Raw genomic sequence first — 55,066 nt, forward strand, 5'->3', positions numbered from 1 at the left:
AAAGTACAAAAATTAATTAGAAAAAAAAAACTTTCCAAAAAATAAGTTTTTCAAAGAAAAGTAAAGGCCATTTTAAACTTAAGCTCAGCAGATAAAAATACCTGTTAAAATAAAAACTCAAAACGACCAGAAATTACTATTAAAGAATAAATGAAACCCAAAACGAACAGAAATTAAATAAACAATCATAGCAAAAAACATTCAACAAGTAATAATATAAGTGAATAAATAGGTCTGAAAGCAAGTAATGCTTAGATTGAATATGAAAATCAAGCTTAAACCAAAAAAAAATATTTTGCTATTAAAGTATAAATTAAACTTAAAACGAACAGAAGTTAAATGAACAAGCAAAGCGAAAAAACATACAATTAATGTAAATGAATAAATAAATCTTAAAACGAGTTAAACTTAAATTGAATATGCAAATCAAGTTTGAATCAAATAAAAATAACTACAAACAAGAGTTTGGGTTTCGCCTCACTGTAGAAGCCTAAAACCTACTGCGTCATTGGCGCCTTACTGAAAACTATATGAGTCTTGAACATTCTTGGAAAGTATAAACAAAATCAAATTAAATATTAGATATATAATGATATTAATTGTTAAAAGATCCATCAGTTCAAGATTTTTTTTTAATTGTAATTTTTATTTTCATTTTCAATGCTGTAAGAATTGGAAAAGAATAAATTTGTAATATACGAGTAATTCGCTTTTAGCGAAGTGCCAATGGCGCAAAAGGCTTTAGGTTTTCATAGTTAAAGAAGGGGGCAGTATCCAAATTCTGTTTGTAGTGAAACTATATTTGTCTCGACCAATCTTGGAAAGAACTAATAAATTGAACTGAATATTTGATGTATAATGATATTAATTGCTGAAAGCTCTTCAGTTCAAAATTTAACTCTAATGTTAATATTTATTTTGAATATTAAGTACAAAGGAAAACATTTGTAATATAATTCGTTTTCAGTAAAGCGCCAATGACGCAGTAGGTTTTAGGCTTCTACAGTGAGGCCATACCCAAAACTTTTTAGTGCCCTTTTTAATAGTCGAAAGTGATTTGAGGGTAACTAACCCCCCTCTCTCGCCCACCTTTTCCCCAAACACACTCCACTAAACATTTTTAGATAGCCATTTTGTTCAGCGTTGTTTATTTCCATATAGAAATTATGTTTTTGAGGAGGACACTCCCCCACAGCCCTCAGAGTAAGGGTTGTAAGTTATGCCCTGGGGGATATAATGTTTTTATAGAAAGCTTTGTCATAGAAACTTCAAAAAAGGCTCATTCGATTGGAAATTCAAAGGGCTAGTGCCCTTTTCAAAAGCGATTGAAGGGGAACTAACCCCCTCTCACGCCCACCATTTCCCCAAACACATCCAATCAAAATTTTTAGATATTCATTTTGTTCAACGTAGTTGAAAGTTCTGGAAATTAGGTCTTTGAGGATGATAACCCCATCAGACCCCTCAGTTCAAGGGTTGTAAGTTGTGCCCTGGGGGCATATAAAGTATGTATAGAAAGTTGTTGCAGAAATTTCAAAAAGGGCTCATTTGATTGGAAATTGAAACTGCCCTTTTTAATAGTCGAAACTGAGTGGTGAGTAATTAACCCCCCTCTCACGCCCATCATTTCCCCAAACACATTCAATGACAATTTAGAGATAGCCATTTTGTTCAACATAGTTGAAAGCTCTGGAAATTATCTACTTAAAGCTGACGAACCCCCCAGAGCCCCCAGGGCAAAGGTTGTAAGTTATGCCCTGGGGGCATATAAGGTTTTTATTGATAGAGTTGTCGTAAACACTTCAAAAGGGGCTCATTCAATTGGAAATTAAGAGGTCTAGTACCCTTTTTAATAGTTGAAAATGACTGGAGGGCAACTAGCCCCCCTCTCACGCCAACCATTCCCCCAAACACATCCAATCAAAATTTTCAGATAGCCATCTTGTTCAACGTTGCAGAAAGTTTTGGAAATTAGGTCTTTGAGGATGACACCCCCCCCAGCTCTCAAGGCAAGGGTTGTAAGTTATGCCCTGGGGGCATATAGGGTTTTTATTGGAAGCGTTGTCGTAGAAGCCTCAAAAGGGCTAATTATAATATAAATTGGAAGTTCTAGCTCCTTTTATAACAGTCGACAGTGACGAAAGAGCAACTAATGCCCCTCCGAAGGCCATTATATCTTTAAACCAGTACAAACGATCTTTTGAGATAGCCTTTTTATGTTAAGCTGTTGAAAGAAAGTTCTGGAAACTAAGACTTAAAGGATGAAAACTACCCTCACAGCCCTTGGGGTAAGGGTTGTAATTTATGCCCTGGGGGCATATAAAGTGTTTATAAAAAGCGTTGTCGTAGAAACTCAAAAAGGGCTCATTCGATTGGAAATCGAAAGGCCTAGTGCCCATTTTAACAGTCAAAAGTTATTGGAAGGCTTGACATTTTTCATAGGCAGCGCGCTAGCGCTGCCTAAGTAAAGAACGACGTGGGTACAATGTGTTTTTGTTTTTTTCTCTCCATACCCTGGCACTTTGTATTGAAGGAGTTGTCGTAGAAACTTCGAAAGGGACTCATTTGATTGGAAATTGGAGTGGCTAGTGCCCTTTTTAATAGTCGAAAGTGATTGCAGGGCAACGAACCCCCCCCCCCTCACGCCAATTTTTTCCCCAAACACACCCAATCAAAATTTTTAGATAACCATTTTGTTCAGCATAGTTAATTTCCAGATAGAAATTATGTTTTTGAGGAGGACACTCCCCCAGAGCCTTCAGGGCAAGGGTTGTAAGTTATGCCCTGGGGGCATATAAGGTTTTTATGAAGGCGATGTCGTAGAAACTTCAAAACAGGCTCATTCGATCGGAAATTCAAAGGGCTAGTGCCCTTTTTAATAGTCGAAAGTGATTGGAGGGCAACTAGCCATCACCCCCCCACCAATCATTCCCTCAAACACATCCAATAAAAATGATGAGATAGCCATTTTGTTCAGCGTAGTTGATTTCCAGATAAAAAACATATTTTTGAGGAGGACACTCCCAAAAACCCTCAGGGCAAGGATTACAAGTTATGCCCTGGGGGCATATAAGGTTACTATTGAAATCTTTGTCGTATAAACTTGAAAAAGGGCTCATTCGATTTGAAATTCAAAGGGCTAGTACCCTTTTTAATAGTAGAAAGTGATTTGAGGGCAACTAACCTCCCTAACCTAACCTATTATAAACCAGAGACGACACACACACATAGAGACGTCACACACACATACACGACAAACATACAGAGACAACACACACATACAGACGACAAACACACACAGACGACAATCACAAAGAGACGATAAACACACAGAGACGACACACAGACAGAGACAACACACACATATAGACGACAAACATAGAAAGAAGTCACAAGCACAGATACATCCAACGCACAGATACTTCACACAAGCAAACAAGACACACACACAGAGACGTCACAAGAGCAGATACAACACAAACACAGAGACGATACAAGAATACAGAGACGACACACACAAAGAGACGACACACATAGAGATAATACACATAGATACACATAGAGATAAGGTTTTTACTGAAATCTTTGTCGTAGAAAATTGAAAAAGGGCCCATTCGATTTGAAATTCAAAGAGATAGTACCCTTTTCAATAGTCTAAGATAATTTGTGGACAACTAACCCCCCTCTCACGTCTACCTTTTCCCAAGACACTGCCCCACAACCCACAGTGCAAGTATTATACATTATGCCCGTTGGGCATATCCTGTTTTTATTGAAATCTTTATCGTAGAAACTTGAAAAAGGGCTTAATTGATTTGAAATTGGAGTGGCTAGTGCCCTTTTTAATTTTCAAAAGTGATTGGAGGGCAACTAGCCCCCCCCCCCCACGCCCATCGTTCGCCCAAACACACCTAATCAAAATTTTGAGATAGCCATTTTGTTGAGCGTAGTTGATTTCCAGATAGGAAATATGTTTTTGAGGAGGACACTCCCTCATAACCCTCAGGGCAAGGGTTTTAAGTTATGCCCTGGGGGCATATAAGGTTTTTATGAAGGCGTTGTCGTAGAAACTTCAAAACAGGCTCATTCGATTGGAAATTCAAAGGGCTAGTACCCTTTTTAATAGCTAAAGTGATTGGAGGGCCACTAGACCCCCCCCCCCCGCCCATCATTTCCCCAAACACATCCAATCAAAATTTTGAGATAGCAATTTTGTTCAGCGTAGTTGATTTCCAGATAGAAATTATGTTTTTGAGGAGGACACTCCCCCACAACCCTCAGGGCAAGAGTTTTAAGTTATACCCTGAGGGCATATGTTTTTAAAGAAGGCGTTGTAGTAGAAACTTAAAAAAACCTCATTCGATTGGAAATTCAAAGGGCTAGCGGCATTTTTAATAGTCGAAAGTGATTGGAGGGCAAATAGCCCCCCCCCCCACACCCATCATTCCCTCAAACACATCCAATAAAAATTATGAGATAGCCATTTTATTCAGCGTAGTTGATTTCCAGATAGGAAATATATTTTGAAGAGGACACTCCCCACGACCCTCAGGGCAAGGATTATAAATTACGCCCTGGGGACATATATAATTTTTATCGAAATAATTGTCATAGAAACTTGAGAAAGGGCTCATTTAATTTGAAATTCAAAGGGCTAGTACTTTTTTTAATAGTCGAAAGTGATTTGAGGGCAACTAACCTCCCTAACGTAACCTAACATAAACCAGAGACGACACACACACATAGATGACACACAAACAGAGACGACACACACACAGAGATGATACACACACAGAGACGATAGACACAAAGAGACAACAAACACACAAAGACGACACACACACAGAGACGAAACACAAACAGAGAAGATACACACGCACAAAGACGACACACACATAGAGACGACACACATAGAGATAAGGTTTTTGCTGAAATCTTTGTCGCAGAAAATTGAAAAAGGGCTCATTCGATTTGAAATTGAAATGGCTAGTACCCTTTATAATAGTCGAAAGTGATTTGAGGGCAACTAACCCCCCTCTCACGTCGACCTTTTCCCCAGACACTCCCCTACAACCCTCAGTTCAAGGATTATAAGTTATGCCCTGGGGGCATGTAAGGTTTTTATTGAAATCTTTGTTGTAGAAACTTGAAAAAGGGCTCACACACAAAGACGACACACACACAGAGACGAAACACACACAGAGAAGATACACACACACAAAGACGACACACACATAGAGACGACACACATAGAGATAATACACATAGAGATAAGGTTTTTGCTGAAATCTTTGTCGCAGAAAATTAAAAAAGGGCTCATTCGATTCGAAATTCAAAGGGCCAGTACCCTTTTTAATAATCGAAAGTGATTTGAGGGCAACTACCCCCCCCCCTCTAACGCCCACCTTTTCCCCAAACACATTCAATAAAAATTTTAGATAACCATTTTATTCAACGTAGTTGAAAGCTTTGAAAATTCGGTCTTTAAGGATGATAACCCCTCCCCCCACAGCCCTCAGGGCAAGGGTCGTAAGTTATGCCTTGGGGCATATAAAGTTTTATTAAAGCGTTGTCGTAGAAACTTCAAAAGGGCTCATTCAATTGGAAATTGAAAGGGCTAGTGCCTTTTTTAATAGTTGAAACTGATTGGATAGCAACTAACGCCCCTCTCACGATCACCATTTTCCCAAACACATCCAATCAAAATTTTGATATATCCATTTTGTTCAACGTAGTTGAAAGTTCTGGAAATTAGGTCTTTTAGGATGATAACCCCCTCAGAGCCCTCTGTGCAAGGGTTGTAAGTTATGCCCTGGGGGCATTAAAGTTTATATCAAAAGTTGTTATAGAAATTTCAAAAGGGGCTCATTGGATTGAAAATTGAAATTGCCCTTTTTAATTGTCGAAAGTGAGTGGAGAGTAATTAACCCCACTCTTACGCCCACCAACATTCAATCAAAGTTTAGAGATAGCCATTTTGTTCAACATAGTTGAAAGTTGTGGAAATTATGTATTTAAGGATGACAAACCCCCGAGAGCCCCAAGGGCAAAGGTTGTAGTTTATGTCCTGGGGGCACACAAGATTTTATAGATAGAGTTGTCGTAAAACTTAAAAAGGGGCACATTCAATTTGAAATTGAGAGGGCTAGTGCCCTTTGTAATAGTCGAAAGTAATTGGAGCATAACTAACCTCCCTGTCACGCCCACCATTCCTCCAAACACATCTAATCAAAATTTTCAGATAGACATTTTGTTCAACGTAGTAGAAAGTTCTGGAAATTAGGTCTTTGAGAATGACCTTAGGGTAAGGGTTGTAATTTATGCCCTGGGGGCATATAAGGTGTTTATAGAAAGCGCTGTCGTTTCCAAAAGTGCTCATTCGATTGGAAATCGAAAAGCCTAGTGCCCTTTTTAATAGTCGAAAGTGATTGGAAGGCTTGACATTCTTATAGTAAAGATCGATGTGGGTATAATGTATTATTTTTTGTTGTTGTTTAGACCAGTGCACTTCGTATCGAAGGAGTTGTCGTGGGAACTTTGAAAAGGGCTCATTCGATTGAAAATAGGACGGGCTGATGCTCTTTTTAATAGTCGAAAGTGATTGGAGGGCAACTAGTTCCCCTTCCACGCCCACCCTCCCATTTGCCCATTATGTTTAAAAACTAAATGTTGCCTTAAGATTAAATCAAAATGCACTGTGATAATGCTAATTCCCAATAAGGCATTTCAGCAGTAACCCAAGAGCTGCTGAGGGTATTATGTTCAAACTTTCGGGGCTACTTCTGCTCTTAAAATTTAACCAAATCAAAATAGCGTAAGTGTATCCAAGCTATCAAAGAAAGTAAACACATTTTTTTGCGAATGGTATCAAGTTTTCCATTTCAGGTCAATTAGAGGAGGTATGAAACTAAATTAAACAGTACTATTTGTGTCCAGATTTTTATAAGGGTGTATGTTGTAAAAATTGCTGGAAAATTTTCTCCAGCATACAAATAGCAGGTCAAACTATAAAGTCTTAAAAAACGAAAAGATTTAAAGTATTATTTTCTTTTTCCTTGAAAAGATTATCTCAATATAAAACAAACAGAAATTAATTAAAAAAACTTTTTCTACAGGATAAGTTTATAGGGGAAACGTAAAGAACCCAATTAAACAAAAAAAGAGCCTAACTAAAATAAAGTACCAAACAAAGCGTGAAGAATAGACAAGTCTATTCTGATAGATAACTAAAACCCAAAACGAATAGAAATTACAATAATTAACCGAGTCAAAGTCCATAAGAGCTGAAACTAATATGAGTATGGTGCAAACACCCTATGCTTTCCCAAGGCCTGAACAAAATTTGCACTTTACGGAAAAAATACAAATGAATGTGCATTGTCAGTTTAATATACATATACTCATATTTAGTAATCAAATGTTAATATTATTTGATTTATTAAAGTTATAAAAGTAAAAACATTTATATATTTTTCAGTAAAATGCAAATTATTATCTTTTTTTCACTGTTCTTTTACTCTGCCCATTCTTCTTTTGTTGTATGGCAACTTTTAAAAGTTCATTCATTCATTCAATATTCTCGCTTTTAGTTAAGTCTTATTTTTTTTATAAAAACGGTTGTAAGATCTAAATTCAATTCCATGGTTCACTAAAAACAGAAGAAAACAAACAAAGAAAGGAAGAAAAACGAAGATAGAAAGAAGAAAATGCAAGATAAAAAGAAACAAAAGTTATATCCGAATTCCTTTATTAAAAAAATCCCGAAGGAAACACAAATTTTGAATTTACACAAATGAAACACTGGCAGAGATGAAAAAATTAAAAGAAAAGCCACCACAAAAAGAACAAAACAAAACATGTGCCACCAATCATAAAAATTGTAGACTGACGGTTTAAGTGTCGCGCGTCTTTTTTGTAGTTGGTCGATAGCGTTGCCAAATTCTGAGCTTTGTTGTCGAGTTCTAGAAGAAAAATTCAAGTCAATATCTGGGTGATAATGCTATTTACATATAGACAAATTTTTGATATTATAAGGAATACGACTAAAGGGGTGGAGGGGGAGAGAATTGAACCTAAGCCTTCCCCCCTACCTCATAGAACGATTTTTCGTTTTTTGTATACAATAATTTCATGTAAAGGAGTTGGAACTTTTCTGGTTGAAGATTAACTTCTAACTGCTTCTTCCCATTTCTAAAATAAAGTAATAATAATAACAAACAACAACAACAAAAAACAAAGAGTGGTTGCCAGTAATTAATCTCTTCTGTAACTTTTATAAAAAATTATCGGTTTAATTTCTCGCGAAATAAATTTGTGTGTATATTATAGGAAGAAGAAAATAGTATTTATAGGAAGAAAATAGCAAATATATCTATCTATATACCTAAAATTTATTTCACATGAAGACAGGACGTCTCGACATGTAAAACCTTAGGGAAGGTCAAAGTATCACTTAATAAGCTTCAAAAAATGACACTTTTGACAGAACATAAGAAAGTAAAAGGTGTCACAAAAATTTACGTTAAATAATTACTCTACTCTATACTAAGATTTTTAAAATATTTGTTCTGCTTTTAGCTTGTAATTTCGGTTAGTTTTTGGGCGGGAAGAGGGGAGAGGTTTGGATTTTCACTTCTTGATTTTTCTTTTTGAGGCTGAATTGTTTTTCGCTTTTCAATTTTCTCGATTGTTCAGACAACACTTTAGGGTTTATACTACTATTACTACTACTACTACTAACAACTCACCGTAATACCAAGCAGCCTTAGGCCAACACAGCTACACATGCTCCTCTTCCATCCCAATCTATTCAAAGTCTCCCACTTTACACCCTCCCAGGAAGTTCCCATTTCATTTCAATCTTTCTTTAGAACATCCTCCCAAACAACCGCGAACGACCTGCTTTCCGTTGAGCACTAGACGGTTGGCCAAAAAGGACAATCTTTGGCAATCTAGCAACCTTCATCAGCAGAACGTGCCCTAGCCATCTCAACCTTTCTCTCACTATAGCCATAGAAAGCGGGATTGACCACACTTTTCGTATAGCCTACTGTTTGAAATACGGTCAGTCAGCCGGGTACCCAAAACAATCCATAGACAATTTCTCTGGAAAAACATCTAGCAAATTTTCATCCGCTTTTGGGAGCGCCCATGCTTCAGAGCCATATTTGACTGCTGTCATCACTGTAGCTTCCAATATTCTAATCTTGGTTTGCAGACTTATCTTCCTATTCCTCCAAACTTTTTTTTAACTGTAAAACAACACCCTGAGCCTTGGCTATTCTATTTTTAACATCTCCACTGCTCCCACAATCTTTACTAATAATACTACCAAGGTAAGTGAAGCTGCCCACCTGATGAATCTTTTCATTACCCAATGTCACCTTTTCATCTTCACTTATTCCTAGCCTTAGTGACTTAGTCTTCTTAACATTAATTTTAAAACCTATTCTAGCACCCTGAACTCCCAAAACCTCTAAAAGTTCATTCATTTTGCTCAAACTTTCATCTAGGATGCTTAAATCATCAGCATAATCTAAGTCCAGGAGAGTTTTCCCACCCTATTTGATTCCGTGGTCTCCCATTGCCTTTCCTGTGCTTCTTAAGACAAATACATCAACATAATCCATATAAAGGAGGACAGAACATAATCCTGCTTAACTCCTGAAATAATACGAAACCAGCTGCTAACTTGATTTCCTATAGGACTAATCACTTTAAATATATTTGTCTGGTATACCATACAAGGATAAGACCTTTGCTAAAGCTCTTCTATCAACAGAATATAAATGCAACATACTTATAATACATTTTTCTACTTTGAATTCAACTGACAGTTTCCTTTTTGTTCTGTGTTTTATCATTTTTTTTTTCAGTTCGCGTTTGTACCGAGTTTCATTTCGGGTTTAGAAATAACTGAAAATCGAAGCTTTTGATATAAGACTGTTTTTCTATATTTTGAATGCCTAAGACAGTCTTCCTTGTATAAATAACTGGTCCTTAATGGCACTGGAAAACTTTGGAATGCATATTTTCTGTTTTTCTACTCTCATCTAAAATTTATACCATGTAAAGTCAATTCTTGAATTACCCAAGCCGGGTTGTACTATTCACATTGAGAAGGAAAATCATTTTCATGCCCAAAGATCATACCTGACATTTTTCAAATTTACAAGATAATTGCCGAAAACTGTGCTCTCATTCCTCATAAGGAGGGTCAGTCGGGCAATATACGTTCAACATCATATTGTTCCTCCTGATCTACATTGTCCTGTCGATCCTCCTTTTGATAACAGCTTAGCAAACGGTTTTTGACAATAATCTCAGAAGTGTGAAAATGTCAGAGCTGTCTTTTATAGGTGATAGTGACGATACATACACATATAACTTCCATTTCAGCAGAATGAGATCCGTTGTATCAAATTAGGATATCGAAAAGCTGGAATATTGAAGAACTTCTTTAAGAAGTGATAGTCCAGGTAGACGACAAAAAGACGCTTATTTTTAGATTGCCATGATACAACTGTCTCAAACGATCTGGACGGTTTGTCTCACCGTCCCTCTTATCGAATTACATTATCCTATATTTGGGCGAAATGCTCACTAAGACAATATATCAAAAATAAAAATTTCTCGTGATTTACTGTAATTGAATAGACAATTTTTATTCTCTATAACAAAGCAAAGACAAGGACTTTAGAAGCATTAAATGATAGCAAAAGCTAAACATACGAATAAAATTAAAGAAGAATTTATGTAAATTCCTGATTAAATTCCTATTAAAGCAGGATCTCACTTCATCAAGGTTAGGCTATGGTTTACCGTACTATCTGTTTCTGGTATATATTTATGGGTATTTGCCTTGAACATTGTAAGTAAGAAAACTAAAGGATGCGCAAAAAATCTTTTTAGGGATTGAATGCACAGTCGAGTTGAAAAAAACACTCTCCGAATGGGGCTAAAAATAAAAACCACTAATAACGCACTAGCAGGAAAACGAGTCGATATAGTTACTCCTGAAGACGACAGTCAACAATAGGAAATTTCATAAATCCAGACACCAGCACTCCATTCTTGAGCTCACCCCAGACTACACCAATGCTCGTATATACGATGTGGCATTTTTTTCAATAAACAGCTACGCTTTGAATCCACTCAATGCTTGATTTAATTCTGACCAGATAGATAAAAAAAAACTACCCTATGGGTGACGATTCAACTTTCTTCGGAGCTATCTTCAAACTTCCATGTTCTCTCAAACGTTGCACGAATATGCTCAGGGAAATGATGTTCTTTAATACTTGAAAAAGCAAGTGCTACCATGGCAAGTCTAGCCTCTTTCCATGTGATGGGTTTTTTGAGTTTCAGAAAATGAAAATGACTTGACGTTGGGAATTCCAACGTTATCTAAGTCGAAGGTACCCGAGAAGCAAGGGCCAATGGAGTGGTGTTCAAGGTCTTGAGGAATACCTTCATCGACATATTTTTTTACAGATATGCTATCAATGTTTTTTTTCATCTTAGCCCCATTCGAGGCATTTTTTTTTTAACTCGAGTAAGCCTTATGTCCTTAGAAAGACGTTTTTGGGAATCCTTTAGTTTTCACTTTACATTATTAATATTATATTAATTTTTTATACTATTATGTTACCATATTATTAAGTATAATAATAAAACCAGCTTAAGTAAAAAAAAAAATATGATACCAAGAAACAAATAGGAGTTCCAAATAGGGACAGGTCCTTTTATTAGACAGTGAAGTAAAAGCATATAAAACGCACTATTACAGAATTCAAGAACAGTTAGTGAACTTTTTAGGTCAATGGACCGAAAACTTTCTGTGACCCGGAAGTGATTATTTTGTTTAGTATATAGTTTGTTGAGTATTCGCCCCCCCCCCCTGAAACATTTGTCCGACTCGTAAAAAACATAACAAAAATGAATGCAAACAAATTTGTTATGCATTTTTACCCCCCCCCCCCAAAAAAAAAAATCTTTTGTAATCCCCCCCCCCGAAAAAAATCCCTGAGTATAAAGATAGTTTGTTTTAATTCTAATACGTTAGTAACTCTACCGATGATGATGATGACTGACTATATCATAAAAATATTTAGAGCTACTTATACATATTTATTTCACTATCTAATAAAAGAAGCCGTCCCTATTTGCAACTCTTATTTGTTTCGTCATAGAAAAGGCAGTGTGTTTTTGGAAAAAATACCAATGATACCAAGAAATAATGACACAAAACTAATAAGGTGCATAATAACAAGATGATAATGGTAGAACATGGGAATAATCGATGGTAATAACAGGAGAGCACAAACAAAGGAATTCATTATTGGGGAAGAAGGGCTGTAAAAACAGCGAAAAAAAAGAATAAAAAAAAACAGCGAATAGAAAAGCAAAATATAATATATAGAAATACGTTTCCTCTGTAATATCCCCAAAAGAAATGTCAAATGCACACTTACCAGACAGAAGTGTTCCTCGCTGCAAAACATCGTCAATATTTTGAACCATAATTTTCTGAACATTTAAAAGTTCGTTGTTTAAGGTGCCAAGGTTTCTTCTCGTACGGGGATCTATGTACGTTTTCTTTGCCTTTTGTATATAATTATCTAAAATATTATAAGAGCATAATTCATAGCCAGGACTTAAAAAACAAAATAACCGAAAAAGGAGAACAAAAGATTAATTCTTTTCCGATGGTTCTCCATCATACTGTTTTCTTCTATCTCGAATTGCATCAATTTAGTTTTTACAGGAAAGTCCATATATTTCAAAACCTTGTTTATTGCTTATTACAGTGTATTGGAGAGATAGCCACACGGGCCATTAGCTTTATCTTAAATGATAATTTTGCAGTGTTTCTGCTGGGCCTTCCTACCTGTCTATCTCTCAAAAAAGAGAAAAAAAAGCTACAACCCAAAAGATTGTAATGTCAAAGCCCAAAAACAGCAATTCAAATCTGGAGCCAATAGCAGCCTTTTTTGCTGATTTCTAAAGGCAAACTCTAGTTTCTGAAAATCTATTGCTTTTAACGCTGCATTATATGCATAGGAAAAAATTAAATATGGACACAGCATTTTATTTCAGGGCAGAGGTAATTCAACAAAGCAGCATAAAACAGGCGAAACTAAAGGAAATTATGGGGGAAATTGCGTTAATTTTGATGTTTTGGTGAAGAATCAGTTTCCCTCCCCCTGCGTACTAGGTGACATTTCCCTCCGCACCAAGAAATATTTTTCGCCTTGATGCGCTATGCAAACATGAATTACTTCACCCTAAGGTTAGTTTTAAAACCCTCAAGAATAATTTATGATATTGTGCACAAAAACGCCAGGATAAAGCTGTGTAGTTACTACCTGAATTTGATGATTTAGATAAAGTCCCGCAAATTTTGAAGAGCATTTTTAAAAAGAATAATGCAATGCATGCATCTAAAGTCGCTTTCTGCGACTGCAATGCAATGCATGCAAATTCAGTCGCTTTCTGGCATTTGACCTGTTAACACCTATGCTGGGTTAAATTTTTGAAACCTGTTTTTGGAAGTTATTATAATCCAAGTTTCAGTCATTGACCAGTTTCGAGCTATATTAACTGGATTTATTGTTTCACCATTATGTCAAGGCCCATGAAATTCACATGCCCTGAGTGCAGACTTCGTGCCGCCAGTGAAACAGTGCAGTGCAGTCGGTGTCAACAGTGGTTTCATCCAAAATGTGCAGGCATTTCTATTGAGGAGAGAAAACAATGTGGTGAGTGGTTTTGTTTAAACTGCCAGTCTTCCCGTTCTTTGAATGAGGACCCCGAACCACCTTTAACACCACTTTCTCTACCCCCTGGCTCTAAACCACGCTCTACACCCAAGTCTGCCACAAAACCTACAACCCCAAAATCAGTTTCAAAAAATCAAGCTCCCCACGCCCCCCCCCTTGTGTTGACTGTGTTAAACATATCAAACAGCTGGCTGATCTCCGAGCTAAATACGATTCCCAGTTAGAGAAGAATTCAGAGCATGAAGTAGCCATAGAAGATTTGAAAAAACAAGTTGATATTTTTCTCAATGACCAAAAAATTGGTAAAGATATACTCCATGAACGCAATCTTGAAATTAGAAAATTAAGTGAAAATTTCAACTCCCTTAATTCCCAATGCCTCCTTATGGAAGATGAACTCTGCAGTCTAGAAAACAATCAAGTGACCCTTAAATCGAAAATCCCCAAATTACAAGAGGATATAAAAATCAATAAAGCAATTATTACTGCACTAGGGACTCAATTATTTGAGTTTATTACATCCAGCATTAATTGCAGAGTATCCCATGAGAGCATACAAATACCTACGTGTAGTATGACTACTGATGACGCCCTTGAGTTTGTGAATAGTCCAGTGACTTCCGGTTTTTCACATAAATTATCAGGTGATAATGAATTAAACAAAAAGGTTATGGAGAAGTCATTACCAGACGATTACATTTTTATTATCTTTGAAAAAATTACGAAAGTGAAGGATAAAAGTGAAATAAATATAAAAATAAGCAGAAAGGAAAATGTGATCTGCAAGCATTTTGATAGTGGTTTCTGCAAGTTTCGCAAACAATGCAAGTTTCTACATATTTGTCTTCAGTTTATTTCGGGAGTTTGTGTGTCTTATATGTGTATTTTTGACCATGTTGATCTTTGTTCTGTTTTATCTTGTATTCATAAGTCGTGTACTTTTGCTCGTGCATCTTCAGGATTGGAGCGCAGGTTTAAAACTCAACGTTTTTTAGAGCAACGCCGAAAGTATTCACGACCCCCCTCCCCTTGTTCGTGTTCCATCCGACTTTCAGTCTTATCCCCTGCATACCCAATACAGAGCAGCATACCACAGGAATCCGTCCCTCGAAACAATCCTCCGCCCCAAGTAATTACGCGTGCCCAGTCAGCCCAACCCCCAAATTACTTTACTCAATTCGGACCATCCCCAAGCCTCCCCCTCACTCATATTCCTCACAAAAATCCACTTCCTTTCGACTCCTTCCTTCTCCGTGCGTCCAAGAAGTTACCGACCGGTTCTGGACTCCACCGTTATTTGCCGAAACAAACCCAACCCCTCCCCTCTCAGACACCCCCCACCGTACTTCCCTCCCTCAATATCATCTTGCCCCCCGACCCCCCCCCCCCCATTTAAAGAACACTCCCTACTTGACTTATTCCCAGATCACCAGGAAACCTTTCTCCCTTCCTTTGAACTTTATCCCCCCTGGCTACCTTACCAGTATGACTCTGATTTAAGAGTAAGCAGGCAGAACGATCCACAGGTAACACATCCATGCAGAGTTTCTAAAACTTCAAATAGTAAGACGAATTCCACCGTAGTTCCATCCCAACTTAATAATATTCCCATAATTTGTCCACTGTCTTCCTTTCCTCTCAAGCCCGATCCAGTCCGGCCTTTTAATAATGCCTCAAAACCACCCCCTTACCCACAGCATCCTTCTCATAAACTTCAACCCCAAAAAACTCCATCCCGAATTGAAAAAAAAAATCCCAGTACCCAAATCGGTTTAACTTTCCTACTTACCAATGCTGAGAGCCTGAATTTTGACAAAATTACCGAACTCGAGGGTATCTCTGAAATTCATAAAATTAATATTATTGCTGTGACAGAGGTTCAGTCCCAGAACCCAGATTTCCTAAAAATCAGCAATTATACTCAGTTTATAAAACTTCGCCCTCCCGATCACACTCTCGGGAAAAAAGGGGGTGGTATATTATTTTTTGTCCGAGATAACCTCCAACCTAAACTCATCCCCACCCCCAACTTATCAGATTATGATGAAATTCTATGGCTGAGCCTTAGACCAAAAGTACTTCCCCGTCCTTTCAATTTAATTGTAACCGCCGTCTTTTATCATTCCCCTAACCAAAGTATTGACCAGAAACGAAAATTTATACAACAATTTCTTATAAGTGCTGACTTTGTGTTATCAAAGTATCCGAACGCTGTTATTTGCTTACTTGGCGATGCGAATGACCTGAGGATAGACTCTATCTGCACCTCTCTTAATATTAAACAACTGGTTAAAATATCTACAACAAAAGGTAACACCTCTCTGGATGTTATTTGTTCAAACATGAGTAAGTATTACAACTCCCCGCAAGCACTGCCACCACTAGAAGGCAGTTGCCACTATTGTCTTCTTTTTTCTCCCTCTTCAGCCATTGAACATTTCTTTACTACCTCCATTGGGGTTTGCCGTCCCCTCAGTGACACAGGCATTTTTTCTTTTGGATCATGGCTGACCAGTAAAAGTTAGCCAGACCTTTATAATTCCAATAACCTTGATGACAAAATTTTGATTTTTCACAAAAAACTAATTGATTCCTACTCATTATGTTTCCCAGAAAAAAAAAATCAGAAAATGCTCCTGTGAGAAACCTTACATAAATAATCACATAAAAATATTAATCCGAACGAAAATAAGCTTATTTAAGAGGGGTAATTTAGCTGAAGCAAATAAGTTAAGACAGGAATTAAAACGTCAAATTAGAAAAGCTGCCCGAGCCTATTATAAAAATAAAATTAAAGACTTGCGCCATGATAAACCAAAGAACTGGTACTCTGAAATTAAAAAACTTACCGGCAAGAGTCAAGAACAACTAAATTTTAATATAAATGAACCTCCAAAGACCACAGCTAATGACCTCAATAAGTTTCTGGCTTCTATTGTCCAGAGTCTCCCACCACTATCTTACGCATTTCCAGATATTCCTGATCCTTTTTCACTCCCACATATTTCTCCACTTGATGTTGTAAAAAAAATTGAAAAACTAAAACAATCAAGCATTTGCCCTTTACATGTTCCTGTTCCTCTGATTAAAGCTTTCAGTGATTACCTGTCAAAACCCCTATCCACCCTGTTTAATGAAATTACCGAATCTGGACAGTTCCCTCAATATTGGAAACAAGGCTTTATTACCCCAATCAAAAAGAATAATGGGAAGCCTGGCTTTGATTGCATTCGTCCTATTATCCTCACCTCGATTTTTTCAAAATTGTATGAAAGTTTTCTCGCAGACTGGCTTAAGATGAAAGTCCTCCCCCTCATTGATCTTAGACATTTTGGTAATCTCAAATCCACGTCAACCTCTCATTACCTGATCCATCTTGTTGATACCATGGGTAAATTACTTGAAAAACCTAACACTTAATCTAATTAATCTAATTTCTAATTTCTTAATCTAATTTCTATTGATCTTCAAAAAGCTTTCGATTTGATTAACCACAATTTACTCATAGATAAACTTATAAATGAATTCCACGTTGAAACTTTCCTTGTTAAGCTCGTTGCTTCTTTTCTTTCTAATAGATCTCAAGCAGTTAAATATCTAAATTATTTCTCAGATCATATCCCCATACTTAATGGCATTCCTCGGGGGACTATTCTAGGCCCTCTCCTTTTTTCTCTTACGATTAACACCCTTTCAACCCTTTATGACAATAGGTGGAAATTTGTCGATGACTTGACAGTTTTAGAGATATGTCATAAAAACATTTTTAGCAACCCAATGGACATACTCCAGGATATTGCCTGTGAGGCCTCTTCCCTTGACATGACAGTTAACCCTTCTAAACCCGCAATAGTCTCAGTAAGTTTCCTTAAATCCCCTCCCCTTTTTCTTGCTCCTATTCCTCCTCAAACCTCTGTCACATCTCTTAAACTCCTTGGTGTTACAATTTCTTCCAATTTGAAATGGGATACCCATATAAATAATATCCTACGACAAGCAAACTCATCGCTTTCCCTCCTTAAACTTTTAAACAAATTCAGTTGCCCCCAATCACATTTACTACAAGTATACATTTCTTTTGTGCGTCCCATATTAGAGTATGCTTGTCCTCTGTGGCACCCTGGCCTCTCAAATGAAGCAACACAAAAAATTGAAAATATCCAAAAGAGAGCTCTAAGAATTATTTTTAAAGAGGGCAAGATACCGTATTTGCATTTGTTAAATATTTCAAACCTAGAGACCCTCGAGAGACGAAGAAATAATTTGTGCCTCCGTTTTGGTAAGTTGCCAGTTTTGAACCCCCCGTACTGCAAACATACCATGTGCTTGATAGAAATCGTCCTACACAAACTGTGTCCCAGCCTATCCCAAGCTTACCTCCCACCCTTTGTACTACCTTGCAGTATAACAAATCTTTTATTCCTTTTTGTACTGATTTAATAAATAGTGGTTAATTTGTACATAAATTTTGTCTTTTCTCTTATATAATAAAAGAAACAGCTCGGTTTTCTTTATACTCTTTTTTTTGTTCCCTATCCCCTTTTTATGTTGCTTTTTAAACATTTGTTAATGTGTATATTATTTATTTTTTCAGTTTTATCAGTTTTTATCTAATTAACTAGTTGTCATTTTGCAGTTTTTAATATAAGTGACAAAGGAATCATACAACATTCCGATATTTGATTATTTATTTATTTTTTTGCATTGGTTGCCAATCTTTAAGTTGTTGTGCTTTTATTATGATTTTCTTGCTTGTTTTTTTTTTATGGACTTCGAAATTCGAATTCGACCCTTCAGGGCTTGTGATAGTAATTTCTCGAAATAAATATGTTATCTTATCTTAAAGTTAGGGATCTAAGGGGGGCAAATTTTTATTTTTTTAAAAATACCAAAAGGCATTTTTCAATGGAAATGCCCTCCAAAAAGGTATTTTACAAAATCTCGAGAGGAAACAAGGAACTTCACAGAAGGGTAACGGCCCCCCTCACTGACACCCCTTACTCCAGAATAATTTAGAATATCGTGCACAAAAACTCTAGAATACAACTGTGAAATTATTATCTAAATTTGATGATTCTAAAAAAGGTCCTACTAATTAGCATTTTAAAAAGAAGAATTTAGGGATGTATCTCACATTCACGACTACTAAGGTACAATTTTAGCATAAAACTATTTGAACAAGAAGCCCCCTTAAAAAATTGAAGATACAAAAGCCCCCTTCCCCCCCTATACGAAATTGCTATTGGAAGTAGAATAGTGTCATTTTAATGTAGCGACTGTATCACTGAAAGGTAGTACTAAGAACAAGGTCGGACTGGAAACAAATCTCATAAGTTTGAGTTGGGCGGACTTCCCATAACTACATTAATTTACGCCACACAAAATTCAAACTTTTTTGTTCTATAATAGCGCTATAGATTCTCAGAAGAATTTTTACTTGGAAATTGAAATTTTCCATAGCCCGCATTTTTGCATAAAAATTTTCTCATAAGTTTTTTTTGCAAGTTATCAATGTTTCAGACTGAAAAAAAAACTGTTGAATTATAGTATTAGGAATAATTACGCAAACCATGACAAAAACTATAAGGAATTAGTACACAAAACCTGATAGCATGAGAAAAAACTGACTACATCTTCAAATTTTTTATGAAGAACTTCACAAGGAAAATTAAACTAAAAAACAAAATTACTTTTGGAAATTAAACATATGCAAAATTTGGAAAAGGTACTAAATAAGAAAAAAGAAGAAAAAGTAAATCACTCCACCAAAAATTATAGAATTTTTGCTGCTTAATCAACAAAATAATTATCTTGTCACTTGGGGATTTGTAGGGGTGGGGGGGGGGGTTATACCAGACCCCTGGTCCAGACTACCCGCGAAGATCAATCCTTTATCTAATTGAGAAGGAAAAATTAAACATACTTGTCTAACCGGGCATTCGACCCTAGCACTCAAACCTTGGCTTCTTTTAAGATTGTTGATACCCAAAAACCTAGTAGAGATTATACCAGAATGACCCCCCCTCCCCAGACTAGGTATTCAAACCATGAGGATTTTCTTTTAAAATTTGTCCAAATCATCTCCCTCTCCCTCCTCCTGGATAATAATAACCTAGAAATACCCGCTGTTTTTGTTTTGCTAGTTGAATTCCTCCCCTCCTGAGTACAATCCTGACCCACCCACTTAGGGTACAATCCTTATGCACCAATGCTTTTACCCTGGTCCTAGGCTATTTTTTTTTTCAAAACGTAGTACTTACCAAATTCAATAAAAGAATATGGCCTAGAAACAGTGGCAACTTTTCTACCATATTGAGAGCTAAATTCTTGCTGCAGATCATCCAGATATGAAAATGCTAGTTTACGTGAAAATGTTTTCTCTGACAACACTAGGTAGCACACCTCATCTTTGATTAAATAACTGAAATAAAGAATCTTATGTAAGACATTAACTTATATTTATGCCTTCTCAAACTCCATATTATATAGATTCATGTTTTTATAGCCCGATGAAAGTAGCGTATGGTGAAGAGTTATATTGGAAACCTAAGCAACCGTGGAGAACTCTTAAGCGTTGGTTTCAAGCGAGGGAAAAATGCGAGCCATTGAGTAAGGGTGACTGGTTGTTATATAATGAAGATGGCTCAAGAGGCAGGTTTGCTTGCCCAATTGTGGGAAGTATGGGGTTGGGGTGGAACATTTTCTAAACAAATGCCAAAGCTCGGTGAATTCAGGGGGAAAAAATCGAGGGGGCATACTGCTTCTCCCAGGTATTTTGGGGACTACTTCGAGAGATCTAATTATTACGGTAGAAGTTTTATAGAAAAATAAGGGGATCTGCAGAAGACAACTGTTTAAATTTGTTGAGAGTTATTGTTGTTTTTTTTTTCATTTTCATCTTTGTTGTTGTGTACATGGCAACTGATTTTTAAATGCACACACACACAGAGAGACGACACACGCAGAGACGACACACACACAGAAATATATATATATATATATATATATATATATATATATATATATATATATATATATATATATATATATATATCCTAGTAAACAACATCTCTTTTCTGATTTAAAAACTGGGTAGTGCTGACCTGAGTCGATATTTACCGATTCTTTGTCTAAGTCAAGTGTTGTTTTACATCTTTGTCCAATGCTACATTGGATTCCATAGCCTTTATTATGGTCTTTAATAGTGCTTTAGTGGAAATTCATTCCCACTGTAAAATTGCTAACCCCTCTCATCCTACACTACCGAGACAAGTTGGAAGTTTTTCATGAGGTTAGGATGAGAGAGATTAGGAGAGGCATTGGAAGCTTTCGTAAAACTAGGATGAGCAAAAAAAGATTTCCTATAACTCAAGCTGAATGAATGTCCAACTGTGTGAACTAGAGGTACTTCAGCTCATTTGTTATTTAATTCATTAGGTACTTCCCTTCTTGCTTTTGTTTCAACCTATTATTTATGTTGGGTATTTGTTCTATTAACGTTTTGATTTTTATTTCCCTTGCCCACATTTTAAGATATTATTTAGAAGCTAGTCTTTATTTATTTTCAAGAACTTGGGCCAGGTACTAAATATTCTATCTAAGTAATACAAATCCGATTCCATTATTTTTTTTAGGCAAAAATATAAATAGAGATCCATATGAAAGGGGGAGGTGATATCTTAGGGAATGGGCACAGATTTAAAAAGTCAAATTCTATGGAAGATGTAATAAATTATAGAACAACTGCAAAATAATCCATTTTATTGAATGATTTTGGCATTTAAAACTTGCTTTCTCGACCAGTCAGACAGCAATCAAAGTATTATATAAAGTATGTACTATTCCCATACATTGTCAAGTCTTCAGGGGAGGAATTAGTCAGAATTTAAACAATAAAAAAAGGAACTACTTACAAACCAGTTACAAACAAAGACAGGAGAAGGGATGAAAAAGCAAGTGAAAAACGAATTTTAAAATAGTGCTTTAGGAGCTTTCTTGAAACTCGGAAAGTTTTTGAGCCGCAAAGACAAAACTTTCAAAAATAGATTTACAAACCAAATTAGGGATCACGGAATGTTCAAGTTCCTAACTTCATTATTTCCTTATTTGTAAGGCTCTTTTCGTAATACCAATCTTAACTTTGACCAGGAAAATCAAATTCAAGTTCAGCTTAAATTCTGCTTCTCTTGGACTGTAGCCCTTACCAAAGCAGTTTCTAGGATTTAAGCTGCATTCTGAAATAAGTTTGGATAATTTTTTAAGTTATAAATAATTATCCTTGAACATTTCTATACAACCTCAAAGAAGGAAGAGGAGTGGAGGTACGAGGTTAAAACACCTTATGAGACCCATATTTGGACAACAAACCCATCTTTGAAAGTTCCATTCATATCGTACAACGTTTTCCCAGGTTTATGAAAAATCAGTTCATGGAAAGGGATTAAGTTGGGTAGATCAAAAAACAATCCAGACCCCTAATTTGGCTTTTATGCCCATTCTTGAAAGCTTCCATTGTACAGCACTGCCGCTTTTGAAGCAAGCTAATTTTCCCCACAGATTTCTAGACAAATTATTACTCACAATAGAAAAAAAAAGAAAAAAAAGTGTGTAATAATTCATCAAGAATGTTCACATGAAATAATATTTCAGTACTGTTAGATATATGGAACAAGACTCAGACAATTGGAAGACAGCTCTGAAAATAAAAACAAGAAAACAGTAGCTAGCCTATCCATTTCATCATATTTTTTTTTATTTTAGTCTTGTTTCCATTTAATTTCTAGTCTAAATGAAGCTAAATATAGAAAGACGAGAAATTTTCTTTAAATAATACAGTGAAAAGACGAAAAAAAGTCTCTAGCACTATTAGGCTCATATTAAAAGTCCTGATATTTCAGCTTCATATAAAAAAGTCTTCATCAATTAGATTTTTTTTATGTATTTTCCAAAATATTTGGTTTTTTTTATGTATTTTCCGAAAGTATTTAGACTTATGCTATTTGTAGTGCAGAAACAGATTCTTCTGTTTTTATGCCTTAAATCGCACTTTCCAGCGATAAGGACCTGTCCTGTTAACGCCAGTCAATAATGATGGTGACTCAACTTGTTAGGTGCATCCCATACTGTGAGCCAAGACTTCCTGCACCAGTCTTTCTCAACTGCAGACTTGAAGGCTGCAACACTGGAAGACATAACAGCATTCTGGCCAAGGAAGTTCCTTAGGTTGACTGCAGACTTAGAAAATAATTTATTTTGCAGCCTGGTGTTAGCACTTTTTTGGTCAAGTTTCAAAGGATGGCCTCTAGTACTCTGCAAACTTACTCGAGCAAGTTGGGTATCGCACTCTGGTGACGTACCATCTTGTATGTCATTAATACATCTCCTCGCCTATGTCTATATGTGATAGATATATATGTGATACTGGCATGGAGGGTTATTTGCTCCAAAGTGAATGACTCTGCATTTCTGGGTATTAAATACAAACCGCCACGATTTTGCCCACTTTGAGTGTGTCAAGATCAGCTTGGATGGCTATGGCACATTGTGGGTCATGGACAGGGCCAATTATTTTTTAATCATCCACATACAAGCAAACTTTGTTCTCTATGATTGAAGGCACATAGTTGATGAAAATGTTAAATAAAGTTGGACCCAAGACTGTTCCTTCTGGCACTCCACTTTTTAGATCTGCTGATTCCGAAAAGAAGATTGACCCACCATCTCAGAATACCCTTAACACCTGCTTTCTGCTGGTAAAAAATGGCTTTGTCCAGTTGACAACATCTTCATGTATGCCTGTTGCACAAAGTTTAGAATTTAGTCTCCTGTGACATACCTTATAGAACGGCTTGGCTAGGTCCAGTATTATCATGTCAACAGGAGATCCCTCATCCATAGGTTTTGTGACATACTTGTATTTATCAATCAGATTAGTGTCAACTGATTGATTGGGACGAAATCCCTGTTGATTAGGTGATAGTAGACTATTAGCATTTAAATGAGCAATAATGGCTGAGTTGACTATACCCTCAAGTAGTCTCCCAGTTGCTGATGTAAGACTAATTGGTCAATAATTGTTAGAATAGCGGGATATATTTAGCACTTAAGGACTTTAGGAAAAGTAGAGTGAGGCGATGAGATAACACTGCAAGTATTTCATTTAGTCGCCGGGGTCTACTCCCTCCGAACCTGTGGATTTGTTCGGGTTAATCTTCTTCAATTGGGTTTCTACATCAGTTTTGGCAATAACAATGGGCGCCATACCTTGGGGGATCTGGAAGCAGAGCATTATCAGGGACAGTAAATACCGAGAGGAAACGGCTTATTTATTGTATCGGCTATTTCCCTTGGGTCAACAATTTTCGTGCCATCTAGTAGAAGTTAGGTGACAGAATGCCTACCAGGGTTACCAGATGATGCATACCTCCAAAATTTCTTGGGGTTAGATTTCGTTGCGGCTGCTATTGATTCCTCATACTTTTCAGTGGTTTTTCTTGCAAGACTTCTCAGTTAGTTACGCGTCTGTTTATCTTTCGTGTAATAATCTACCTGGTTGTGATTCCTGTTTTCTTTTATGATTTACAGAAGAGTGATTTTCAATAGCTCCTGATAATATTCTTTTCATAGCTGATCATGACTCTTCTACATCCATACATTCAATAAAGGAACAATCCCGTTGGGCCAATTTATGACGAATTAGATTGTAATCAATATACATATGTTTTGTAAATTCTAAAAGTCTAAACTGCAAACTGCAACCTATTGCAATCTAAAACTGCAACCTATTGTAATGGATCACTTGTTCCATATGGTTGTAGAGGATCAATACTTATTATAATTTCTTGGTTTTTTACTAGCAGAAGATCAAGTAACGAAATGTTTTGACATTCTCTATATCTACTCGGGAAGCTAACTGCCAAATATAGGTTGTCTCCAACAACTATTATATTGCCTTGATGCTTCATTTTATTATCAGTTGATGTACTTATAGCAAGAAGGGACACCTAAAGGTTGAGAAAACTGGGACTACTGTACATGCAACCAATGTGAAAGGACCCAAGAGGTAAGAGAATTGAGATCCACACTTGTTCAACATATGGCTCTTGGTTTGAATTAATATCAATGTCTCCAACCTTAATGGAGCTTCAGATGTATATCGCTATTCCTCTTCCTCTGACTTAAGATAATTTGGTGACTAGTGTTATCAGGTATCTGGATCTGAACATCTCCAAGAGGGGTGTTAGTCCGCTTGGATTTTATTTTGCAAAATGCATAAATGTCTGCTTTTCCTGTATAGAGGGCATATTTCACCTCATGGAATTTTGATGTAAAACAATCTATATTACTAAAGACAACTTTTCGACCATTGCTTGTCCAATACATACTACTTTTGTTTTGGATATATGTGTCATTATTTGGGCCATTAGATACTTTAGATTTAATGCTGTCATTATTAGAATAATCACTAATGAAAACAGTCTGTTTGGAGAGAGTACTGCTTAATGATCTCGCATTGTAAAATGATTCACTTGATTTGTCTGTAAGACTTGTTTCAACATTAGAAGACATAGGGTTATTTACACTATTTACTTGTTTTTGAGAGACTTTTAGTTCATTTCCACTGCAGCTGGTGCTGTGGGGTAGGCATGTTTTTTGGAAAAATTTTGTTACCTCTTACACACTTATGTTTCGCAGAGGTACCATATTTTTGAGATAAGTAAGAAAATGGATGAGTTGTATGCCCGTTTCAAAATTCGAAATAGAATAATCCATGACTTTCCATTTCCATGTGCATTAAAATCGTGATTTTGATTTCGTTTGTTTTTCTCTCTTCCATAGTTATCGCAGTTTAATTTTGTTTTGTAGCTTTGTGTGATTTTTTTCGTTATCTTTTTCTTCGTTATTATAACTCCGTCGAGCATTTACATTGTATTTGTATAAAGGGTTGAAATAAAATTATTATTATTACTGTCTTATTTAAAAATTTACATGTTTCTCTATATTTTCATTTCGTTTTAGTTGCAAATGGAAAGGCAAATGAGGGCTAAGAAATTTTCTATAATCTAATTTCCTTAGCTACATTCATAAATTGAATTTTCTTTTTCAAACTAAAAGAAAACAAAAACTCGAGCACTTACTGGAATATAAAAGGGGTGGTTTCAATTGAACATCTCTCTGGACCACGTGCGTCTAACTTCTTCATCAACATTTTTGCCTGGTTCTGATAGTCAACTAAACTTCTACCCTGAAAAAAAAATATTAGATGTTTATACAAATTAAAATCAAGTAGTTGCAGGCATCAAGCCATGGCTAATTTTAAGAAGCCAAGACAGATAGTCCAGATGAGAAGCAAGTCTGGCATAAGGCCTTTTTAGGATTGTATAAAAATGATGTCATTTCACTTGTTGATAGATAAGTCTATCATCCATCTATCCATACATCCTTCCTAGGGCAGAACTAAGATAGACAGTCATAGAACTAAGGGATGGAAGATTGGATTGATGTGTGATGGACAATGTCCACTGGACTTGTATGCAAAACGGGGAACTGAATTTGCTTGGACTCACAGGTGAACAAGTCACCTAAGACCAATAGGTTTGGCTGCTTGTAGCATCAGGTGGAATACCATGTAATAGGACTGACACATGACCAACGTTAAGGAGATAAAATATTAAATCCCTGTCAAGTGCTTAAATACAATGGAAAACACACTAACATTATGATACATTTCCTACTTGAAATGTCTGAGAGGTTCTGTAAAGACAAGCAGACTTTACCTAAATGAATTTCCGAAAAAAAAAGGGTTTTCTATAGGAAAGCAAAAAGATGATATTAAATGAAGCCATGAATAAGCTATAAATACAAAGCACATATTACCATAAATCAATCATGAAACATAAAACAAATAGACATTAAAATGAATACTCAAGTCTAAGTATTTTGAATAATAGAACAAAAACTAAATTGATCAGAACTTTTTTTGGCTGTTTTAATGGAAAAAAAATACAAGTTCAACTTACATTTTTTTCTATGACAAACAAATAACGCCCTAGCCTTTAGGGCTGGAGCCTTTAAACTAAATTGACTTTTAAGCTACACATGAAGGGGCTGACATAATACTTTTTTATTCTTTGGAGTTTCCACTTAATGTTTCAAATCATCATCATCTCTACTGCTCTAATTGTTGTATGGCAAAGAATTCGATTGTACTGGCTGTTTTTTGTGCTCTTGTGTGATGAACCATATGTAAAAACAATCACAGTTTGAGAGGTAGATAAGCATAGACTCTAAGTCCTGTAACCTTTCATTTTGGACAAGAATTACTTTTTTCCTTTAACTTCAGAACAATCTGGTTCTCTAGGACTAAAACAGTCCCACCTACTGGGGTAGGCATTGATTCGCCAGGGCATCAAGGGAACCAATTTGTGAAGGCGAGGGCAAGCAAGGATTTTTTAAAAAACAAAGATACAGAAAAGTTATCTTTCAAAATCTAGAGAGTTAGGATAATATTGATTTTTTTGTGATATTTTTTCAATGGAAATTGAAATTTTTTCAAAATATATGCCCCCTGCTTGGCATGAGTTCTTTTGGAACTAGAGCCCCTTATGAGGCAGTTGTCCCCAGCTCCATAGAAAATTACACCCCTGGCAATAAGGCTACAACATATATTTTTTTTCAGAAAACTTTGCATGGAAGGAGTTGTTGTAGAAACTTTGGAGGGGGTTCATTTGATCAAAAATTATAGTGCTCTTTTTAAGAATCAAAGTGATTGGACGGCAACCAGCTCCTTTTCCTTGGTTTTCTAGCCCCCCTACCCCTCCCTGAACACAGCCAATCCAAATTTTAAGATAGCCATTTGTGTTCAAAATTCTAGCCAGCAGAGATACTCAATAGACAGTTCACTTGAATCAATCAGTTTGCCAATTAAATATATTATTTTCAAGCAAATACAATTCAACTATTCGTTTCCACAATTTTTTCAATCAATTTCAATTTAATTATAACAGTTTCAATTCAATTACAGATATGTTTCAATTCAAAGCGATAAAAATATACTAAAAAATTAGCAAACATACACTTCAAAAACGCATAATTTAAAAAATGTTTATATCCTTGTAACAGAGCTGCTAATTTACATAATATACAGCTTATCACTGGATAGAATGGGTTTTATTCTCTTTAAACACAAAAAGCAAAAAAAATTTGATGGCCCTGGCAAATAATCAATTTCAATTAGGAAATTGGATAGGAAAGAATCATATTTCCTAGCTTAATTCATTCTTATGTTTCCTATTGCCCAGGCATATGGATGTCTACTTTCCCTTCTTTTCTCAAGCTGCTTTCAAATCATAGGCAGCACGCTAGCGCTGCCTAAGTAAAGAATGATGTGGCCACAATATATTTTTTTTTTCTTTAGCCGGGCACTTCGTATCAAAGGAGCTGTCATAGAAACTTCGAAAAGGGCTCATTCGATTGGAAATTGGAGTGGCTAGTGCCCTTTTTAATAGCCAAAAGTGATTGGAGGGCAACAAGCCCCCCTCCCACGCCCATCATTCCCCCAAACACATCCAATCAAAATTTTAAGATAGCCATTTTGTTCAGCATAGTTGATTTCCAGATAGAAAATATGTTTTTGAGGAGGACACTCCCCCAAAACACTCGGGGCAAGGGTTTTAAGTTATGCCCTGAGGGCATATCAGAACAATGTTGGCACAATGTACTATATATTATTTTTTCCTTTTAGAGCAGGGCACTTCATATGGAAGGGGTCGCTGTAGAAACTTCAAAAGGGGCTCATTTGATTGGAAATTTAGAGTTCTAGTGCCCTTTTTAATAGTCAAAGTGATTGGAGGGCAACTAGCCCCCCCCCCACGCCCACCATACCCCAAACACATCCAATCAAATTTTGAGATAGCCATTTTGTTCAGCATAGTTGATTTCCAGATAGAAAATATGTTTTTGAGGAGGACACTCCCCCACAACCCTCAGGGCAAGAGTTTTAAGTTATGCCCTGATAAGGTTTTTATAGGCGTTGTCGTAGAAACTTCAAAACAGGCTCATTTGATTGGAAATTCGAAGGGCTAGTACCTTTTTTAATTGTCGAAAGTGATCGGAGGGCAACTAGCCCCCTCCTACGCCCATCATTCCCCCAAACACATCCAATCAAAATTTTGAAATAGCTATTTTGTTCAGCATAGTTGATTTTCAGATAGAAAATATGTTTTTGAGGAGGAAACTCCCGCACAACCCTTAGGGCAAGGGTTTTAAGTTATGCCCTGGGGGCATATAAGGTTTTTATAGAAGGTGTCTTCATAGAAACTTCAAAAAAGGCTCATTCAATTGCAAAATCAAAGGACTAGTGCCCTTTTTAATAGTAGAAAGTGATTGGAGGGCAACTAGCCCCCCCCCCCCCTACACTCATAATTTCCCCAAACACATCCAATCTAAATTTTGAGATAGCCATTTTGTTCAGCATAGTTGATTTCCAGATAGAAAATATGTTTTTGAGGATAACATTCCCCCACAGCCCTTGGGGCAAGGGTTTTAAGTTATGCCCTGAAAGCATATGAGAATGATGTTGGCACAATATAGGCTACTATTTATTATTTTTTTTCCTTTGGAGCTGGGCACTTCATATGGAAGGGGTCGTCGTAGAAACTTCAAAAGGGGCTCATTTGCTTGTAAATTGAGAGTTCTAGTGCCCTTTTTAATAGTCGAAACTGATTGGAGGGCAACTAGCCCCCCCACGCCCATCCGTCCCCCCAACACATCCAATCAAAATTTTTAGATAGCCATTTTGTTCAGCATAGTTGATTTCCAGATAGAAAATATATTTTTGAGGAGGATGCTCCCCACATCCCTCAGGGCACGGGTTTTAAGTTATGCCCTGGGGGCATATAAGGTTTTTATAGTAGTCGTTGTCATAGATACTTCAAAAAGGCTCATTCAAAGGGCTAGATTGAAAATTCAAAGGGCTAGTTCCCTTTTTAATAGTTGAAAGTGTTTGGAGGGCAACTAGCCCCCCCCCCATGCCCATCATTTCCCCAAATAAATCCAATCAAAATTTTGAGATAGCCATTTTGTTCAGCATAGTTGATTTCCAGATAGAAAATCTGTTTTTGAGGAGGACACTCCCCCACAACCCTCAGGGCAAGGGTTTTAAGTTATGCCCTGGGGGCATATAAGGTTTTTATATGCATTGTTGTAGAAACTTCAAAACAGGCTCATTCGATTGGAAATTCAAAGGGCTAGTGCCCTTTTTAATAGTCGACAGTGATTGAAGGGCAACTAGCCCCCCCCCCCCACGCCCATCATTTCCCAAAACACATCTATCAGAATTTTGAGATAGCCATTTTGTTCAGTGTAGTTCATTTCCAGATAGAAAATATGCTTTTGAGGAGGACACTCCCCCCCCCCAGCCCTCAGGGCCAGGGTTTTAAGTTATGCCCTGGGGGCATATAAGGTTTTTAAAGAAGGTGTTGTCATAGAAACTTTCAAAAAAGCTCATTTGATTGGAAATTCAAAGGGCTAGTGCCCTTTTTAATAGTCGAAAGTGATTGGAGGGCAACTAGCCCCCTCCCACGTCTATCATTCCCCGAAACACATCCAATAAAAATTTTGAGATAGCCATTTTGTTCAGCATAGTTGATTTCCAGACATAAAATATATTTTTGAGGAGGACACTCTCTGACAATAAGGGTTTTAAGTTATGCCCTGAGGGCATATAAGGTTTTTATAGAAGGTGTTGTCATAGAAACTTCAAAAAAGGCTCATTCAATTAGAAATTCAAAGGGCTACTGCCCTTTTTAATAGTCGAAAGTAATTATAGGGCACCTAGCCCCCCCCACACCCATCATTTTCCCAAACACATCCAATCAAAATTGAGATAGCGATTCTGTTCAGTATAGTTAATTTCCAGATAGAAAATATATTTTTGAGGAGGACATTCCCCCACAGCCCTCAGGGCAAGGGTTTTAAGTTATGCCCTGGGGGTATATAAGGTTTTCAAAGAAGGCATTGTCATAGAAACTTCAAAAAAGCTCATTGGATTGGAAATTCAAAGGGCTAGTGCCCTTTTTAATAGTCGAAAGTGATTTGAGGGCAACTAGCCCCCCCCCCACCTCCACACGCATCATTCCCCCAAACACATCCAATAAAAATTTTGAGATAGCCATTTTGTTCAGCATAGTTGATTCCTGGATAGAAAATATATTTTTGAGGAGGACAATCCCCCACAACCCTCAAGGTAAGGATTATATGTTATGCCCTGGGCCCATATAAGATTTTTATTGGAATCTTTGTCATAGAAACTTGAAAAAGGGTTCATTCGATTTCCAAAGGGATAGTACCCTTTTTAATTGTCGAAAATGATTTGAGAGCAACTAACCCCTCTCTCACCCACCTTTTCGCAAAACACATCCAATCAAAATTTTTAGAAGCCATTTTATTCAGCGTTGTTGAAAGTTTTGGAAATTAGATCTTTAAGGATCAAAACCCCTCCCCCACAGCCGTCAGGGCAAGGGTTGTAAGTTATGTCCTGGGGCATATAAAGTTTTTATTTAAAGCCTTGTTGTAGAAACTTCAAAAGGGCTCATTCAATTGGAAACTGAAAGGGCTAGTGCCTTTTTTAAGAGTTGAAAGTGATTAGATTGCGACTAACACCCCTCTCACGCCCACCATTTTACAAAACACATCCAATCAAAATTTTGAGATATCCATTTTTTTCAATGTAGTTGAACATTCTGGAAATTAGGTCTTTTAGGGTGATAACCCCCTTAGAGCCCTCAGTGCAAGGGTTGTAAGTTATGCCCTGGGGGCATATAAGGTTTATATAGAAAGTTGTTGTATAAATCATAGGCAGCACAATTGTGCTGCCTAAGTAAAGAATGGGGACACTCGAGAACAAGACAAGAAATGGGGACTAAGTAAAGCAGAGGACACTTCCCCACAACCCTCAGGGCAAGGGTTTTAAGTTATGCCCTGGGGGAATATAAGAACGATGTTGGCACAATGTATTATTTATTAATTTTTTCCTTTAGAGCAGGGTACTTCATATCAAAGAAGTTGTCGTAGAAACTTCAAAAAGCACCCCCTCTCATGTCCACCATTTCCCCAAAAACATCCAATCAAAATTTTGAGTTAGCCATGTTGTTTAACATAGTTGAAAGTTCTGGAAATTTGGTCTTGAAGGATGACAACCACCCTAACAGACCTTAGGGTAAGGGTTGTAATTTATGCCCTGGGGGCAATTAAGGTGTTTATAGAAAGCGTTGTCGTTTCCAAAAGGGCTCATTTGACTGGAAATCAAAAGGCCTAGTGCCCTTTTTAATAGTCGAAAGTGATTGGAATGCTTGACATTTTTATAGTAAAGATCGAAGTGGGTATAACATATTATTTTTGTTGTTGTTTAGACCAGGGTACTTTGTATCAAAGGAGATGTTGTGGGAACTTCGAAAAGGGCTCATTTGATTGAAAATAGAAGGGGCTGATGCCCTTTTTAATAGTCAAAAGTGATTTGAGGGCAACTATTCTCCCTTCCACTCCAACCCTCCTATTTTTGCTCTTAAAATTTAACCAAATCACAATAGTACCTGTGTATCCAAGGTATCAAAGAAAGTATACAGATTTTTTTGTGAATGGTATCAATTTTTCCATTTTAGGTTAACTAGAGGAAGCATGAAACTAAATTAAACAGTACTATTTGTGTCCAGATTTTTAAAATGGTGTAGTTGTTAAAAATTGGTGAAATATTTTCTCCAGCATACAAATAGCAGGCCAAACTATAAAGTTGTAAAAAAACAAAAAGATTTAAAGTATTATTTTCTTTTTCCCTGAAAAGACTATGTCAATATAAAACAAACAGAAATTCATTTAAAAAACATTTTCCACAAAAAAAGTTTTTCAAAGAAAAGTAAAGAACTCCATTAAACCAAAAATGAGCAAATATGAGCAAAAATGAAACCCAGAACAAACAGAAATTACAATAAATAACCAAGTCAAACTCAAAACAAACATAAATTAACATGAGTTGGGCTCAAAACCCCTATGCCTTTCCAAGGCCAGAACATAATTTCCACTTTACTGAAAAAAAAAATACAAATGAATGTGCATTGTCAGTTTAATACACATATACTGATACTTAGTAATCAAAATGTTAATATTATTTGACTTATTAAATTTATAAAAGTAAAAACATTTTAATTTTTTCATCTACACTGAAGATGACTTGTTTGATACAGGCAAAATATTTGTTTTCTTCATTTTCATTTACTGGCCATGGGCCCATTTGCTGTATTTATATTTTTTTATGAAGTTTATACAAGCATCCTTTTCATAAGAACAATACATGCCTTTAGGGCATAACTTAGAATGCCTTCTCCTGGGCCCTGGGGGGTTGTATTGACAATGGAGTTTTTTTTTATCCAACCTTTGAATTATTTTTAACAAAATGTCTATCTCAAAATTTTCATCAGATGGGTTTGGAAAAAGAAGACATGGGGGGGGGGCAGTTGTCCTTGGATCTCTTTTGACTGTTAAAAAGTGAGCTCAAACTTTCAATTTCCACTCAAATGAGCCCTCTCTGAAGTTTATACAAGCATCCCTTCATAAGAACCATATATCCCCCAGGGCATAACTTGCAATGTCTGCCCCCAGGCCCTGGGGGGGTTGTGTCAACACCTGAGTTTTTGTTATTTGACTTTTGAACAATTTTTAATTTAATGGCTATTTCAAAATTTTCATAAGATACATTTGGGGAAAAAAGGGCATGGGGGGGGGGCTAGATGTCCTCCAATCTCTTTTGACTCTCAACAACTGAACTAAAACTTTCAATTTCCAATCAAACAATCCCTCTCCAAAGTTTTTACAAGCATCCCTTCCATAAGAATAATACATTCCCCCAGGGCATAACTTACAATGCCTGCCCCCTGGCCCTGGGGGGCTGTGTTGACCCTGGAGTTTTTGTTGCATGGTATTTGAACTATTTAAAAAAAAAAATTGCTATCTCAAAGTTCTTATTGGATGGGTTTGAAGTAAAAAGGGTGTGGAGGGGGCTAGGTGCCTTCCAATCTCTTTTGACTCTTAAAAAGTGAACTAGAACTTTCAATTTCCAATCACATGAGCCCTCTTTGAAGTTTATACAAGCATCCTTCCATAAGCATCATATATGCCCCCAGGGCATAATTTACAACGTCAGGCCTGGGCCTTGGGAGGCTGTGTTGACACCAAACTTTGTCTTATATGCTCTTAGAACTATTCTTAACAAAGTGGCTATCTCAAAATTTTTATTGGATGCATTTGGGAAAAAAGGATATGGGGGGGGGGCTAATTACCCTCCAATATCTTTTGATGCTTAAAAAGTGAACTAGGACTTTCAGTTTCCAATTAAATGAGCCCTCTCTGAAGTTTTAAACAAGCATTCCTTCCACAAGAACCATATATGCCCCCAGGGCATAACTTATAACCCTCGCCCTGAAGACTGTGGGGGGAGTGTCCTGCTTAAAGATATTACTTCCAGAACTTTCAACCATGTTGAACAAAATGGCTATCTCAAAATTGTGATTGGATGTGTTGGGGGAAAAGGTGGGCATGAGAGGGGGGTTAGTTGCCCTCAAATCACTTTTAACTATTAAAAAGGGCACTAGCCCTTGAATTTCCAATCAAATGAGTCCTTTTTGAAGTTTCTACAACAAAAATTACTATATAAACCTTATATGCCCCCAGGGAATAATTTGCAACCCATACTCTGAGTGCTGTGGGGGGAGTGTCCTCCTAAAAAACACTAGTTCTATCTTGAAATCAACTACATAGAACAAAATGGCTATCTCAAAATTTTGATTGGATGTGTTTGGGGAAATGGTGGGCATGGAAGGGGTGTTAGTTGCCTTTGAATCTCATTTTATCCTTAAAAAGGACACCAGAAATCTTAATTTCCAATCACATGAGCCCCCTTGAAGTTTATACAACAACCCCTTCCATATGAAGTGCCTCTTGGAAATCAAGGGAAAAAAAATAATAATAATAATAAACATTGGAGCCTCTGCTATGTATAAGCATTGCCTCTGATAGTATAAGAAGTGCTGCCCTTTCATAGGCAGTGCTATTGTGCTGCTTATGAAAAGAAGCTTGTCTAGAATTTTACTGAGGTTTAATTCTTAACCTTAACCATTTGATTCTGTTTACTTGATTACATTTTTATACTTAGGCCTAAGAATACCTAAGGCTGAAAAGTTGTTATAACTATTCAGTAAAATTCTACTTTAGCTACATTTGGCTATCATGGAAAGTGGTTAGGTTAGGAAAAAGAAACTTTCAGGGATGGGTCTGCAGGCTAAAGTATGTCCCAGGAAGATATTTCATAGTAGGGTAAAAACCAGTATCCAATTGAGAAAAATTATCTAAAACCTTTACATCTTGCTACCAGAGGAATTGGGAAAAATAATTGTTTAAGATCAAGCACTTGAAATTATTAGTTTATTGACTTACCTACAAGGGCCCCTTTTTGGAAATACTAATTATTCTATTTTGATGTATATATCCTTTTATTGTTTCAGTTTTATTCACATATTAACAGAAAGCTGACTTTCTTCTGATTCTAAAATGTAACTTCTATTGCTTGATATTTATTCTTTAAACCACAAATATTAAATTTTTTTTTCTTTTAAATTGCTTGTCAAAATAGAGACCATATTTTTAATTGTTGCTGACAAATTATTGGTGAAAATCCTAAAATTGGTGAAAATCCAAATGAGTAGAGTTCTTGTTACTGCCCTTGTGCTATAGTAAAATAGGGGTGATCTAAAAAGCCATTACTATTATTGTGGAATGCCACAGAAAAGTGGTCTGTCCCAAAATGAGGTCTTTTACCCTACCTATCTCCACTCCTTCTTTCTCTAGAGGGTCATGCTCTTTGACATGGCCTTTAAAAATCTGTGTATTATAAAAATGAAACCTAGCAAGATAGATCTTCTGCCTAAATAAAGTACAACAAAATTGTTTTCAGTTTCAGAACTTTGCTTCATCCTAATTTATAAGGTTTTAAAGGTATGCAAATACATTTCCTAAAGTTTGGACAAAAATTGATGTGGCTTAAAATTCAACTCAAATAACAGGAATTGCATATTCAGACCTAGGCCTAGGCAACTTTTTCCCCCTAAACCCCAAAAAACTAAAGTTTAAATATAGTTCCCAGAGTGAGAAACCCCTTGTTTATTCAGTGTCTCATGGGAATTAGGGTAAATTTGCAGGTGGCACAATAATTTAGCTAGGATGAAAGTGAAAATATCATTAGATGCCTTTTTTTATGCTCTATCATAATACAATAATTGCTTCTGTTGAAAATTGCATCTTGAGCTCTTAAAGGGGCCCCAAAAGTATTTCATTTTTGTAACCACACAAAGAAGTTATCAACACTAGTTAAGCTATTGACAAGTGGTCAAAAACATATCACTAGTTTATAAATAAGTTGTTCAAGAGTAACATATTCCAAAAATACTTATTTATAACAATTCAAACCTCATTTATTAGGCAACTCAATTCAAATGATTTTCCTACCATTTCAAGTTTTCAAATGCCATTGACAAACATAGCACTGAATTTTGTGATACAAAACTTTGCTGTCAACAATTCAGGGTATATATTTGCACATTGGGGGGGGGGGAGGTGGGGATGTAAAGTTGAAGGTAAATTTGCTGTGGGCCATGTAATTTAGCTAGAATGAAAGTGAAAACATCATTTGATGCTTTTTTTATGCTCTTTCATAATTCATATAAAATACCTTTGGGGCCCCTTTAAGGACTCAAGATGCAATTTGCAACAGAAGCAATTATTGTATTATGAAAGAGCATAAAAAAGGCATCAAATGGTATTTTCACTTTTATCCTAGCTAAATTATTGTGCCACCTGTAAATTTACCAGCCAAAAGCCATAGTAAAAGAAACTGATAGGCTAGCTGAAAATTAAGGTAAAATCTTGTTTTGTCAAAATTTCAATAGGTAGGCTATAGACCTGTCATGTAGGCAACTTTTAGGACCCTCCAGAGAGAGAAGGAGTGGAGATAGGGGTAAATATTTGCCAAATCATATTATTAAGTTAGTAATAAAGTGAATACACTATTTGATGCCTTTTTTGTGCTGATCATGAATATAATAATCATTTCTATCTGAAATGAGTTTCAGCCCCCTAACCAAAACCCCACCCCCATATGTGCAAATATATATCCTGAATTGACATATATAGGGGGGGCCTAAAATTAATTTCTGATAGAAATTATTGTTAAATTTGTAATCAGAATAAAAAAAGGTATTGAATGGTAATTTCACTTTAGTTGTTACTCAATCATATGATTTGGTAAATATTTACCAAGATAGGTACTTGAAAATACCTTCCTAGGACATTTTAGCCTGTAGACCCATCCCTGAAAGTTTCACTTTCCTAACCTCATCCCTGTCCAAAATAGACAAAAGTAGCTAAAGTAGAATTTTATGCAACTATTCTGATATCTTGACCAGACTTTTTTTCGAAAGTTTCACCTGAAGACCATTTGTTGGGGATTCAAAAATAAGCCAAGGCTTTGTAAGAGAAACAAAAAATACAAACCTGTTCATCATCTTGCACTGATGCTGCAAGAGGCAGCCCATCAGAAATTCTAGCAATCACTGTACTAAGGACCATGTTTCACTACCACTGGGTGCAGTCTAAAATGTTTCTTCCACTGTTATCTCGGCCTGGGTCATGTGGAAAGCAAACCTAGGGAAGGATTTGAACTCGATAAACGTTTTCCTCACCGAAATTAAATGACGTGTCCAATTTACATAGCTGCCAGATCATGCTATGCAAAGGCGGTACCAGCGAGACAAATTATTCTTGTTGTTTGAGAAAACTAGATTCGCTTGCTATGGCACCCTAGCTTCCTGGGTCCTGGGTATGTTCTTGAGTAGGGGCGAATATGAAATTTGGAATTTATCCATAAAAAAATAGCACAAGACGATGGAATGAAAGTTTTATTTTTTTTACGTCCTGGGGGGCCAGGGGGGATGTACAACCCGTTGGACATTGGGACTCAACTTCATGTAATTTTCAAAAACAAATTACAAAATGCCATGAGACAACATTCGATCAATAAGACAATAACACACAAAATTATCCTTTATCATTCATGGAAATCCGAAAAACATTCTCGAACTTGCTTGCCAACCTGAAAGCAGAAATAGACCTGACATGCTTCGCAGAACACTTTCGTTCGCATTTCGCATCCAGGCGTCCGGCATCGATCCGAATTCTTCAGTGTCGCGTCGAAGTGAGGAAGATGCTTTCCATTTGATTTCCTTTCCGGTCCGGATGGCAAAGGGTATCTTTTTATTCTTTTAGCCGACTCCTTTAGTTTATCGCCATCATTGTCGTCTTCTCATTCGCTAAAGTCACCCTCGGTTGATCGCCAAAGATCTTCAACTAAATATTCAGCTACCTCAAATCTGAAGTGGATCAGCTGATCGTAGGGTTTGTTCCCTTTGATTGAATCCTGCCTGTAGAGTAGCCAGGTATTCAAAAGAGCCAAGTCAATGAAATGGTGTAGAACTCGAACTGGCCACTTCTTTGTCCTGCTGCTGAATCTGTAATAACTCACCATGCGGTCACAGAGATCGACTCCACCCATGTACTTGTTGTACTGTCTTACCACAAGAGGACTGGGGATATCTACATATTTTCTTTCAGACTTGTCGTATCTTGACACAGGTAGCTCAGGTTCTTTGCCATATCAGGTTAAAGCTAGAAAAATGGGTTTGTTGTCGTACCACTGCGTAAGGGCTACAACTCGATCTTCTTGCGTGAACGTAAAGGACGTCCCACGTCCAGTTCTCTTTAGTTCACGATCGGTCTTCGCTGGTAAACCTTCAAGTCGATTTTTCATGAGCGTGCCAGTTCCATTTATGCGCTTTTCTGATAATTTTTTCGAGTAAAGACATGCTAGTGAAGTACCTATCGAAGAAAAGATATGAACCTTCGCTTAGATCTTGGCATAGGTTTAGCACGGTGGCACTGCCCAGAATTTTAGCTTGTAGTTCTGGCACAAAAATTGTCTTTCCTTGATAGATTACAAAATCATACACCAGACCTGATGAGCCTGCTAAAACAAAGCTCTTCAAGCCAAGAGGATTTGGCTTATTTGGTACGTACTGCTTCAGGCTGCATAGCCCAGCAAAGGGAATCATTTACTTGGCAATAAAAAGGAATTGTTCTCGCTCAAGCTTTAGACACTCATCTCGCACCAAATTCAGCAAGGGACGCACTTTCCAAAGACGATCATTTCTTTTGGTATCCTCGTCGACCTCGTCATACAAAAGGAACTTCTCACTCAGTCTAAGCTTGAAAAACCGATCTCGAGGTATTTTCTCGCAGATGATAGGGACTAGAAATTTCTTGCTCCAAAACATTCGAAGACGAGGAAATTTCAGGTTACTCATGAAGACCGAAATGCCAAAGAATACCTTCAGTTCGGAGGCACTAGCGAGCAAGGATTTGTTTGTGGTCTTCTGGTAATGACAATTCATTCCGAAAGCCATTGTCTCAAAAAGTGAGTCAGGGAAGTACTTCAAAAAGTATTTATATGGCTTCCAGCTTTCCCGTTGACTAGAATCTGAGTACAAGGGAAGGTATGCATGATGCTTGTTCAAGGTATCTGAACTGGTCCACATTTTGTTGGGGCGGCGAATTTTTCCTGAGCGACTTGCTGGTACGGAATCAATTGTGAATGCTGGAATATACTGCGCTAGTAGAATATCGTCCTCTTCTTCGTCGGATAGGACTGAGAAGTCATTGAGATTAGCCCGATCTAGAAAGCCTTGAGACTATTCTTCAATATTGGAGGACACTTGGCCTGCATCTGTTGCACGTGTGTTGCCAGGTAAACACCACTGAGGGTCGGTTTCGTCTCCGCTATCTTCCATGTCGCTGATATCGCTGTTTTCAAGGGAGGACAAGGCTTTTTCTAAGGATACTGCAAAAGAAAGAAACTGTTAGCGCTTTATACCTCACAGTAGAAAACTTTAGACATACGACAACTCCATTTAAATAGCCTCAGCGAAGAAAAAAAATGTTAGGCCTAACCAGAAAAACAACAGCAACCTTATAAGAAAATTAAAATATATTTTCTTGTGAATTATTATCGCTTCTAATCAGCAGTTGTACCAAACCAATCCTGCTCAACTCATCCTCAGGGCTATACTGTGTTGTTTCTCCTCCCCATAGTATAGTGCAGACGGTTTGATATCATTCTATTTCCCTGCTTGTTTTAGTTTTTTTTTTGTTTAAAGCTTTTTCCAATAGAAAATGTTTAGAAGTCCTCCAAAAAAAAAAGTCCCCCCAGATCCCAAATCAAATTCCAGTGAAAGTGCCATAGTGAAAGATACCCATCTTGGCTGGTCAAGCACACTATCTCAAAGTTCAAATGATAGCTCCAATTCGGAGAATAAAACTGATAAGTGTAGGGGCTAATGTAACCATAAATGATGATAATGGGCTTCAAGAGGTCCTCTCTAGAAGCTCTAAAAAAGGAAAAAAACCTCCACAATCAAAAGCATTTCCCCTCTCCCTGCCCAAGATCTTCCCTCCAAAAACTTCGGAATTTAACTTAAAATTACTCCTACTACCCCCATTGAAATAAAAATGATCACTGCAATAAGAGTTGCAATTTTTAAATTGCTAAAATCAATGTTCTCTCTTAATATTAACCGTGATGGATCTCTGCTAATAGCTGTAGAAGATCAGAATTCAGCAGATACAATAATTAACCTAAAATCTCTTCTGAATACCCCAATTATTGCATCCAATTGGAACCCAAAACAATCACCAACAAAAATAGTAGTTTATAATGTTCCCCCAGAGATATCCACTCAGGAGTTAAAAGAAGGCCTCTCAGATAGGGCTGGAAAGACAATCCCATTTGAGGATGTTACCCAGCTTGGCAAACCTAACTCTAATGGCCTAAAAACTAGTAGATCCTTCTTATTCACACTGAAGGAAAAAATTAATATCCCAGAAAAATTATTCCTATATGGGCAAATCAAACCACACAAAGAATACAAACCTAAGCCTATCCAGTGTCAGAAGTGTCACAAACTGGGACACACGACAAACAAATGCAATGAAATTCTCCAAGAGTGTAGTAATTGTAAAGCTTTCCATCCTAAAGAGCTGACAACTTGCAACAACACTCAGCCTACATGTATCAACTGCAAAGGCCCACATGAATCTACAAATAAATCATTATACCCTGCATACAATAAAAGAGCTATAACCCTCCAAATAGCACCCTAGAAGTCAAGCCCATGCCTAATGGAACAATGGGCTGAAAATGAGCTTACACAATCCAACATCACTTTCGCGATTAAATCAGACAAATTCTCCACGTACGACGCCCCCAATGCCTACCATACCCCATATCCGACCGAAGCTGCGGAGCCCTTCCGCTCAAGTCCCTCGCCGACGGAATCACCACGCCACCAAGCCTCCTGGTCCGGTGAGATGAAGTCTGCCTGCCCCCCCCCCCTCCCAAGAAGAAACAAACCAGAAACACTACCAGGAATCAATCCCCTAACCGACAAACAGGATGCACAACCAAAAATGCAATCCCCAAATAAATGCTAAGTCATTCTAAACTGTAATGCAGTTCAGGCCACGAACATATATCAACTAAAGAAAACAAAAATCATTGCAGAATTGACAAAAATCTACATCCCAGATGATATGCTCATTCAATCAAAAAAAGATCTTGCTTTACTCTTAACAAAGCTGAACATTGATACACAGTCATATGAAGAATAAATCAACAACACAACATATATCAATACTCCAATGGACTGTAAGATCACTCACAGAAAATAAGCTAAATGAACTAATATCTTTTATGAATAATAATTCCAGTAATATTGCTTGCCTCCAGGAAACTCATTTAACCCAAAATCAACAAATTAAGTCTCTGGGATATACTATCCTCAGAAAGGATAGATCGTCAGAGAGAAAAGGAGGTGGGGTAGCTTTATTAGTTAAAAATAATATAAAATTCTGTGGCGTTAATTTTTCAGATTTTGCAAATGATGCTGGTGCAATTGGTATCAGTGTTTGGCTGAATAATGTAAAAACCTACATAATAAGCTTTTATAGCCCTAATGGCCAAACTACAGATGCCAAGGATTTTTTTAATTATATAAATAATTCTAATATACTAAAAAATATCATTATTTGTGGAGATTTCAATGCCCACAGCCTTTTGTGGGGGAAAAAACCAGCAAATAAAGCTGGTAAATTCATTGAGCATATGACTTCAAATAATAATGAATTAGCTGTTGCTACCCCTCCAAACCTGAATACATATTTCAACCCCAAAAGTGGCAGATTCTCCACAATTGACGTACAAATCGTGTCATTAAATTTTTTTAATAAAATTTACATAAATAAAATTGATAGTCTATGTACTGACCACTTTACTATAGTTTGCTCCCTAAATGAACCTGCTGAAACTTTATCTCATACCTTCAAATATATCAACATTAAAGCAAATTGGTCTATGTTCCAAAATAAGCTAAATGATGAAATTACAAGTTTAACCCAAAATTCATGCATTTCAAACACAACAGTTGACACACATGCTGAAGCCTTGACATCTTTACTAATAAATACAGCTAATCATGCTATCCCCAGGAAAACACCTAAGAAAAAATTCCCTAAACAAATTCCTAAAGCATGGTGGACAAAGGAGTGACTAAAGAAATGGAGGATAAATAAGGCAGCTAGGACATAATTCATAAAAAAAACATCACCTACTACATATTTAAAAAAATTACAAGCAGAATCTAATCTAAAAAGGACTATAATAGATGCTAAATATAAATACTGGAAAATTTTTGCAAATAATCTCTCCAGAGAAACACATGAGCCAATTATACATAAAGTCATAAGCCCCATCTGTGGGGAAAAGACTTCCCCCAATCCACTCCTGTATGAGCTTATACATAATAATATCCATTATGACAATGATAATGAAAAAGATAACATATTTGCAACTCTTTTTGTTAATAAGCTAACATCAAATAATCAAAGTAAACTTTCTACAATTCCTATGAGCCCGAGTTACCAACCATGCCCAGGATCCAAGTACATAATTAATCCATTCTCAATCCAGGAAATGAATAATGCAATACATCATATTAGAACCAAAACTAGTGGCAGCTATGACAATATACACCCTACATGGATAAAGAATCTCACACCTTCATATAAACAAGAACTGCTAAATTGTTATAATCACGCTTGGGCATCTTCTAGGTTACCCAATATATGGAAATGTTCGTCCCTCCTACCAATCCTAAAGAAAAATAAACCAAAAGATAACCCTGAGTCTTATAGGCCCATAATGATTACTCCTGTGATGGGGAAAATAATGGAGAAAATGATCTATCACAAACTCCTCTGGTTTGTTGAAAAAAATAATATGATCCCTCACACACAAACTGGATTCAGTAAACACCACTCCTCAACAGATGCTTTCATTTTGCTAACAAATGCAATAAATGAATCTTTCTCAAAAAATAATGTCCTAGTTGCAGCTTTTCTAGATTTTGGAGGGGTATATGACAATGTGAACCACCAAATCCTTGTAAAAAAACTTGCAAACCTTGGAGTACCCCCTAAGCTAGTATCATTTATTAAATCCTTCATAGAAGTGCCAAGTTTCATCGTTTGTTTTGGTTCAGCCTCTTCACCCCAAAAGACAATAACCAAAGGCCTACCTCAGGGAGCAGTCCTCAGTTGCCTCCTATTTGCGCTATATCTCTGGGACATGAAACTACACCACACGAATCTACAATGTGCTGATGATCTAGTGCTATGGTCATCTGGCAACACCTTTCAGATAGAACAGTCAATTCTGCAAAAGTCACTTTTCCAGTTTGAAAATTTCTCTCAACATTCAGATTTACCCATTGCACCCACCAAGTCAAAAATAATCCAATTTCACCAGAAGCGAAACCATGTTAATGCAAAACTAACTCTAAATAAAACAACTAGACATAGACATAGACATAGACAGAGGTTTATTAAGATCGAACAGCGTAGCCATGGCTAATTTATGTCGTCTTTACAACAATATGAAAAAAAAATAAAAATACAAATAACACTATAAAAACACTAACACGTGAATTCAAATAACACTAAGTCTTGTTGTATGCTTCTACGAAAGAGGGGACAAACGTGTTTTTGTAGCGGTTGGTCCTGCAGACCGGGGGCTGTAGCTTCGACTGGGATCTGGTTCTTTGGTTAACAGGAGCATCAGGTGGGAGGATCAGTCTGTGATGGGGCGAAGATAGCAGTGACTTGCCGAGGGACATGATCAGTGATAATCGTCTGTCGCTGAGAGATTCAAGGTTCAGTTCTTGCAAGAGTTTGCTGTAGTCGTCACTTCTGTTACCAACGATTATGTTAACAGCTCGCTTCTGCAAAGATTCAAGGTCATCGCAAAGGTAGTGGGTGCTCTGGACAAAAGGTCCCCAGACAGCGACGGCATATTCGAGTAGAGGTCTCACATACGTAATATAGGCATTTTTTAGGCTTTGAGTGTCGCCGCCAAACCTGCGCATCAGGACGAGGGTCTAAAGTGATGCATTGCCAGCCTTAATAACCTTCTCCACGTGTTCGGTGAATGTGCAGTCCATCGATAATGTGACTCCGAGGATTTTTGCAGATGGAACAACAGGGAAAGGGACTTGCGGGAATTCCAGATCACGTTTTAAGGGGCAAAACCTGAGGATCATTGATTTATCTGCATTCAGTGTCAACTTGTAACGTTCACAGTCCTCAGAGAAGGAAGCCAGAAGGGTCTCGCTGAACTGACGTTCGATTACACCTTCTCTGACGAGGTATTTGAGGACAAATGATAAATCGTCGACGAATTTGAGTCGCTCTTCGAAATTCTGAAGGAGGAAGTTGATGAGGGAGATAAATATGAAACCAGCAAGTTTTGTACCCTGAGGGGCTCCACAGGTAAGTTTAGACCAGTATGAGATCAAGTCACCTTCAAACAATGGAAATACACACTGCATTCTGTCCTGAAGGAAGCTCATCACTAATGCAAGAGACCGCTTCTGTGCGCCCATTGCTCGCATATTTCTTGCTGCCGTAAGATGACAAATCAGGTCAAATGCCTTCCTGAAATCGGCGAAAGCTAGGTCGATGAAGGTACTGCCCTTGTCAAGCCACTTAAAGATAATGTCAACTAGGCGCACGAGGTATATCAAGGTATTGCAACCTTTGAGGCCGCCATACTGGTAACGGTCTATGTTTTCCCGCGTTTGCTTGAGCAATTCACGCAGGATGAATGACTCGGTGACTTTTGCAAAGGTAGATGTGATTGATATCGGTCGTAACTCGTTGCAATATTTGGGTGTTTTAGTCTTCGGTATAACACGCACAAATGCGCGTTTCCAGCACGACGGGAAAGTTGACTGGGCGAAACATTCGCTGATGATGTGTCCAAGTGGCTTGGCCAGGAAAAGAGAGAACTCTCGTATTAACCTTATAGGCAGCTCTTCAGGAAAAGAGCTACTGGATGGACACAACTTGTTCAACTCTTTGAAAACTTGATACTCAACTATTTCGATTTCACCTTCGTCAGGGCATATTGACAGTAGATTCTCTATTTCAGTGTTAGTTGGGGCGGGAAAGGATGTACAAATGTCAGTAAAATAATTGTTGACGTCATTTGCACTCACGAGTGACCCATCATCGTTCAGAATACGGATACTGGATGATACTATTTTTCCAGCAATCTGCCTCACTAGACGGTGCCATTTACGGGGATCCTTTTTTATTTCAGGGTCCGAAAGGGATTTTCCGAAGGACTTTCTTGCCTCGCGACAAAGGCTAACTATTTTGTTTCTTAATAATCGTAATTCCAGAAGATAATCATATTAATTACCTAGGTCTCATGCTTGACCAAAAACTTAATTTCCACCTACACATTTCAAACACATTAAAAAAAAAGCTATAGAAAAACAAATATACTAAAAAGACTTCTTTCCACACCCTGGGGATGTAAGGAGACAACCTTACTCCAGTTTTATAAATCACATATAAGACCCCATATTGACTATGGGTTCATATTGACTATCGGGTGTGGTGCATATGCAAAGACCCAGATGTAAAAAATTGAAACAATACGAAATGATATAATACGTGTCATATTTGGTCTTAGGAAACCCACAAGCACCAAGTTTCTGCTTATGGAGAGTGGATTAACAACAATAAGGGAGAGACGCAGGTTTCTCTTGACAAAACATTTTCAGTACATTCCTAGCCACTTTGGCATAAGTGGTAATCATAAGGTTGATGAAATAGCAAAAAATGCTATAAATATTGACCAGCCAAGTGGGAGACCAATCCCAATTAAATATATTTACCGATGGAGGCTATCAGATATTAATTTTAATAAGATTAATCCTATCCTTTCCCCCTTTCCCAATAAGTATCTTTCTAAAATTTATCATAGAATTCGTTCTGGAACAAATGGACTAAATTTCCTTGCATTGTCATATAAGTTTTCTAATTCAAGTGGTTCAATTCCCCTGTCCCCTCTTTGCAGGCATTGTAATATGAATAATGAAACAATTGACCATTGCCTATTTGAATGTAATATGCTCACGTCTGCACAACATACCTTGCTTTGTAATCTGTTAAAATGCTTTAAACACCACAAAATCTCACTATCAGCCAAGAGCCTAGCCAACTATACCTGCACACAGAGCACAGAAATTGATATCTATCATCTTATATTTGAACTCCTTGAGTCAAATGATCTACTGAAAGATATATGAGAATATCTAATAAATAAGAGACAACCAAGACAGTAGCTCTGTAGCCCACAGAGTGAAGCAAAAAGAAGAGGGCTAAATAGTACCAACTGAATACCCCGCCTGCTGTGAATTAGAAGAAGAAGAACTTAGCTCCAAAAATACAATCTTTCAACCCGTTGGACTTCTAATGTAAGACCGAATGTACAACCCATTGTACAAGACTGAAAGTCCTTCTGCCAGATGGCAGCAATAACAGTAAATGCGCTAAAAATTAAACCTGTCAATACTTTGGTCTTAGGGTAAATCGTCTGATTTTTTTCTATTGTCTAGCCTATCTCTTTATATTTTTTATCTAATTTCTTACCTTTTGACCTTTTTCGTAAGTTGATTTTCTTTATTTCACTTGCTACTGGTTCGGCCTCCATTACTGTTACTGGACTAAAAAAAATCACAGATGGCAGCAAACGCCTTTTGCAGAAAAGGAGACAATCTTTAAGTCCCGATTTGCATTAGGTTGGTCGATAAAAATTCATAAACGAATATACAACCGGTTGGACATCAGGTCCCAGGAGGCTAGACACGTCTTGGATAAATGCCACCCTTGGGAGGAAATGGCACTTACTCCATTGTGAGCACAGTTTATAGACAGTAAGCTTATCGCAGATAATTTCTGGTCTTGGGTCTCGGTGCAAACAAAAAGCTCCTCCCACTTGTTTCTGCCTTAGCGGATTAGTCTGTTATCATCAATCACTGAGAAATGGTTACCAAGTGCATTATTCGTAATTGCGAAAGCAGAAAAAAACTTGGTGAGCCAGCCAAGTGGTTTGCAAGCGTCCCATCTCACAGTTATTAATTATTTTATATACAAATTTTTACTTAATCTATTATTTACGTGGTCTCAACTGATCGGCCTTTGTAGCATTTTCCAAAACCGGGGGCGGGGGGGTTGATGAAATTTGTGAAAATAAGGAATTTTTTCTTCTTCTAATAACTGGTGGGGTAGGTATGATGGTTTCAGGGGCGGATCCAGGATTTTTTTAGGGGGGGCGCAAAATAGGTTGATCCGACAAACTTACGTTAGGAGCAAGTTTAAGTAATGCGAACTTGCGTTAATTAGGTAAATTACGATACTTTAGACTGCTTTACGAGGTTACCTCTCGCCCCCCCTCTGTATCCGAAACTGGCGATTTTATCATTTTTTTTTTCACGTTGGGCGGTTTATTGTATCAGATTGTAGTTCCTGCGATATTTGAAAAATCTATTTATCTGTTTTGGCGGAGAGCCTAGATAAAACTAGTTTTGTTTTCAATCAATGTTTTCATATGAAATGGGCAGACCTTTCCTGAACTTTAAACAATAAACACATCTGTTTGAAAATCTTTGCACTTTCTGAATTTAGATAGCGATAAGGGTTCCTGATTGAGAACAATTTTAGGACTTGAGTTCTAATTATTGGTTGTTGTGGTAAAAGTTGCCACAATAGCCCTATCCAAGAAAATACCAAACGTCTGTTAAGAATTGTTTTTCGTAAAATTCTATATATATATATATATATATATATATATATATATATATATATATATATATATATATATATATAGATATATATATATATATATATATATATATATATATATATATATATATATATATATATATATATGTATATATATACATGTATATATATAACATATATATACATATATATATATATATATATATATATATATATATATATATATATATATATATATATATATATATATATATATATATATATATATATATATATATATATATATATATATATATATATATATATATATATATATATATATATATATTTATATTTATATTTATATCGGCGCGAACATACAACTCCTCTCATTTGATCTGCCATTAGCGGTCCAATTACCCTGGAACACGTATTTTGGCAGAAACTTTCTCAAAATGCCTTTGAAACCAACTCGAGACTTCGAAACCTATTTTTAATTCCTAAAAACATCTAATAACAACATTACAGTACTAACTACCGATTTTCATGTATGTATTGGAATAAATTAATTTAAAATTAGTTTCTTCAAAATTAGTGTTCCAACGTTGAAGCCAAGTTTCGCGTCCAAGAGAAATCTGACTTGTCTACCCGCGAAAAGATCTGATAACGCCTATGTTTCTATCTGCAAAAACGTTCTCCGGAGCACTCTCCGGGTTTTTATAATGGGAGAGATAGAGAATGATCATACTGCTAATTATATAAACTGTGATTGTGAGGAAGCAAAATGGTACTTGGTAATTACAGAGAACAATGATAATTCAATGATCATTTCGAACTTCAATCAAAAATGTAGATTTTTTTTTAAAGCTACAGCTGATTATAATTTGTGGTTAGAATCTGAGTGCATTCATAGTGTCTTCGTTAAATCTTACTGAAGAAATTTTGTTTGCTTTAAACACCTGTCTTCATTGCTACCTTTTTCAAATTAATTAAAATAAATTTTCCGAAAAGGAACTTTGTTAAAGAAAAGGCCATATTAAACTTAAGAACGGAAGAAACGGAAACCTACAATAACTCAAACTCAAAACTACCAGAAATTAAAGAAGCCTACTACCATTACTAATACTACTACTACCACTAATGCTAACAACTCACCGCAGAACCAAGCCACTTGAGGCCAACACAGCTACGCACGCTCCTCCTCCATACCAATCTATTCAAAGCCTCCCTCTTTATACCCTCACAGGAAGTTCCCATTTCCCTAAAATTTTTCGTTATGACATCCTACCACCCCAACCGACCTACTTTCTGTTTAACCCTTGACGGTTGGCCAAAAGGGACACTCTTCGGCTATCTGTATAAATGAAATCCAAAACGAATAAAAATCATATAAACAATCATAGCACTAAAATATATATAACAGAAAATAATATAGATGAATAATTAAATCTTAAAACAAGTAAATCTTAAATTATATATCGAAATCAAGCTTGAAAAGAACAGAAATCACTGCAAACAAGAGTTTGGAATATGCTCTCCTTCTCTCTCTGTAAAAGCCTACAGCATCATTGACGCTTTACTGAAAACTATATGTATCTTGAACAGTCTTGGAAAGTAAAAATAAAATCAAATTGAACATTTGATTTATCCACAATGTATTATTTATTTTTTCCCGTGGTCTTAGACCAGGACACTTCGTATCGCAGGAGTTGTCGTAGAAACTTCGAAAAGGGCTCATTCGATTGGAAATTGGAGTGGCTAGTGCCCTTTTTAATAGTCGAAAGTGATTGAAGGGAAACTAGCCCCCCCAAGCCCATCATTCCCCCAAAAATATCCAATGAAAATATTGAGATAGCCATTTTGTTCAACATAGTTGATTTCCAGATAGAAATTATCTTTTTGAGGAGGACACTCCCCCATAGCTCTAAGGGCAAAGGTTGTAAGTTATGCCCTGGGGGTATATAAGCTTTTTATAGAAAGCGTTGTCGTAGAAACTTCAAAAACGGCTCATTCGATTGAAAATTCAAAGGGCTAGTGCCCTTTTAATAGTCGAAAGTGATTGGAGGGCAACTAAAACCCCTCTCACGCCCACACTTTCCCCAAACACATCCAATCAGAGGGCAACTAGCCCCCCCACGCCCATCATTCCCCCAAATACATCCAATGAAAATTTTGAGATAACCATTTTATTCAGCGTAGCTGATTTCCAGATAGAAAATATGTTTTAGAGGAGCACACTCCCCCAAAACCCTCAGGGCAAGGGCTTTAAGTTATGCACTAGGGGCATATAAGAACGATATTGGCAAAATGTATTATTTATTATTTTTTTCCTTTAGAGCAGGGCAGTTCGTATCGAAGAAGTTTTCATATAAACTTCGAACAGGGCTCATTCAATTGGAAATTGGAGTGGTTTATGCCCTTTTTAATAGTCGAAATTGATCGGAAGGCAACTAACACCCCTTCCACGCCTATCATTTCCCGAAACATATCCAGTCAAAATTTTGAGAAAGCCATTTTGTTCAGCGTAGTTGATTTCCAGATAGAAATTATGTTTTTGAGGAGGACACTCCCCCACAGCCCTCAGGGCAAGGGTTGTAAGTTATGTCCTGGGGGCATTTAAGGTTTTTGTAGGTTGTCGTAGAAACTTAAAAAAAGGCTCATTCGATTGGAAATTCAAAGGGCTAGTGCCTTTGAGATGGTCATTTTATTCAACGTAGTTTTAAGTGCTGGAAATTAGGTCTTTGAGGATGACAACCCCCCCTCTACAGCCCTCAGAGCAAGGGTTGTAAGTTAAGCCCTGGGGGCATACAAGGTTTTTATAGAACGTGTTGTCGTAAAAACTTCAAAAAGGAATCATTCGATTGGACATTGAAATAGTTAGTGCTCTTTTTAATAGTCGAAAGTGATTGGAAGGCAACTAACACCCCTCCCACGCCTATCTTTCCCCCAAACACATTCAATAAAAATGTTGAGATAGCCATTTTATTCCACGCAGTTCAACGTTCAGAAAATTATACCTTTGAGCAGGACACTCCCCCACAGTCTTCAGAGCAAGGGTTATAAGTTATGCCCTTAGGGCATATAAGGTTTTTGTTGAAATATTTGTCTTAGAAACTTGAAAAAAGGGCTCATTCGATTTGAAATTCAAAGGACTAGTGCCCTTTTTAATAGTCGAAACTGATTCGAGGGCAACTAACCCCCCTCTCACGCCCACCTTTTCCTCAAACACATCCAATCAAAATTTTTAGATAGCCATTTCATTTAACATAGTTGAAAGTTTTTGAAACTAGGTTTTTAAGGATGACAACACCTCCCCACCACAGCCCTCAGGGCAAGGGTTGTAAGTTATGCCCTGGGGGCATATAAGGTTTTTATTGAAAGCTTTGTCGTAGAAACTTCAAAAAGGGCTCATTCAATTTGAAATTCAAAGGGCTAGTGCCCTTTTTAAAAGTTGAAAGTGATTGAAGGGCAACTAACGCCCCTCTCACGCCCACCATTTCCCCAAACACATCGAATCAAAATTTTGAGATAGCCATTTCGTTCAACGTAGTTGAAAGTTCTGGAAATTAGGTTATTTAGGATGATAACCCCCTCAAAGCCCTCAGTTCAAGGGTGATAAGTTATGCCCTGGGGGCATATAAGGTTTATACAGAAAATTGTCATAGAAATTTCAAAAAGGGCTCATTTGAAATTGCCCTTTTTAATAGTCGTAAGTGAGTGGAGAGTAATTTCCACCTCTCACGCCCACCATTTCCACAATAACTTTCAATCAAAGTTTATAGATAGCCATTTTTTTCAACGTAGTTGAAAGTTCTAGAAATTATGCATTTAAGGATGACAAACCCCCAAGAGCCCCCACGGTAATGGTTGTAAGTTATACCCTTGGGGTATACAAGGTTTTTATAGATAGAATTGTCGTAAAAACGTCAAAAGGGGCTCATTCAATTGGAAATTCAGAGGGCTAGTGCCCTTTTTAATAGTCGAAAGTGATTGAAGGGTGACTAACCCCCCTCTCACGCCCACCATTCCTCCAAACATATACAATCTAAGTTTTCAGATAGCCATTTTTTTCAACGTAGTAGAAAGTTCTGGAAATTAGGTGTTTGAGGATGACAACCCTCCCCCAGCCCTCAGGGCAAGGGGTTGTAAGTTATGCCCTGGGAGCATATGAGGTTTTTATTGAAAGCGTTGTCTTAGAAACTTCAAAAGGGGTCGGTTGATTGGAAATTGAAAGGACTAGTGCCTTTTTTAATAGTTGAAACTTATTTGAGGGCAACTAACCCCCCTCTCACGCCCACCGTTTCCCCAACACATCCAATCAAAATTTTTAGATATCCATATTATTCAACATAGTTGAAAGTTTTGGAAACTGGGTTTTTAAGGATGACAACCCCTCCCCACCACAGACCTCAAGGCAAGGATTGAAGTTATGCTCTGGGGGCAAATAAGGTTTTTATTGCCCTTTTTAATAGTCGAAACTGATTCGAGGGCAACTAACCCCCCTCTCACGCCCACCTTTTCCTCAAACACATCCAATCAAAATTTTTAGATAGCCATTTCATTTAACATAGTTGAAAGTTTTTGAAACTAGGTTTTTAAGGATGACAACCCCTCCCCACCACAACCCTCAGGGCAAGGGTTGTAGGCTAAGTTATGCCCTGGGGGCATATAAGGTTTTTATTGAAAGCGTTGCCGTAGAAACTACAAAAGGGCTCATTCATTTGGAAATTGAAAGGGCTAGTTCCTTTTTTAATAGTTGAAAAATATTGGAGAGCGACTAACGCCTCTCTCACGCCCACCATTTCCCCAAACACATCCAATAAAAATTTATAGATAGCCATTTTGTTTAATGTAGTTGAAAGTTCTGGAAATTAGGTCTTAGAGGATGACAACCACCCTAACAGCCCATAGTGTAAGGGTTGTAATTTGTGCCCTGGGGTCATATAAGGTGTTTTTAGAAATCGTTGTCGTTTCAAAAAGGGCTCATTAGATTGGAAATCGAAAGGCCTAGTGCCCTTTTTAATTGTCGAAAGTGATTGGAAGGCTTGACATTTTTATATTAAAGATCGATGTGGGTATAACATATTTTTTGTTGTTGTTGTTGTTGTCGTTTAGACCAGGGCACTTTGTATCGAAGGAGTTGTCGTGGGAACTTCGAAGAGGGCTCAATCGATTGAAAATAGAAAGTTCTGATGCCCTTTTTAATAGTCGAAAGGGATTGGAAGTAGAGAGCTATCTTATACTCGTGACATGACCACGTGGTCATGTCAGCATTTTTAATGCTGACGGGGCACCAAATTTGGGCATAGAGTCATTAGGGAGAATGATTACGTAATGGGGTCAATGACCTCTTTTTCCAAGATCGAGTTATTTGATGTTTCTATGTGTAATAGCTCCGGTGCGAAGGTTGCACATGCGCATTGAATTCTAACGGGAGCAGTGTTATTGATCTGGGACTCGAGGGAGACGTGAATTTCCGAGAACTTGATTGCATCATCGATTGGGAATTTTATTGATCCGATAACGGGAAACAGTTAGATCACGTGTTTCCTTCTCAGCCAATCAGCGAGTCGGTGATATCCCCCTTCTCAAACATTCAGTGCGCTAGTTACAGGGTAGTAGCGGATGGGAATACAAGGAAAGTAGTTTTGCTATTGGTCTATTATTCTGCTTATGGTATTAAATGGAGTGAGAAGAAGAACGGTTTGATTTTAATCATTTGGATCTATATTTGTGTGTGTTGATAATGATGAGTGTGCTGTTTACACTATTAAAAGTTGATAGTGGAGCTGATGATTATAGTACAAGAGCACCAAACATTGCGGTGGAAATCACGAAAGGATCACGGCTTTGTCAGGAATGGGATGCAGTATATACAAGATATGTGATATCCTTGAGCAAATTTAAAATGGAGGATCAATTATGTTTCGCCGCTAAAATTGATATAGCGCATGCGAATAGAATTCAATGTGCTTTAAGTGCATTGGTGAAACATATTGAAGACAATAAACAGTATCGATAATTGTCCATGCTCTGTATTATTCTTGTTGTTGTTGTTGATGTAATTATTCAGTAAAATTATTTCGAAATCGAAAATGTTCTCTTTCATTTCTGGTTAGAGCTAACGAATCAGGGTCAGTCTAGAGTCAGCAGTTGGAGTGAAAGGACTGAAAAATGAATAAATTTGAGAAAGAGAGAATTAGATCGAATCTAGTGTTTATGGAAAAACATTTGATTTTGGATGATGATTTCCTCGAGTTATCTCTTAAACGCAGGATATTCTCTTGTCGGGGAACACTTGAAAATATAATGAGGAGTGATTCTCCCCCATTGGACTATTGTATGAAACTTTTAAAATGTGACTCAAATGCTTATAGTCAATTTATTGATATATTAATTGGAACAAGACAGAATCATATTGTGGACATACTTTTGAAAACATTGCCAATGGATTCAATGTAGATGGCTCCCCCCCATCATTCGAAAAGGGTAACGACACATAGCTACTCCTCTCTTCCACCATTTCCCTCTCGTTGAATTTATCGAACGAAGAGGATGAGTATCATTTTAGCAGTGAGTGAGTTGACATTAGAAACCGAAAAATTTTCTATATATATCCATTGTGCATGTACACTCTTGGCAGTTGGAATCAATGTGAGAATTGTACAATTATTGATGACTATAGTGAAAAGTGTAAATTATGTAATCCTTGTAAATTACATAGGCCATTGCAGTGTCCTACGCCCACGCGCAAAGAGACAGTTCTAACACCATGCGGTTGTTAGAAATAGTTGAAACATTGGATGAGCGGGAGTGCATGGACAAGGCATTGACTAAACTGATTGGCACGGCTAATGGTGCTACTTCTCGTTTGGAGAAATACCCATTATCCAATGGTGTTGGTTCGGTAGAGGATCGTCTCGCGATTAAAAAATCAAAAAAATATGTTG

General features: G+C 37.0%; 2 protein-coding genes across 2 annotated transcripts; both read right to left on the reverse strand.

Annotated features, from left to right (window-relative positions):
- Positions 1 to 7,730: 7,730 nt before the first annotated feature.
- On the reverse strand, positions 7,731 to 37,548 carry Sec22 (vesicle-trafficking protein SEC22). Its single transcript, XM_089093843.1, has 5 exons — positions 37,377 to 37,548; positions 25,919 to 26,025; positions 20,042 to 20,202; positions 12,474 to 12,620; positions 7,731 to 7,961 (listed from the first exon to the last, which is right to left on the reverse strand). Exons 1-5 carry the CDS (start codon positions 37,449 to 37,451, stop codon positions 7,819 to 7,821), a joined length of 633 nt encoding a protein of 210 aa, XP_088949969.1. The 5' UTR covers positions 37,452 to 37,548; the 3' UTR covers positions 7,731 to 7,818.
- A 1,441-nt stretch (positions 37,549 to 38,989) lies between these two features.
- LOC148948255 (uncharacterized) lies at positions 38,990 to 39,472 on the reverse strand. The gene has a single exon (XM_089094715.1). It carries the CDS (start codon positions 39,470 to 39,472, stop codon positions 38,990 to 38,992), a length of 483 nt encoding a protein of 160 aa, XP_088950841.1.
- Between the last annotated feature and the right edge of the window lie 15,594 nt (positions 39,473 to 55,066).

This window comes from Artemia sp. Qi Xiang Cuo, chromosome 9 (assembly GCF_049724085.1).
Source record: "Artemia sp. Qi Xiang Cuo chromosome 9, ASM4972408v1, whole genome shotgun sequence".
In the NCBI taxonomy this organism is placed as follows: Eukaryota; Metazoa; Arthropoda; class Branchiopoda; order Anostraca; family Artemiidae; genus Artemia; species Artemia sp. Qi Xiang Cuo.

Bases quoted from the DNA above. Each gene is read 5' to 3' on its own strand.
- LOC148948255 (XM_089094715.1), bottom strand. From the start codon at position 39,472: ATGTGGACCAGTTCAGATACCTTGAACAAGCATCATGCATACCTTCCC.
- Sec22 (XM_089093843.1), bottom strand. From the start codon at position 37,451: ATGGTCCTTAGTACAGTGATTGCTAGAATTTCTGATGGGCTGCCTCTT. The intron at 12,621-20,041 runs GTAAGTACTACG...ATAATATTTTAG, and splicing joins ATATTCTTTTATTGAATTTG to ATAATTATATACAAAAGGCA. The intron at 7,962-12,473 runs GTAAGTGTGCAT...TTTTTCTTCTAG, and splicing joins GCGAGGAACACTTCTGTCTG to AACTCGACAACAAAGCTCAG.